Raw genomic sequence first — 64,428 nt, 5'->3', positions numbered from 1 at the left:
CGGTATTCTAGCAATACCAGAATGTAGAGTATACATGCGCAGGGCCCAAGCTTTCGCTACGCAGCATACATTTCTACGCGAATGTCCATGAGATCTGAGGTTTTCCTACCCTCTTGTTTCTATTAACACTGCAGGCGGAACTCTTGCCAATTGAAGTAGCGGAGAAGAGACAAATGATTTTTTTACTCGAACGCTCGGGTAGCTCGCGTGTCGTGATTTGTTAAACAGCTGGTGTAGGAAGTCAGCACTTGCGCGCCTCAAGTTTTTCTATTTATATATTTTAAATAAATTTTCAGAAAAAAAAAAAGAGTACCAGTTTCGGATAAAAAAAGCAAAAGCAAAACATACTCGTCGGTTCTAGCGGCATGGTTTGGTTGTGCCAGTCGCTAATCTTAACTAACAACTGGCAAAGCGGACAGTGTGGTCTGTGCGCGCGCGTAACCCACGAAAATTGCTGTTCGGCGTGGGAGTTCAACAACCTTCGGTAAAGTTGAGCGCTAGGAAAGGTAAGCCTTTTCTTTTTTACAGAACCTGTTCCTTCTGAGTAACTTGAACCCTGTACGTTTTGTTATTAGTTAAGCTCATATTCTTTTTTCTTTATTACGGACTTTTTACGAATCCGAAGACGATTTATGAAAAACCCGCCATCAAAATAAAAAAACAAAAAAAAACATTGGGTTTTTTTAAACGGTATGTGTTCTATTCGAGTAGGTGCTTGTACTCTCAGCTATAACGTTAGACAAAGAGGAAATGTATGTTGTATTTGGACTGCTATAAAGTTACTTCGGTAAAAAGTTACGTCCTATTTTATGACAGGAATAATCAAAGCGTCGTGCCTTTGCGTGAAACTTTTAAGGTGAATATATATATATATATATATATATTTTTTTTTTTTTATGTATGGTTTCAGATAGTGCTACTTCTAATCTAAGCGATGTGATAGTTTTAATATACCATACAGTTTGATTTAAAAGGAACTTACTACTAGTACTATAAATGATATAGCTTCGCGATCACAATAGTATAGCTTTCTAAGAATAGGGGCTCAGTACTGCGCATGCGCCGAACCTAAACTGCGTTTTGGGGTATTGGGTTGGCGCTCGCCCCTAACGCAACATTCGAGAAATAGCGTGGGGCCCCTAGCGCCGCTATATGCTTGGGGCCGGGTTGCGTCGGCGAACATGGCGGTACCCTTTCCACTCGCTTCGGAGCAAATTCGTCGTGGTCCCTGCCGTATCAACCATGTTCGTTTCCAGTGAATGGTGCAGCCTAAAGAGACGCGATAACCGTCGATATGGTAAAGTCTCGCTACTCCAAGAGTGAAAGTGGATTTCGTTCGTGGTACTTACCTGTAAATTAAAAAAACAAGTCTTCCAAGGCATCCAAGCTGCTCCAGCTCAGATCTAAAAAATTCAGAGGGTCCCTTGTTAGACAGTTTTAGTGCACCATACGCTATAGCTTTGCGTACGCAAGGAGATTGCGGGTCGTGAGTGCGCATGCGCAGAACGCAATAGAAGGGCTAGCGTATTGCGTACGCACGCAACGCCGGCGATTTTGCGTTGCTGGGTAGCGGGTCTTGCGGGACGCTCTCGAGAGATCTCGGACCCAACGAGAGCGCCAGTTTCAAGATGGCGGTTGCCTCGACTGGCGCAGCAAGGGCGACGTGATGTTTTCGAAGTTCTGTTTTACGTTTAAATGCGTGGTGTTCAGCTCGGTGATTCTTTCTGGGACCTACCGCGGTCGAATCAGATCGCACTGCAGCTGAAGGAGTGCTCAGTGGAAATGTTCGCCGCTCGCAGTGTGCGTCGACGCTGCGATCTGCTCACTGCTAAGCCTTCGGCGATTTCTTCCCACGGTTCATCGCCGTCTGTCGGCGATGAACCGTGGGAAGAAATCGCCGAAGTTCTCGCTATGCACTGGACATCAGGGTCATGAATTTCATTCCGCGATAGCATTGATAAAAGGTGCCGTTTCCACGGGACGACTGACGGAGGCTCCGTGATCGAATTTGGCTACGCGCTCGTACTCGTAGCCTCTGTATCCCGCAGAAAAGCGCGCTTGACGAGGCAGCTGTGGCTTGGTTTAATCTGAAATAAAATGATTGGACACTTTTTCTTTTTCAATATTTCTTTCCAGGAGTACGGTTGCGCTATAAGCATGCGCAATTCTACGGCTCTAGCAAATTTAACCAAGATCACGCGCGGTGTTCACTCGAAAACGTAACGCACAACTCAATTCGGTCCGAGCAGGTCATTTTTAGCGTACGCTATACTATTGCGTATTGCGTACGCAAAAGCCAGCAACGCTATACTAAAACTGTCTATTGTTGTGTATGAAGGTAGACGACAGCTTGAAGACTGAGTAGGCGTTTATTACTACATGGTGCAACTTGACCAGTACCAAGCGTGAGAAGAAACTGCACGGAGCGAGAGCGCTTGCTTTTCTAGAAGTTGCCGGGACCACGTGAGCACACGCGGCTTTTGATAAACTGTTATCGGCAGCGCCGCTATCTTTAACACTTATGTTATCCATAAGACGACTTGAAGGCGAAAGCCCAAGCGTCGATGCATTAAAGGCAGATATCCTTTTTAATGCGCTGAGCCATCCTTCTTAATATGCTCAATCATCCTTTTCAATGTGCTGAGTCATCATCTTACTTCGCTTAGTCATCCACTTAATTCACTTAGACATCCACTTAAATCATTTTAATTCCTCCTAATTCATTTTAATTCCTCTTAATACACTTTAATTCCTCTTAATTCACTTTGATTCCTCTCAATTCGCTAGTTCTTAATTCCCATCGATTACTCTTACTATTTAATTACTCTAAATTCACTTTAATCCTTCTTAATTCACATGGATTCCTCTTAATTCGTTTTGTCGTCCTTCCTAATTTCATTTCTTCCAATAGACCGATCTCACCAGCCAGTTTGACTACGCCACCGCTGCCGCAATGCATCGAGGGAACTTTAGTCTTTATGCACGTGCAATAACCTTGCCGGAGCTCTGAGCTTGTGGAGCACGAGACGGCACAAGCGCTTAGATGCATGACTGTCTGCCTCCCGTGAACTAAAGTTATGGCGGCGTCACGCATGCGCCGAACGTTTAGTGAGATCGGTCTATTCGCCTGAGTGGCCGCGTAAACGTTTTGGTACCTTTCGTTTCGCCGACGTGTTTTTGTTCTTCGGCTTTGAATGTCGACTGAACGATGAGACAAATAAGGCCTTCGCCTTGACAAAGCAGCTGCTCGCAAAGTATGCTCGTTCGGCGTACGCCTCAGTTTCGGCAGAGTTGAATGCCTAAAGGGTGATTCACACACTTGCCTCGAGTCCAACCGATGGTGAGGGTTGCTATAGCAACGGCTGCGTCGGTTTCAACAAAACGGGGCAAAAACCGGTGTTGGAGCCGACGCAGCTGCTGCTATAGCAACCCGTAAAAGGACTAATGTCGCAAGCCGTTGCATTCGCACTATGAGAGACTCAACGCAGGTGTGTGAATCATTTGAATAACCTAGCACATGAACGGCCAAAATCAGTCCGGGAGCTAGCGCCAAATTAGAGCGCTACGGATTGGACTGTTTTGGTTGAAAACAGCTTAAAATATTGTCAAGTCAAAATGTCACGAACGACAAGTTATGAGGAGACGAAAACGGAAGTAAACTAAAGGTTTAATGGGCCGAACTTGTGCCCAAAAACATAAGAGAAAAAAAGCTAGCGTCGCGAGTGTCGATGGCGGCGAAACAGCAGGATCAAACGTTGGACCGAGACTCACTCAACAACGTCCCGGGCAGCGGCTTATCTATAATGCGTCACAATGCGTCACGTCGCGCGCTCGGGGCGAGGGTGAACTGGCACTTTTGAGAGCAAGAAAGCAGGACGGAAGTTACAACCGGAACCAGAATAAACGCGAATCTTCTAGAAGTCCGTGACCGAGCGTTGCTTACTCGGCCCTGCGGGCGGCATTATCCCCCTTTTAAAAGTGTATCACCCCAATGCAACGCGAAAGGAAACGGAAACGGCTAAAATATTTATAGTGAAACGAAATAAACGTGCAGTGTCACAATCCTAACGAGCGTAGAACGGCTTCAGTCAAACTACGTGGACGACTTCGGGTCCTGGCTGGCGGCGTCCTGATGGTCGGGTTCCGTCGGGGAGCACCTCGTAGTTCAAGTCCCCAAGGCGGCGAATGACCTCCACACCCACACCCTGTCTCCGGGCTGGAACTCCACGTCGCGGCGACGATGGTTGTACCGGCCAGCGTCGACACGTTGCTGGTCCTTTTTGCGAAGGCGAGTCAGCTGGCATACCCATTTTGCTCGTTGGTTGACCAGCTGGGCATCGTTGGTGCCGTCGTCCGTCGGGTCGTGGGGCAGCATGGTGTCAAGAATCGTCGTCACCTCTCTGTCGTGCACCAGCTGAAATGGTGTAATCCCAGTCGTTTATTGAACCGCCGTGTAGTACGCAAACGTAACGTACGGAAACACTTCATCCCACGTCTTGTGTTCCACGTCCGCGTACACCAAGATGATGGCGGGGATGGTCTTGTTTAGTCGCTCCGTCAGCCCGTTGGTCTGCGAGTGGTATGCCGCGGTTCGGCGGTGGTCGGTGTGGCTCAGGCGGAGTATCTCTTGTGTCAGTTCCGCCATGAACGAGGAGCCTTGGTCCGTAATCAGGACTTGGAGAGCGCCGTGTCGGAGGACGATAGACTCAACGAAGAACTTGGCTACCTCCACGGCGGTTCCCGACGGGAGTGCTTTTGTCTCGGCGTACCTGGTGAGGTAATCGGTTGCCACGATTATCCAACAGTTTTCCTGCGTCGACGGCGGGAAAGGTCCAAGAAGATCCATTCTAATCTGCTGGAACGGTGCAGTCGGGGGCGCACCCGGCTGCAGGAGACCTGCCGGTTTTGTCGGTGGTTTCTTCCGTTCGTGCCACGAATGTAACGACGTAAGAAGTTTGTGGTGTATTGCCGAGGTTCGTCCTTGTGGTACTCGTTTGTCTTACGGTTTTTCTGCCGGGCTCGGGTTAGGACTTGGTCCACGGCTCGCTCGGGGTTTAAGACACGGGATAGTCCGCCAGTCGTGTCCCGTTATCGGGTAACTCGGCTGAGGAGGCGCCAGGGTGCACACAGAGTGAAAGGCTATGGATAAAGTACCCAGCAGCTCCACCAGAACATACGATGACAGCTGAGCATGGCCTGGAACTTTCCAGGAGATAGAAGATTGATAGAAAATAGGACTGGGAGCAAGCATCCGTGACAATATAACAAAACTGACAGAAGAGAGTCTATCCTGACAACTAAAGAAGCCGCATTGCTTTAGTGGCATTCTGCTTGAATAAATCCTCTCCTTCGGGGTTTGGCGACTGCCGTGGACGAACTGAACTGAAAGAAATGTGGAACCACTTTTCTGGTAATGAGCCACTGCAGACTGTCGTCGCAAAGCGACGTGAACGGATGGACTGGGTAGGTAACACGCGCGATGAAATGTCCATACAGCTTGCAATTCGCGTACCGAGTGTTGATGAAACTTGTGTCGACTAAACGTGCGACAGACAAGCGGAATCAATACCGGGCGTGCCAGCCCAACAAGTGCGAGCCCGCGCTTGTTTGGCTTAGTGGCTACCAAATAGATACCGACTTTCGCGAGAGGAGTTTCGAAATGTCTACAGGCATATTTCATGGCTGGCTATGTTGATTTTCTCATGCCATTGAGTATATTTCAACACCAGCCAACAGAAAAACGCTATGGAGAAGATGAAGCCCAGGTAAAAACATTTAGTCATATGTCATATATATATAAAAGGTCAATATTTTTTACTGTACACAAAAGCAGATGCCAAAACATAAATTGTTTCGCCCGCTTGTCTCCCACTGACTAGTTTCAGAACAAGTAATACAAAGGCCTGAGCAAAAGGGGCCATGCAACGATTTCGAGTTCGAATTTTACGTACTTTACGCAAGCATGCTGACGCAAGCGTGGAACAAGTATGCTGGCATGTAACGTGCTAAGCCAGAAGCTTTGTTTTTGGCGATTAATCTCAAGAGTAAAAACGGACTATTTCTTTTTTTCTCGCTTCGCAAAGCATGGTGACGTAGCCACAGGGCCACGGTGTAGCCACAGGGTACTTCGTTCACCCTCGGGTGACAGTGCAGCAAAGGCTATAAGCGCGAGCGAGCCCGTGCTCCTTGCTTTGAAACTTGTCTTCATCGAGCGAGCGCTCGTTTTACAGAAGCCTGCTTCGAAGCCACAAACTCGTGTTTGTAGCTTTCACTGCCATGAAAATAGGACATAGGTGAAGCCACAGAAATCACCCGCGGTTGCGTCGGCCAAATGAGACTCGTAGATTGGGCACGAGCGCTGCATCATATCGCTAGCCTAGACTCGAGAACAATGAAAGCCGCCGTAGGGGTTTGGCTTGGAGCTCGTGTTCAATCACTGCGATGACGGAAATGGCCGAACTCCAACAGTGTCAGGTTCCAGGCTTCCTTTCTTTTGAACACTTCTCTCTCTCCCCAACAGTGTCAGGGCAGAGCACGTGTCCCCTACATTCTAACCCGAGCGCGTAGCTATGACGAACATTGGCGCCATAAAAGCGTGGCGCCAGCTCACGTGACCGCTTGTTCGCGGAACGAGTTGAGGGGGAGAAAACTGCTCGTTTTTCTTTGATTTTTGAAAGCTGCTCCTAGTACGCGGTGAGCTACACTAATGCCCTTCTCCTTCATTATGAGCCTCAAGGATGCTTTCCGTAAAATATTTAGCGAAAGTGAGAAAATCGTTGCATGGCATCAGCTTGTGGATGGGTTGTGGGCACACGAAGACCTCACCACAATTTGCTTACATCACCCTAGCCTTTTTCCTGGTATTGGCAAGCTCTTCAGACTTACTGAGCCTCTTGGAAGTATCTCTAGAAAAAATATGCATAAAAAGACAGATGTAATATTTCAGGAGTCGACATGTGAACTCATCGGCGTGAACAGAACAACCTAGTCTTGGCACAGCTGTTTTTTCCAGCGCATCCAGAACAAGCCAGAAAATGTACACGCAGATGTTTGTTCCATCCAGGACCGCTGCCACTGTTCCCTCCACCACTTGAAAAGCAGTGAACATTTTCAGGGAGGGCTGCTTGAGGCTTCCCTTCTTGAACGACCTGAGTGCAGTCAGGTAGGCTGTCCGTCCAGCCGCAACTAATGATGGTGCCTCAATATCCCTGAGGCACAACTTGCAAACACCACGCTTTGAAAATTTGTCTACAATGTAACCACTCATGTAAAACATTATGCAGTCATGTGCATTGGGTGCAGTGTAGTCGTGGTCCAATGTAAGGGACTTTGGCTCTGTGTTAGTCAAAGCTCTAGAAAGCTTTCCGGAGATTAAAAGTTCCAGCCTGTTTTGCGACGACTGTTTGCCCTTCTTCTTGAGCCGCACTGCCTCCTCCATGGTTGCGAGGACTGTGCTGGGCTCTCCGTCAATGCTCCCTCTCAGAGCAGTCTTGATTGGGCTGTAGAGGCTCAGTAAGCGGTAGATGTAGCTGAATGTGATGACCGTCGGGTGGCCTTCATCTCCTCCAAAGGAACGAACCATGCCGAAAAACCTTTGATGAAAATGAAATAACAAATTGGCAAGTCAGTCGGAATGCTGAATTAATATTGAAGGTCCGCATAGATATGGAACAAATTAAAAGCCATGTTAATTATCATAATTCAATATTGTACTATGTTTGTTGTGCATCCTTTAGTGGTAAATTTAGCGTTGCCTCTTAGATAGTACTCTAACTGGACTGACAATGCAAGACTCGGTTGTGAAACTTTACCATACACCATCTCGTACGGTGTTGTTGGTTCTCTGCAGAATGATTTGTTTTCATGCGTATAAAAGACATTTTCGAAAGCTATGCACTTGCTAGCATTACCTTTGCTTGCATTGCTGCACACAACTTGGTCATTTTGCTGCGGGGCAGTTTATCATAAACTTGAAAGCCGATAGAAAGCTATGGCTCTAATCAAGTCTGATACAACTTTTTTTCTGGCATATTGCTCTAATAGATGCAGTTTACATTATGTCTTACTCCTGTTCCACTCACTGCGCTATCCTTTTCTTTTTGCAGGAGACACAGATGTTTTTAAGCACTAGGCAGGATGCTGCTATACGTGTTTCAACAAGGTCCCTTCGTACCTTTGGCTAGATGGTTATATGATAATGGCTTTATGACCTTTTGTAGTGGGTGGCAGCTTGCACCATTGAGCCTAAAATGTTCCTACTCCTCTTCAGTGCCACCCCGTTTAGTGTACAAACAGATTAATTTCATGCTTACATACAGTGTATAAAGAAAAAGCAAGTAAAATTTAAGTTGAGCTAGCTAGGGTGGGAGCAGTAAGTTTCACCTCATTGCATGCACGCAATAAGGTGAAATCCACTGGTCGATTCAAAATTTTGGCCTCTGGCTTTACTATCCTTGAATCAAAACAAACAAGGTGCTTTGGCTGTATTCAAGGTTTCACATTGACTAAGTTTGTTCATTTTCACATTGTGTGGTCACGAAACAATACTCACAAAAAATTAGATGAAACTTATTCTGACTTGCCAAATACTGCGATGAGTAGAACTTGAAAGTACTTTATTGCTGCTGATGACTGGAATTAATGTGCTAAGCCAGGGGTGGCCAGACTGACACTGCCCACGGGCCTCAAGCAAAATTGCTCAGATCTAGAGAGCCTCATGAAGCAAAGGGTGTGTGTGTGTGGGGGGGGGGGGGGCTGATATGATGGGAATATCGTCCCTTTCGCATAATTTCGGCGCCATCTTACTCGTACCCCATGCCATAACTCATATTGCCTAAAATATAGGGATTATAGTTTCAAAACCTAACAGAAGATTACCAAGCTTGGAAAGATATAGCAGTTTTTCAATTGCATATCTGCATACCGCAGTGAGCTCGATACTTCATTAGGCAGCTGTATTGCATTGTATGGACAAAGCCAATACGCAGAGCTAGCTCAGGCAAAGACTCTTAGGAAAAGCTTCCCACACAAAACTAACGAAGTTACAAACTAGCACGCAGAGAACAACAAGAAATTTGGTACATTCAAAATCGAGCTGATGTTTCTGCCTGATTTGCCCGCTTCTGACATTAGTTTATGTCGAAACGCTTATCGATAGCAATACAACAACCCAGTAATTTTATATGTCGTGTTTTGCACCTTCTCCTCACTGTAATGTTTCGATGAACAGGCTGTGCTTGTCCCCAGTCATTTTAACTTGAGAGTCCTGAGATCACGAGAGATGCACTTGAGGGCATGAAGAGCCGCATGCGGCTCGCGAGCCGCAGTTTGGCCACCCCCGTGCTAAGCCATGTACGGACAGAAACACTTGTTTTGTATATATTTACCTCTAAAGGATCTTGATTTAACTTTGCAGTCAGTACGTAGATGGCTCCTTCTGTTAAAAGTTCTTGAATAATGTCTCGAACAAACAGTAGGGTCACCCTCAAGGACTGCATTGTTACTGCCAATGCAAACATGATTCTATTGGTTATGTGGTTGCGTTCTGCCAGGTTGAGGAGGTCAATGAAATCGTTGATGATCTGGAACAGTAAGAAACAGAAAAAACATCATCTAAACTTTGACAGACGAAACTATAGACCTCAATTAAACATTGAAAAGAATTGAGGAGTCATGGGCTATTGCATGCTGTACTTCCTCATACATATCAGTGTTGAACAAAATACTCGATAAAAGAATTTAAGTTAATTTACTAAATACCTGATTCATAAAGTATCTAAAATACTACTGAAGTTACTTTCACTGTAAAGTATCTTGAGTAGTGTACAAATACTTAGATATGTAATTCAATTACTTTTGAAGATACTTCCCCATTGCGTAAGTTCCATCGACGTCAGTGACGACAATTATACAGTTGCGCAAATCTGGTTTACCAGAATGTTTTATTAGCACGGCAACAACAAAAAAAAAACGACAAAAAAAGGCATCGCAGGATTACTTTATGCAGTCCAACTATAAAGAGCAGGATATTGTCACGAATGGCAAAAGACGAGACGGCGAATAACTAAAGAAACTAAACGTTTAATGGAACGAACTTGTGTCGAAAACATAATAGAGAAAGGCTAGCGTCATAGGCGTCGATGTCGAAGAAACACCAGGATCGAGCGCTGGGGCGAGACTGACTCCGGACCGCCACGTGGAGCATCTTTTGTATCCACGTCGGTTTCTGGAACATTCGGCGTAGAACGGTCGGCGCGTAGAACATTCGTTCCTCGATGAGACGACAAGATTTTCGAACTTACCGAGAATTTCAAGTTGAAAGATTAAATAGAAGAGGAGTCCGCTCTCTGGAATCGAACCTGGAGTCTCCGCGCGATAGCCAAGCGCGTAACCATTTGGCCACACGCTCGCTCGGATACACGCGTGGCAGTATCACTACAGTGTACTAGAATACTTGGGTAGTGTTGGGACCGGAGCGGCTCCGCAACCGGAGCTCGTGAGGGCGCGTTTATTGACAGTTCGTGGCGGCGCTGTAATCGAGTTATCCGGAAAAAATCGCGAAGCCCGCCTTTTTCTTTTTTTTTTTTTCACTTTGAGCGGTGCACGTGTCGGTACCACGATTTTATACACTCCGTTTCACCTTATGTTGTACCGCAGCGAAGGCTAGAATCGCGAGCTCATAGCGTTGGCAGCTGCCCTTGATGCACGAGAGCTTATGCCGCCGAGATGTGCCCTAGAGCAAAGAGCTCGCGCTTGTAGCCTTTCCTGCGGTACGACACAGGGTGAAACAGAGTATAGACCTCTTCTTCAACGGCGCCGCCATCTTGAGAATTGCGGCGCCGACGACGCCGTCTAGCGGCTTAGAAAAAGAAATACCGGCTAGTTCTGGCAGCACAGCTATCTGGGTAGGCAACGGTGTGGGTATGGGGGGAACTTGGCTAGACTTGGCTATGGTGGGCTGCAATGACTTGGTTAGAGCTTGTCCGGTTGGATCCAGCTGGCTACTCACAGGCCATCACCTTGACTCCTCGAGAGAATGAGGACGAAGGCGGTGGGTGTTTTGATTGAGTTTCAACAGCGAAGTATATATGAGCAGTTTAATGTAGTCTATGCAGGTAAGCACTCGGCATTTGATAGCTCCATCTTGAGTGGTGGCACGTAGACTTTTTTATATATTTCACATACCATGGGGCTTGCAGTGACAACCTAATTGGACCACCTGCACCGGGAATTAAAATCGGTCCTCTTGTCGCAGACGAAGTGGTCGTGAGCTTAAGCGTGACGTTGATTCTGATACGAATCCCTCGCGATTCAAGCTCGCAATCGACTGACTTCATAAATAAGAACTCTTGGGGAAAATGCGAAGCTCGATAACATTGCAGCCACACTCGCGCTGCAGCTTCTTGTGCTCATGACACACTTGCTGCTAGCGTTCTTATGCTTTTTTAAAATTATTTATCCATTGACCACACAGTGGTAGCCAGACAACCGTAGATTTTCGGAAATTGCAGCACGGTAAAAAGGAGCACTCGGAACTAACTCATGCACGACGTCCGTTTTTAAGCCTTTTCGCCCATACCCTTGGCGGTTGCGTACCCTGTGTCAGCGGGCTATCCAAAAATGCACCAGGTCAAGGGTATACGTCAGTTACTGGCTGGTTTGAGGTTATGCGAAAAAGGTCTATAGTTCCGTGTGTTTTTTCACTTCGAGCAGTGCGCGTGTCGGGACCACGATATCATAGTTCCGTGTGTTCGATCGTAATATGCTTTGAATCTTATGTTCCGATTTTGCGGATGGCGAACGCGTAAAGCCTGGTTCAGACAGTTGCGTTTGATTGCGTTTGACTGCGTTGCGGCGGCGACAAACCAAGACATCCCTGCTGCTTATATCGCGTGCCAAAATTATTCTTTGAATTGGATTCCACGCTTCATGCGGAGCACCGATGTGCCGGTGACTCGCTTTCGGTTCTCGACGCAACGCAGTCAAACGCAAGTGTCTGAACCGGCTTTTAGGGTAGTGCCGAAATGCCGTCGGCGAACCAGCGACAGAACTCTTGCTCTGCACCTGGTTGCAAAACGGGCTTCATCCGAGTGAAAGGAGTGAAAACGGCGTCCCTTTTCGGCGTTTTAAGTTCAATGTTAAGACGCGTGATAAAATTTGTCACGGCTTATAGGCCATTTCTTACAAGTGAACATCGGGTGGTCCTAGGATGGTCGTGGCAGCCATGAAGAAATAAAAGATTCTCACCCCTTTGCGACCATCGCTTGGGTGGTTCTTCGCATAAATGAACACAAGAATGAGTGACAAGTGAAGCGAGCTGATTAATGTCAAGAAGAAGAACACGGGCAGAAAAGAAGACAGAGAAGTTAACCTGGATATTAAAAACATACTAAATCTATCTCGGACTTTAGTATGTGCCGTTTCCTTCCATTTTAAAATAAGATCGGAAAAAAAAAAAACTGCTTCCGAGTTTTAGATATTCCTTTCAAATATCTAATGTTCGGCCTTTGCGACCAAGGAAATGGGCATTTCATTTAAAATGCTCACCATCCGACAAACCGAAAGTCACAGCCAATTCTACGCTGAAACAGCTTGCAATCCGCGCGCTGGTGTCGACACCTGTAGCGATCAATACCACGCGCTTCAGGCGAGCCCCTCCGGTCCCAACACTACCCAAGTATTCTAGTACACTGTAGTATCACTGACACATGTTAAAAAACATTTCTGAGACAAAAAGAAAGAAGGTGCCTTAGCTATAGCCACATTCCTGAATATCACATCTTGCGGCGCACATTAGACGCATCGTTTAACTACAATCCATATTCCCTATACGGGGAGTTCACTATAAACGAACTTGGGATACGGATATGAGTGAATTAATAACTAAGAGAGCCCACACAATAGCCACGGCACTGGTCGGACCTTCTTCAAATAGGTTGCGTTCAGAAAGGCACGCAAAGTTTGGGGACGCCTTGTTGGCATTTTGAGAGGTCCTACAACTCGTTGTTCGTTTCCTGTCCTGTGCACTCCTTATCAATGTTCGCGAGAGAAAGACGCGACGGACTGATGACAAAAAGGAAAAAAACAAAATAAAACCTGTAAATTTTGCTGTAGCGGGGTCCAAAATAATTTTTTTTTTTTTTTTTTTTTTGTGGGGGGGGGGTTCATTTTTAATTTCTATTTTCTATTTGTTATTTTCTTGACACTCATGTCTGCATTGTTGTCGTAGGTCGTCTCCCGGTCTGCGTTGCGCCACTGTGTGGCAATATTTACTTCCGTAAAACCACCCCTTTTGTAGATTAGGAAACTCTAGGAAATCAAAATGGCCTTTGGGGAGGAGAGGGGAAAACCTTTGTTGTGCGAACTTTGGGCTGAAATATGAATCACTATCGGCAAAAAATCGATGTTTTCAGGAGCTCAATCAAAGTCACCGTAGCTAATTGGAGCTAGCAACAGGATTTGATTGCTCGAAAGAATGTTCACGTTTGCTCGTGCCACGCCCACGCCACGTCCACGCCACTTCATACCGAAAAACTCGAAAAATAGCGGAATGTCAAAAATGTATTTGAGATAATGAGTACAAGATACTCAAAAATGTAATTAAGATAAGTATCAAATACTCACGATCAAAAGAATTTGCAAGATAGCAAGATATTTCAAAAAGTATTTGAAATACAGTATCTTGAGTAGAGTATTTGAGATAGGCACAAGTCTGATACATATACAGGTTAAGCAAGAGGAAACTCATGTTGCAAGTGTAAATTTCAAAATTTCTTTTGGCATTTCTTTGCTGTTTGTTCCAAATTGGCATAGCAATCTGTGTGTATCTGTCACTGGCATTTAATTATAATTGTTTCCTAAGCTACAAAAAGATAGTTCTGTAGTATGATATGATGTGATATCCGAAATGTTACTACGTGTTCAGTCATAATTGTGGTGCAGAAAGACATGCAGGTATACTTTCTTTGCATTAAGGTCACAAATAGATAAGGTGGTTTTTCCCTAACTGCGCTAGGGGCCTCACTTGCCCATGAACTATCTGTTAACAGTATGCTTGCAACATATAATGCTTGGAGGAGAGGGGTCCGAAAAGGGGCATGTGCCACTTTTCCTCTCCCCGAGACATTTCAAACAGTTCTAGTAATCAACATGACAAAAGTGTTAGGCTCCATGTTGGTCCCTCACCTTCCAAGTACTTCTGGTGCCTCTGTTTATGGCCATGCAATCAGTGGCTAGTGTTCAAGGAGCCTTCATATGTGACTGCTTGTAGAATATTAGTCAACCGCTTTTAACACAGAACGTTTTTATATGCTTGTTTCCATGGAAAGGCCGTCAGATTAGACCGTTGGATGGAAGTAGCGGGTGGCCAATGGTGATGAGATGGTCACATGCCCATGATATGGGGGTCAGATGACCATTATCCATTCTCTATGATCATGCACATCATGCATTTGAGTGAGCTGAACACATGCTGTGGTTTCCTGGTCTGTCAGCATGATCAAGCTGGCCTAAATTTTTCCACGGCTATTTTCACTGCTTTGCAAATTATTAATATTATTATAAATAATATTATTATTATTTACTTTTAATATGTCTCCATTTATTGGTTTATTTTCATAATTTCCTCTGCCAGTGTGAAATATTTGTCCTATTGGAATATTTTTATATACTCATTAATTATACATTTGTTTTCGTGTTGACACTATTACATATGTTGCACCACATTGAGGTTACTTATTCTGGTGTTCCAACTAAATTGAAGGCTGGTGCGCTGTAATTATTATTAGAGTCTGATGCAGGTTAAGAACAGCAGGACGGGTTTTTCTCCTCTCTTTCCCTATTTGCAGGGCGAGCGCTGGAAAGAAGGAGGGTGGAGAGGAGGAAACGACCAATCTTGGAGAGGGTGGTGGTTTCCTCCTTTCCACATTACTGACATTCTTAACCTGCAACAGACTATAGTAATAGCTGTAGTTATATTAATAAATAAATATTTTTGGATAAATAATGTAACAGCCTCATAATATTATGAAGTTATATGTGTGCACATAGCACATACCTTTATGCCAGAAGTTTTTTTTATTCCTTGCAGCGGTAGCTTGAAATTTAAGGCGTCGAAGAGGTCATTTAGTAACCTTGTAAAGGTTTCCGTCCCCTCAGAGCTTTCCAGGCCTGGCCTCCTTTCATTCCGATAGATGCGTATGCCCAAAGCTGTGCTTCGACTGAAAAGCTGTTAGGGAAAAAACATTTACAGAAAATTAACTGAACTGAGTCGCCTTTATTTGCTTTTTTTGAGTATAGGTAGGTATACAAGATGCTAATGAAAGCTGGAGCATGAATCCATTTTAGCTTGTTCATTAGTTCTGTACTCATTCATTATTGCTATACCAAGTAGCATTGGTTGTCACATGATCTCAGTGGGCAAAGGTTGGTCATAATCAATGTATTTAGTGCATCAGTGAAGAAATAAAATTGTATATAGTCACCTGAGTTGCTACGCGAACATTCATTTTTCGGAGGTTATCAGAATCTACATGGGCTTTTGAGAGTTTAGGAACTGCCCGCACCTGCTCGTTGCATTCAACCTCACATAGAAGTCTGTAGTGGTTGTAGTCGATGGGATGCTCCCGGCCTATGAAAAGATATAAGTATTCGACATTAAGACCACAGTTTGTTTCTGCTGGATTTAACTAATGCTTACCTGGCCAAATCTGTGGATTTTGAGATGATTGCGAATGCACTCCATGATATGTGGCACGTCACACAAAAAGTACAGAGTTTTTGAAGGGTCGCACGGGTGTTCCAGCTTGTGGCAAGGTGCTCCAAACTTTTCACGGATACCGAGCTTGGTCCACATTGACTTGTTGCTTCCGGCACCGTCACTCACAACTGCCAGCACAAAGGCGTTGTGTTTATGGAGCTCGATAATTGCATTAAGAACAAGCTTGGCCAGTATATGTCCAGGGGCTGCTCCTTTGCTTGCAAAGCTTGCAATAGGCTGGACCCAGTCAAAGTATAGGGGCACAAACATCAGTACAAGGGCATGGTCTGCTGGCTCCTCCTGCAATGTGGTGTCTTCTTCACCGTAATCCACCAGGCCATCTAGCTTGTACGTGCTCTTGTTGAACACCAGTGCCTTTCGCACCTTCAACTTATCAAGCAACCGGGTACCATAGCACTCGAGCGGTTTCTTGTGTCAAGTTGTGCAGCAATGCTGACAAGCGAGAGCCGGTTAAATTCGAACTGGCATGGTGCATCCTGGAGTATCTTTTGCAGACGGCTGGCTCACTGAAGGAAGTGGTAGTAGGTTCATTTGGGTCACGAGGCTCCTGAGCCAGTCTGTCTCGTACCTCATCCCTTTTGCCGATTTTGCAGTTACCGCCTTTAGGGCAGTTCTGAAGGCCATCTGCTGAGCAGCCGGGAGTCTCTGGATTGCATCATCAACTTTGCATTTTGACAGGGTTCCAAGTTGCCTCCTCAAATTTTTCAACTACTCTTTCAGTGCCTCCCGACGACTTGCTGCTTGTCGCTTTTTGCGAAGCATCCTCTCTTTTGGTCGGGGTTTTCTTCCCTGAGGCTCCGTTTTTACCTTGTTTCTGTGATGCACTAGCTTCCCGAGTCTCATGCAGGAGGGACAGACTTTCTTGTCCGCCAGAACTGTGCAGTCTGTCCTGTGCCACACCTCTTCATACTTTACAGCTGTCTTCGAGGTGACAACGTTGGTAAAATCTTGTGCAGCGTAGCCCGAGCAGATGTGGCGCTTATTGAGGTACCCCAGTGGGCTCTTCACTCCCTCTGCACTGTTGAAGTTGGGGTGGTCTGATGCCAGGAAGGTCTGAGGCGGTACCACCCTTCCTCTGGCATTAACGCTGACGTTAAAGTTAGTGTTCACGATCAGCGCAATTTTAATGCGGAAAATGTCCTTGTTTAGTCAGGTCTTGTAGAACACAATGTGTTCGTCTGTGATATCAACTGACCACCCTTCGAATTGCCGCTCTTTTCCAATTGCTGCTAGAAGTTCGCAGAGTAAACTTGGCTGTGAGCTATGCAGCTGTTCTGCATGTGTTGAACCAGAATCTGGGTGTACTTCCAACTCGGCTGCAGTTGAAAGGCTCTCTCCGTCCTTCTCCGATTGATAGAGATTCTCAGTAGCTTTGCAACAGCCTTCTAAGGGATCTTTACCAGACAGGTCGGCGCACCCAGGCAACGTTGGCTGAGCACCTCCCGAAGAGTTATCCACGACATCTTCACACAGAGGCGTCTCACCTGACCGCCTAATCTCAGGCTTCGTATCAAAACGCGGCAAAGGGTCCGCGAACGACGCAAATATGCTTGGGACGGCGCCGGGTTTCAGGATCCACTTATCCTGTGGCCTTAAGACGACTTCTCCACGAATCTCGTGCTTGTACTTCAGGATGCCGTGTTCTCTAAAGTGCAAATCACAGAGGACATCCTTGTGCGATAGGTCTCGCCAAGGAAAGTTTCTCGACCATAGGGCGAGTCGTTTTTCATCCAAAGGGACTTTGAAGAAATGTCTCGCCTGAGTACCTGGCCCCGAACGTTTACGATGTCGACACTCCGGTGCGCAGCACGCCACCGGCATATTCCAGTAAGATTGTACACTCACGGATTGTCGCTTCACAAGTTTTGAGAAATGTGTGAACTCTTATGGTCTGGTATAAGCTTCTCTGCCTTGTTTTTCCGAGGCGTGAAATGCGCGCGGACGTTCCCGTCGCGGGCGGTTGCAGACGACCGAAGGAACGTTCGCGCGCGCGCGATCATTATTTTACGCCGACAGCAGACGACACTTGGAATGTGGTTTAGAGCCAACAGGAACACAGATTCAATGTTTTATTGGTCAAAAAGAAGTATCGAAATTTCTCATATGTGACTACCAACTGCAGCAGAAACAATTTGAAAGTCGTCTGCTACTGTCATGCCCATGTCCCACTAGAGCGACATACAGAAACAAAAGACAATGACAAGCCTCAAACCAGAGTCTTCCGCGATTTGAGAGGCTTTGTAGAATAAAAAAGGCTATGCTCAAACACGAGCATCATGCACGCGAGGGTGGCTTTGGCAGGCTTGCAAACGCTCGTGCTTACTTCATGAGCACCGAACGACTAAACACCTGCCAAAGGTACCATCGCGAGCATGCTGCCTAGGTTTGAGGCTTGTCGCTGTATTTTGTCTCTGTCTGTCGCTCTAGTGGGACACGGGCTTCAGAAAAAGCGCCACGAACATCCGTAAGCTCAGTAGGCCAGATGCAACGGCCACAAGCGCGCCGTCAATGATGATGATAGCGAGTATTAATGCGGAGCGCGCGCCCTCTAACAGGCGCCACGCATAGGGACCCCCCTCCGGAGTGGAGTTCCAGAACTGAGTTGGTTCTAATAACGTTGGCTGAGACGCTGTTTCTAGCAAGTCGGCCATGGTTTGGAGCGCATGTTCGTTTAGTGTGCCCTTGAATAGGGGCGTGACAAAAACCTCACATTCGCCAAGTTTTCAGTCACCAAGAGTTATACCTTTTTACTTGAGCGACACTATAGCGACTTAAATTAGTCCAGTCGTGTTTTTAGAGCTCGTGATTATCACTAGGGGCTGTTTGGCGCCCTGTGGTTGGCCCCGAGATGCTCGCCAATTCAAAACAATGTATGGCCAAACTCTCCCAATACACGGCTCTGCTATTAATCAGAGCCGTATATTAGGAGAGTTTGGACAACGGGAGGAGCAAAGGCCACCGCCAGCGCCGAAAACTCCCCCCCCCCCCCCGCCCCCGCGGTTAGGGCGTAAACTAAAGGTACGACGCAGCGTCGACCAATCAGGAGACTGCGACGTCACAAATTTGCAAACGACATCTAAAGCGTGAAATAGACGCGTTCAATCTGGGCCTCTCCTACTCCATCTCACAAATATATGCAGTAAAGACAAAGGCACAGGCGGGTGAGCCTAGCTTAGCGAAATGCTTTTGTATGTAGGAGAACTCGTGCATAGGAGGCACTTTCCAAAGCCACGCGCTCGTGCACATGCCTTTGTCTGCACTACTGATGTTTGTGCAGATGGAGTATCGGTGACAGTTTGCTCTGGGCCCGCTTGCTAGGACAGCGTCTAAGCTGAGACTGGCTGAAAGAAAACAGTGCAAAGGGTGTGGCGCGCGAGCGTCTTGAGACGCGCATTCCCGCTCGTATCGTGCGCTGGCTTTGGCAGTGCTTTCTTTCCCTGTCTCAACTGAGAAGCTGTTTCTAGCAAGTCGGCCCTGGTTTGGAGCGCACGTTCGTTTATTCTACACTCGAATATTGGAGTGACGACAACCTCACATCCCCAAAGCTTTCAGTCATCGAGAGCTAAACCTTTTCACTTTAGCGACGCCAAAACGGCTTAAATTAGTCGTGTGATATATTTAGAGCACACGACCACTGCTAGGGGCTGTTTCGCGGCCTGTGGTTGGCCCCGAGATGCTCGCCTATTCAAACCAATGTATGGCCAAACTCTCTCTATAAACGGCTCTGCTATTAATCTATTAAGTTATAGCGCCATCTCCCGGTGGGAGCAGCAAGTAGACGACGTGTTGTCTGCCCGCAGCGCATATTGGGAAATATGGCCAAAAGGCGACGGGGGGGGGGGGGGGGGGGGGGGGGGGGCTTCGCTACCTCTGGCGTCTGCCAACGGGCATCACGTGGACTTTGGTAGGTTTTTTGCCTTGAGATTCCAAACGGTAACACTGAACTGATCAGTGCACATTTGGTAAAGGTTAAAGCTTTCCATATACAAGCGCCGAAATTTCCGGCTCGTTTTACAGCGGAAGGTCTGCCAAAACCACTCTATACATTGCTGAGAACAACGGCCTCTTGCAATTCATCCATGCCACGAATTATCAGGTTGTTTCTGCGACCCATATTCTTTTAGTCGTTATAGCACTATTAGGCAGAACGCCTGCTGGTTTCTTTAGCTGAGATCTGAGTGCTTTCCCGCCAAGCACCTTTTCTTACGTACCTCAAGGTGTTTGCAGAGTAATTTCAGAAGGTTTCTAAACAAGTAAAGAATATTAAGGCTCCAACACACGCAGTGAAGGTGATTGGATGGGGAAGCTGTGGTATTACCTGCAACGATTGCCCACCTGCGCTATAGGCCCTTCTTTGGCAAACGCCACCTGGTGTTTGACAGTCTTTGACAGTCTTTAACGTACCAGAGAACTTCCGCTTTATAAAAAGAATGAACGTCGAGCTGTCATAGCAACGAGTTCACCTTAAGACCACTGCTTGAAATGTAGAATAAACATTTAAGCACCAATTCTCCAGGCGAACGCAAAAAGAACGACGAAAGGCGAGATCCATTAAAATGTGTCAAGTATTCTTCTAAACCAACTTGCCTCCTCCAAGATGTACCACTGAACAGCCGAACGCACTCGCTAAATCTACACCTTTGTTGTCCGTGTAGCATTTATGCTTTCTAGCACTATTGACATAAGCAAGCTCAACAGGTATGCAAAGACGGCGCGACCGGAAATGGTTTGGGACGCAAGCGGCAGTTCATGTTCGTAAACAGGAAAAGGGTCTATACAAAATGACTGACGAAAGAAAAGCAAATGCACTGTACCAAAACGTATTCTATATGAAATGCTTCGTACGCTGCCGCAACCGCAATCTTTACCGAGAAACGCATGCCGGCAGCGCTACGTGCTTAGTATCTATCACGTCGTTTTAAATGAAATTTGGGGGTTTTACGTGCCAAACCAAGGACGGGCATCTGCCACGCTCCAGCGGAGGACTGAGGATTAATTTGGACCACCTGGGCCGGTTTTCTCGAAGCGATAGTAAACCCATTTTGGTAAACCACGGTGCCTAGGAAGGAAAAACTACCTAGGTACTGTAATAAACGGCTGGATATAGAACAATAATTATTTTTGATTGGGCAGTAAGATGCGCCATCTATCGGTGAAACAAGCCAGTCATTTTGTTTATCCTCTTTTTCCGCTGGTTGTTATCGATCTGGTATGGTATTTTAAATCAAAATATAGTAATGTACTTGAAGACCAATTTATTTGCTTCAGATGGTACGAAGAAATTTTAGCTACTATGCTAGAGTTTGTCGACGAATATTCGAAAATGTAAGAAACATTTCCTTCAATATGTTTCGCCATAAACAACGCATAACTTTCCCGTGTGCCTTCCAGTCTGGCAACGCCGAAGCTGTAGTTTGTCCCTTGCGACGCGCGTTTCTGCGATTCCTGCTGATCTCAACTGTTTGCACTCTCTTCCGTTTGCCCAACCGATCCACCGGTGACGAGAAGCTAAGCTTCTCGTCACCGTTGAATTGCTGGCCACCGGGGATATGTAGAAACCTCGATGCTGTCGGCATACTGTCGGCGCACTGCGAACAAGAAAAACAGTACAATGTCCCAGCTGTTCACCCGGAACAACGACTTTATCGAGGATAACCCCCTTTCTCCGCAAAGTAATCGCTGCTCATGAGTTGGCGTGCATAGTGTAACAAATTAAACGTGTTAGTATAAATATATACCAACTTCTCGTTCGGAAAACATTTGTTTTTACTCACCATAAAAACACTTGCAAAACTTATGTATCGTCATATGTCTTGGATCCCGGACTGCTGAAGAGTAATGCATTCGCGGAATGCTGCCGTCGGTTAGTTTGGTAGTCCCTCTGCACTACCGCTTTGCTTGACGTGCTAATAGGGTTGATGGTGCGTCATTAATATAACAGCCGGATCGAAATTAATGTTCAGCAGAACCAAGCAGAACTATTAGCCCTTTAAGCGAAGTTGTGGCCATTTTGCTTGTAGGTATTGCTCCTCCCTCGGCGCCCCTGCTCTCCCAGTCACGTGACCTAGAATTCGCCATCCTAGGGACTGTAGTTAGCTTTAACCCACGGTTCGCGTTCGAGAAAACGGGCCCAGGAGATCTTCTGACGTGCAACCGAAAGCTCTTTTACGCGGCGCCTTCTCCGCAATAAGCCTTCGTCGGATTACGGGCACCTCGACCGGGATTCGAAACCGCCACCTGGGGATCCGTACGCCGGCGCTTTGCCTCGGTGCCACCGAGCCTGCTTATCACGTGGTTTTGACACTTGTTATGTGGTTTTGTTATTCAAACAAGTGCCAAAACCACTTGATAAGAGATAAGGCGCGCGCGTGGGCTTTCTGTCAACCATCTTATCTGTCGAGTACTGTTCTGTCGAAGGAGACGAAAAAAACCCGACCAACGAGACATATACAACTTCGCTGTAATATATCTATATATATATATATATATATATATATATATATATATATATATATATATATATATATATATATATATATATATATATATATATATGTGTGTGTGTGTGAGGAGAAAAAGCCTTGGTGAAAACTGCAACAACGGACGATTTATTCTTCCACGTTTCGGCCGGAGTGCGGCCGAAACGTGTATATATATATATATATATATATATATATATATACATATATATATATACACAGATTCTTTCCTGCGTTTTATCGAGCTGCCTTAATTTCCTTCATGCATTCTTCATTTATTTTTTCTGATTCAAAATAGGTTGAGAGCTACATTAGTGAGAAAGAAGCATGCTATTCACCATACCCGTTCGAGGTGAAGGGATTTCATTTGGTGTCACCACATCGTATCACTAGTAGCTTTACAAAGTCGTGTACTCATTGTATCTATAATTGCTTACGTCTCGGCGGGCGTTACAGCAGCAAGAGAAATAATTTAACGCCACAATAGCACAAAACGGAACGACTATAGCCCCCTGCATAACAGAGAAGGCGCACCTATTTAGGTATCTCAATTTCACTCACAAGCCCGACCGTAGCCGGCGGTACCATTTGACGAAGCGAATCAAACAGCACCAAGAGCACATCGTCACGACGCTTATAGTTTTCTTTGTGGGTTTATTATTCCCGGATAAACCAATCACGCACAAAAAAAAAAAAAAAAAAAATAACGAAAGCTCGCAGCACTTCTACACCGCGTGAATGGTTTAGTCGGGAATAGCAAACCGCACAAAGAAAGTCGAGCACCGTGGCGGTGCAGTCCCGGCACTGCATTACTGGTGGGTTGGTTGCGGTCAGACTTAAAGTGATACACGGAGAGCACATCCGTCGGCCTAAACCGACAGATTGTCCACCGCTGAACCGCGACAATAAAATTCAATCAGAATGTGGCGTCACTGATGGCGAACGGAACTGGGCGTTTTCAAAGACGCGAGTCAGCATCGTATAGGCTTGCTCGATCTTCGGCGGCCGACGGTTGTCCAGCGTCGCACCGAAGCGAAAAAGGCCGAAAAATCTGCTGACGTACCGAAGTACTTTTCGTTCTTCACTCCATGCGCTCCGAGCAACGAAGTCCAGGATCGTTAAGCCTTTGACGTTCGTCGCCGTACGAGTATGCGACGAAAGTTACGCGTCGAAAGGTGTCCAAACTTGTGCGCATGTACCGCGAGTGATGTTGTAATTTGTTTGTCTCTGGCGAACTATAAGCGTCATATTCGCACCGTGTGTTGCTTTTCGAGAGGAAGATGGTCACTTCGGATTGTCGGCTGCTCTGGCGCAAGTAGCAATTAGAGCGCCGGCTCTTTCGATTCAAACTTTAGACTCTTCTCGGGATTAAATTCGGAGTATGAGAGCTTACCAATCGACAGAGAAGCTCTGAAATTTTTTTTCAAACAATAGGGCTCCTTATTGTTTGAAGACCAGAGGCTTTGTTGCATTTCCATAGGAGGTAAGCCTTTTTCTTTCATTACTTTTTCCTCAGGTAAATTCGCTCTTTGCAAATCTGACAAAAAAAATGCACCATCTGTGGGCAACGCTGCACAAAATGGTAGTGCGGTAGGTTAAGAAACCGAATTCTGCGGTCGATTTAAAGAGCCTGGCCGCTATTTGGGACAGCCGGTAGTACTCCATAAAATAAAAAAAAAACGCCAAAAAGCATTTTTGGAAAAAAAAAAAGCACCGTTAAGAGGTTAATACATTAATACGGGCCTGCCTCACGTCGTTTTTATGACATATGTACCCATGCACGCCTTGACATCCCACACAAACGGTGGCGCTGCGAACGCTACGCCGCACGCGTGGACACTTTAGCTCGGAGAGCTGTTATGGGCGTGCACAGCGGCAACGTGTAGGAAAACTTGAATTGTTTTTTTTTTTCTGAACAAAATTAGGTGTTTATATTCGATAAGTTTCCACTTCCCTGGCAAAGGATAATTTTGCAAAGTGACATCAGTAGTCTGAAAAACCTAATAGCAATATGTTTCCATGCCTTGCGTTCTGATTACAGAATGTGCACAGGGTACTGATTGAGCAGAGATATAAAAACATGCAATTTCTATAACCGGTGCGTGCGATATGCTTATACAATACAGACCAATGGTCTGGCGAAAATGTGTGAGTTTGTGGTCTTGCCAGCCACGAATGTTTCGAATATATTTGTGTTTTTGTTTCAGTTTGGAGCGCGCAGTCTCGACCTTAAGGGGGCACTGCGAGATCAAAGAAATGGCGCTGAAGGTCTTCATCGAGCACGGCATTGTCCATTCCCCCTACCCAGGGGGTTCTGTGCCAAAAATATCAGTGTATCAGGCCCTGAAAGAAAGACTGGCTCAATACGGCGAAGGAACCGCGTTGGTTAGTATCTTCATGTTTCTTCCCCTCATTACGTGACGGAAAGAGGATTACCAGACAGACAACTATACCAAGCGCGACCATAGTTCCCTGCACACCTCCTGTCGCAGGTGGAGGTATATGATCTTTTATATCTGCTTGTTTGTGCGCACCCGCGTTGAGCTTAAAGCCTTCCAGATGATTGTCTAAACGTAGCTATAATGATACGTGCATAATCACGACGAGTACGCTTCAAAAATGGCCCCAAGAATATAGAAAGACGGCCGGTTTTGTGCCACTCGTACGTATAGTTTTGGAATGACCCAAATGCCTCTTCGGCACGAATGGGCATATGAGTCGTTGCCGCTCACAGAATAATTAAGATATTTTTATTGATCGATTTATGGATTCATTTTTGATGTTTATGGCGTAAAAACAATGAGGCCATTTGCGCCAAATTGATTGAATCAGTCACTATAGTTTGGGAACGTTTTCCCAAACGTGTAACCTGAAGCTACACTCTCAGACGGGGTGTAGAGGGGTAGACCTCTTGTCCCATATGTAACACTCCAAAGCTACATTTCGGCGTTCAGTCCACTGATGTCCAGCTGGCGATGCCAACTTTTACGCGCGGCTCGATAGCTGTTGGATATAACGTACTTAATAGCGAATGTGCGTATCAAAAACTACAACGAAAATAAAAGACAATTTTTTTTTTTGCAGCATTGCATAAACGTACATTAGCTATTTTAATAAGTTGTATCCCTCGACTATCAAGCAAGCGGCTCGTGAAATTTGGTACCGTCGGTTTGACGTCGGTGGACTGAACGTCGAATTGTTTTTTTTGGGGTGTTACATATTTCTAAGAGTGTAGAATTAGTGTAGAAGGTGAATGCTAGCAAGAATGTCTATCACAAAGTCAAAAGAGGCTATATGGTTTTCTGAAAAAGGAGCAGGATGAAATGGGATCTGGTGTTGAAAAAATTTAGAAGAATGAGTGCCGTGCTAAGGCTCAAGGCAGGATAGGACCAGAACTTAAATATTTAAAATAGTAGCAGTATCGCCACACTGATCTGAATGGTTTGTTTTCTTCCCAAGCAGATACTTATAAACAGTAAAAGAGTGCCAATTATCACACGGCACAAAGAGGTTTCATTAAGTCGATTCTGGTATGAAGATATTTCACAGTACTCAATAGCAGCTTTAGTCATATGGAACTTGCTTTCGCACTTTCTGTCTGCATCAACTGCAAAGGAGGAAAAAGCGATGACTTTATTAAATGCGCTCTTTTTTGATTGGGCAAACAGGCAGACCATTTGGAAAGGTTACCTGCACAATCCGCAAGCCGGTCGGCTTCCTGGTTGCCTGCTATGTCGATGACCGTCATGTGAAGCAGACATGAGTTCACATCGTTTTTGTTGTAGTCATATTTTTAGTATCTTTCAGAACACGTTGCAAGAATCACGCTCTGAGAGACATTAAACAGAACCGCCCCTAGTCTTATTCATAATGCTTTCAATCGCCAGTGATGGCGATCGAAATGCTGGCAAACCAATTGAGTCGTTTCTCTTTAGAGAAGCGTTCAGATTGTACAGCGCAGCCGAAATAAAATGAAGCCTCGGCACCCTGTGCAGAAACATAAAAGAAAACTCTCACACTTCATATGCAGTTAAGAAAACTCTCGCTAAATTGCAGCTTAGAACTTGCCGTGTTTCACTTTCAGAGAAAAAACGCTAAGAACTGGAATTTTGTGCATATTGAGATGAAAGAAAGGTCTAAGATGCAGTTCGTCAAAGCCGCAAGCGGGTGACGCGCGTATATAAATGTATATTTGGACTGTTTAAAGCGAGCGAGTTGAAAGCGAATACTTAAAATCGAAGGAATAACAACGTGGTGGACAAGCACAGGACAGCCACATAGTTGTCCTGTGCTTGTCCTCCGCCTTCTTATTCTTTCTATTTTAAGGAATGTATATTTATTTCGAATTAATTTTTGTAATTAGTTTACTCCTTCGATATTTTTCTTAACTGCAATAATAAGGAGCATCAAATAAGTAATTCAACGTGAATAACTAACATTGAAAGCTAAATAAATTGGCGCTGTAAATCTATATTTGAGCATGGATGTTAACGTACACTGTTAGCAAGTCCCGTGTATTTGGCGAATATTTGGGGTGAAGAACACGCTATTTACACAAATTACCATACATTTACACGATGAGTAACGGATAATTCATTCAGAAATCATGCGAGGTTGTAAAAAACGTGTTTTGGTTCGCTCATACACACATAACCGTGCAGCCGACCTCGATAACACGCATCGCCCCCGGCGACGACCGCGGCATTGCCGGCTATCGAAGCACCGGAATGCTTGGGGACACACTTAGAAAGGACCGTTGAGACAAATGCCGCGGAAAGAAACATGTCTCGGAGACAGGTATGCACCAAGAGCAATTGCGCCATGTCGCAGGACGTTGGCGAAACCCGCGCTTACCGTTTCTCGCCGCCATCTTCTGGTCGATGGCAATGCGGCTTCCCTCATGTCGCCCATGTTTGTATTTAGTTTAGGGGTCCTGATAACAGTTTCTTAGACACCACAAATAAAGTTATGGGTCTAATTATTCGTTCCAAACAGTTAAAATGGATATAAAAAGCGTGTCCTCGATGTGAACACGTGACATTGCAGTTGGTTTCGTTTTTGCTTCAACCTTCAACTGCAAGCGATCTGGCCACGGCGCAAGCGCAACGCCGATGTACGCTGGAAGCAAGCGCCGGTTGGCTTTCGTTGTTTTTGTTTGACCGGAGAAAATCTGGCAAGTACGCAAGGCGCCGCTACTGTTTTGGTTTGACGGGACGCGAGAAGCTTCGCATAGAGCTTCGGAGTTTGCGAGCACATAGTGAAGACGTGACCTGAGAAGTGCCCCTGTGATATTCCTGGAAGACGGAGAGTAGCATTCGTAATCGTCGTGTGTGCTTTGAAAGCGAAGGGAGTCACAGGGTCCACGAGTTCGCAACCACAAGCCAAGGTTCACGACAGCGCGGCGTTGACTTCGGCGATCTCGTTCTGTTTGGTGCAACCCGGCGATGCGAAAAAGAGCTGAAACATTCGTCGTGTGTGGTGCGGTGCTTTGTATTCCGGGTCTGTTTGAACCACGCTTTTAACGCGGAGCGCAAATTGTTTGTTGCGTGGTGGAGGTTCAACGGGTACAGTCCCGTCGTCGTCAGCTGATCCGGTCCAGCTGGTCCGGGAGGACGCAGCGAGCGTTTTTAAAAGTAAATCTTCCTTCGTTCCGTTTGAAACTGTGGAAGTATCCCGACACATACCGTGAGTAAGAAGCAGCGGGCGTTTTCAACGAAATTCCGTTGTTTTAATTGAATAATGGACTCCAGATTGTTGTCTTAAATCTGCCGTTTTTTATGCTTCGTGTTGGACTGCGTTTGCATAGCGACGCACACCGCTCGAGTAGATGATTCGGTCCTGCAACGAGTTTGTTGCGCCAATCATGCGGCGTGAATAAATTAGGGCAAGGTTTCCTACCTGCCCACAGATGCATGTACTGAGACCATTTTTTATGTTGTGAACGTAGTGCTCTTTCTTCATTTTGGAAGACGCGTTGGTGCATTTATTATGGTACAATCACTTGAGAGTTGAGCAATTGGAGAGCGAGCAAGCTTTCTCAACTTTGTCTCTTTCTCTCTGGCACTGCCCTGTTTCAGTTTCAGTAGGCATATCTACTAGCAGGTACAAACTGCTCTAAAGCAGGTAAAAAACGGGAAGCTTAGAACGGTGCGGACTCTGTATTTCGCGCTTTTCGCAAGGTGACAAGGTAAATGCTTTTGTGAGATATGCGGAATGTGCAAGCGATTTTGTTATGCCTCTCATTTGCGACTCTCCAGCAAAACGAATAAGATGATCTACTACAAAGGCGCAATCACAAGCCAAGATTTAAGATAGCAGTCGTTTGCTTCGGTGATCCGTGTAGCTGTATTTTACCCTGCTCTCTGCAACACCGTGTCATGACGAAGAGCTGGAACGGTCACGGTTTGTGCTGGCCTCCCGGTTGACAGAAACCCGCGTCGCCCGCATCGGCACCGAGTGCGCTTGGGTTGTTGATGCTCAAGCCTTTCATCCGCGGCTTGTCGCCAGCTCATCCTGCTGCTCAACGGTGAGGAAGCGGCGAAAGTAACCTCGGAAGTGAATGTAAATCCTCGTTCATTCAGTTATCCGGTGTCAAAGTGTGGAAGATGTCCAACGTGTACTGAGGGCGGGAACTACGAGCGTTTTGCCTTGCTTTTATAACCGAAACCAGACCAACGAGATAACTGCCTTGCGTACTCTAAAATGACGGAAGCAATAAGTTTCAACAGGTCGAGTACGTCACCGGGGATGTAGGCGAGACGGTGCACACTGTTTAAACGCTTGCAGTATCCACGAGTGGTACCAGGAAAGCGACGTCAACAGAGAAGGAGCTCGCGATTCAGCCTAATGCACTGCTACGGGCCCGTGTATCTTAAAAGTTCGGGGTGGTGGCAGTATAAAAAAAAGACGCATCAGCGCCCCACACCAGTGTTCACGAATAACACCGGTCACAAACTCCCAAGCCCCACCGCTCTTCTCGACACCGACACGACATACGACAACAAACTGCATCAAAACGCCCCAAAAGTGAAGGCGTCTGCTCCCGTACTGCAACTGCTGCAACTAGCGGAAGTGAAGTGTTGGGCGGATGTCCTTCACAAAAATATATAAAAAATGCTTTGCGCAAGGATCATTTTCATTTATTTTTGTATACGTAATGACAAAATCCCAATAATTTGTTTTCCTATCTGATTCAAGCTAGTCGGACTGCTCATAACACTGGTCAAGCAAGAAAATAACAAAAATTTGAACTTTTTCATGACCGGTTTAAGATTTATTGTTAACATATCGTTATTTATTGCAACGGACTAACATTATAGATTTTGCCTCCATACTTTTTAAATGCAAACAGTTCTAACACACGGCTGTCCATTGCGCCGTGTTTTGTGTATTCTTCTATAAATCTGTAATGGTCAGCGGCCAAAGAGCTCACCCGCACATGTCAAGCTTATATGCGCCGCGGGGAGAAATGGATATCGAGTAGGAAGTGCCGGGCGTAGTGTCGGTTGTTGTGTTTGTGTACATGTCGGTGCTGTGTAGCTGTGTGCTGTGTTGTCTGCGCTTATGTAGGGTTGCTGTCTAGTCGTGGTCGTTCGCAATGTTAACAGACTCGTCTTTTTTTTTTTGAACAGGCTGCTAGAAATCTCGATAGGTGGCGCAAGTTACCGCCCGATTCTAAATAGTTTGCTCAAGTTATTTATCCATGTAAGTTCGGCATTCGCTTTTTTTTTTTTTTTTTTTTTTTGTCTAGCGGCTCGCCGACCGCCGACAACGCACGTACGTACCTTTGCAAGTAGCTACGTCCGCCGCTTGGAGACTTTACGACTTTACTGTGTATAAAAGACATCGAACGAGAACTAACGCGCCCTGTGTGCTTTCAATTCGGCTGAAAGGCGCGTGGCTCGCTGGGCTCGTCTCTCGCCTGTTCTCGGCCGCTGGCCGCCATGTTTCATAAGGAACACGCTCGAAACGGTTTTGCGGAAGGCAGACACGGTGTAGCGTGTTAAGTTTACACAGCACCTCATGTGTAGACGAAAAACACAGATGGCCTCGTGTAAAACGAACACGTTTCGACGTGTCCGCTATGGGACGACGGTTTACACGTCTGGGCGTGTTATTTTTGCTAACAGTGTAGTACTAATTTCAAGTAATCTGGAGAGCATTTCACTTTTGTTTAAATAAAACGGTAAATACCTCTCGCGTTTCGTCGTTTCATTGCACGATACTCTCGTAGATATATAAAAAAAACAGAGGATCGCAAAAAAGTTGTCCACGACCAGAACAAACATCATAGAGCAAACGTTTTGAAAACGACGGTCAAATCTGTATAATCCTTGCATTATTTAAGTTAGCCGAATATAAATATCACCATCCGCTTTGGCTCACACTGCTGCATAAAAAATGGTAACAGCAATGCAGTCGGGACCCATTGTTGAACAGAGTGGTAAAAAGTGAAACATGATACCCCAAATAGAAAAAAAAAAGAATACAATAAACAAATCAAGAGGGCATGCAAGCTGTGTCGGGAGGTGTGGATATAGTCTCGGGAAGGTTTTCTTGATTCTCTTTGGCATCACCACCTTAATCGTGAGTGGCGGTGATATAACTTTGGGCTACAGCTCGACTAGGATCTCCAACAGTCGAGCGCACTGTCAAGTGCCCCTCTCTCCCCCTCCCCCCCCCCCCCCCCTCACGCTCTAAAAAAAGCCCGTGCATCTGGTTTCCCGCACAACACTCGGAGAGCCAATCAGCGCAACTTACGGAGGCAGCTCAGCGAATGACGATGCCAAAACATATGTTTAGACCAAAAAACGCAGTCTGAGTTGTGACATTAAGCAATGCAAAACGTCACGCTTGCATTGCTTAATGTCACAACTCAGACTGCGTTTTTTTGGTCTAAACATGTGTTTCGGCATCGTCATTCACTGATCTGCCTCCGTAAGTTGCGGAGATTGGCTCTCCGAGTGTTGTGCGGGAAAGCAGACGCACGGGCTTTTTTTAAAATGCAGACTTATTGCTCCGCATGACAAAACGAATACTGAGGACTTGATACCAACTCGGTATTGTGTCGGGGATTACATCCTGAGAAATGCCGACCCTTGATGAGCAAAGTTGAAGCGGGCGTTTATTGAGGCGAAAGCCTTACTTGTCCCATTGATCGAAAAAGCGTCGTATAAACTTATAAAATACGATTTAGCGGCTCGCGCCGCTCAATGAGCGATTCTACTTCTCCAATTACCCTGGCGTCGTCCTTGCGGTCGTCCTACACCTTTAGGACCTCACTTGTCACAATTCGTGAAAAACAAGCGGCGTCGGCGGCGTTATTGTTGTACCCGAAAGATGGGCATAAAAATACGTCATCAAGCGTCATCAGCGTGATGGCATCAAGCGTCATCAGTGTGATGTCATCAAGCGTCATTATACGCCATCAGTGTGATGTCACCGCCGGAGCACCGTGTGCAAAAGGTGCGATTTGGACTTGATCTGTTTTTGTTGTGTGCCTCGTGCGATCGACTGTGAGGCGACCGCGCCTCAACACCGCCAGCCGCGTCTACATCTACCGCGGATTCCGCAGGCAAATGTTGCCGCCCACGCAAATACGCCAAAGCCTTCTTAACTGTCCTCCTCTAGGCGTCGTCCCTAAGGTCATCATAGGTGTCGTCCTTAAAGGGCCCATGAAACGAATTTCGGGTTAGGATAAATCATTTTAGATTGGGATTTTACTAATAGCGCATCGTTTAGTGGGCCAAAGAAAAAAAGGTAGAAAATCAAAAGCCTGACTTTCAGTGCGAAAATTTGAAAACACAGCTGACTATTTCGTACCTCCTCCCCTTCGCAACCTCTCTGTTTTTTCACTGTGATACATCCGCGGTCCCAAAATCGCGTCATCGGGTTCAAACGCACGTCACACGAAACCGGGCCTCACTTACACCCTTCACCGCTAAGCTGATATTGTGGTAGGAGCTACGCGCTTGCCGAACCAATCAGCCGCCTCCCTTTCATCACCTAACCTCATTCTTTGCGGGTGGGTATGCGCGAAGGAGCGTGATCACGTGGCAAGTGTGGCTGGCCCAACGAGCACGTAGCTTCCACAGCACTGTCAGCTTTGGAGTGAACAGGTTGGGGAAAGCAACTTTTGTCTGAATTTTGAGCGACGGGCTGATCTCCTAGGGGGACAACGGCTCTGTCCGGGTACGCAAACCAGATTCCGAGCAAAAGGGGCCTCTCCTCTTTTCGTCTTCTTGAACTGTTTAGTGGAATGCGCGATTTATGAGTTGAGGAGGAAAGCTAAACAGGAAAAGTTGGAAAAGGGTCTCATGACCCCTTTAAGGTCGTCCTAGAAGTCGTCTAAGACGTCGTTCTTGATATCATCTTAGATGTCGTACTAGACGTTGTTCCTGACGTCATCCTAGAGGTCGCCCCATACGTCGTCCTCTAGGCGTCGGTCTGGACATCGTCCTTAAAGTCGTCCTAAAGGTCGTGCAGGAAGTCGTCCTTGAGGTCCTCCGTAAGGTCGTCATAGACGTCGTCCTAGGCGTCGTACTAGAGGTCGTCGTAGACGCAGTACTTGGCGTCGATCTGTAGGAGGTCGTCCTCCACGTCGTCTTAAACATTAATACCTGTAGAATCATTACTCGAAATCATTTCTTCTACGGGCCTATGATACTTTCGCCCTCCTACATGTAAACAGTCTTAAGTGTATTTGTGTTTCGTTTTATGGCGGATTTTCCTAGATTCTTCTGGCTTCACTTCTTACTTCCGTCCTAACTCTAGCCAGTCCTTTTGCATTTTCAAAACACATTACACCCCCCCTAACTTAAACAAAAAAAAAAATGGTGGTGGAAATAAAAAAACACTGAAAACACTGCAAGCGATGAGTTTGTGAAAAAAAATGAAAGGCCAAAAGAAACTTGTCACAGCAGTGCTGAAGTTCAAAGTTAGCTTTCAGTGTCTGTATGGTAGGGGCTTATTCCCTCTCCATGCTTTGGCAGTGTAGTGGCTGTCGCTTGACAGCTACTACACTGTCGTCTTTAGTGGTTTCAACTATTTCAGTACGTGCTGAGGTGCTTCCAGTCTGAAATTGAAGGACCTTGTCCTCGTCATCGGAGTTTTCATGTTAGAAATTTTCGACTAGGATGATACTCTTGATCGGACTTTACCCTCTTAAAGATATTCGCGTTTCTTGTTGTTTCCATATCACGACGACTTATTGTGATTTTCGATCGTTGGGCCAATGTCACCACGTACGGATAGGGTCAAAGCACGTGGTTAGCTTGCTCTGCTCCTTTTGCTTGCACAGTATTCTGTCCCCCAGTTTGAGCGAGTGATGTTGAGTGTGACGCCTTGCATCGGTATACTGTTTGTATTTCCTTTTTGCAACATTGTCGTCTCGGCGCACATCATTGTTTGGTTTGCTTCGTTTGATATGTGTTGTGGTAACACTGTCTGCATCTGTCCGAGAAAAAGATCGTACAGAGACATTCTTGTTATGGCGTGAGCAGTTGTTTTGTAGCACATTAGGAAGGCATGGATGACTGGCATCTAGTCCCTTCCATGGACATGCAGTGCTTTGTCCGCCTTGGTTAGCTTCTGGACAAAGCACTCTGCTTCAACCTTGGCCTCAGGCCAAAGAGGCGTCACACTGTGGTACTTGAAGCCTAGTTTTGTTGCAAGCTTTTTAAAGTTTCTTTAGCTGAAGGGAGGTCCGTTGTCCTTCTTCACCCGCCAAGGAATCTCTCTTCGTGAAAGTGTATGGCACAGAAACTGAAGGGTTCTTGCCGCCTTTGCCGAAGCCACCACCTTCACCATGGGCAAGCGCAAGTGCTCGTCGATGAGTATGAGCAGGTGGTTGCCATCGGGACAAGAACCAGCGAAATCAATGCAAATGTTTTTTTTTATGGGCCACTCGGAAGAGGTGTTGGTTCTACAGGGTCACGATGGTACGTGAGTGTCGAGGACTGAAACGGAATGCAGTTGTGTACCGCTTGTTCTACTATAATTTTCCGCTCCGGGAACCATACTGAAGTACGGAGAAGTTGCTTGGTCTTCAAGATATCCACGTGTGCCTTTTCAGCGAGCTTAGCAACACGTTGCTGAAGACCTGCCGGCAGTACGAGCCTGGTGCCACTCAGAATGAGGCCACCATGTGTCACTGCAAGTTTTGACTCGACGTTCTTGTAGAGCTTGATTGCGGAAAAATTTCACAATGCATGTCTTTGTGAAACCTTAGCTTGAATGGATTGTCGCAGCTGGCAGTGCGTAGCTTTTTTGCTGGCTGATTCAATTACTTCTCGTGTCATCATTGCCTTTGATCCCGTGTCATCATTGCCTTTGGGACAGGAACAAAAGATACTCATCAGGAACTTTATCTTGTACCCATTTCCACTGAACTTCAGTGGATACCGTGATATGCAGTCGGATGGATTGTCTATGCCCTTCTGGTGATGTACCAAGAAGTTGTGAAGCTGAACTCTCAGACATATACGCACACTCCTTCCGGAGGTTCGAACAGAAAGGTTAGTCAAGAGGCTACGCAGAGGCTTGTGAGTGGCGTGGATATTGAAGTGAGTCCTGTAGATATACACGTTGAAGTGCTTTATTTCCCACACCCCGGCCAGGGTCCCTTTTCCGATCTGGGAGTAGTTGCGCTCCGGACAAATTAGACAACCGCTGGCGTGGGCGACCACCTGGAGTTCGGTTCCATTCGCTTGTGTTACGATGGCTTCCTGACCTTGTGAGCCAGCATCCCGGTCAGATGAGTTGTCTTCTTTCTGTCAAAGCATGCCAGAGTGTGACCACTAGTGAGAGCGCTTTTAAGCACGTTTAGAGCTGCTTGATATTCCGCAGTCCACTTCCAGTCAGCGTCTTCCTTTGTGAGATTACGCGTAGGGGCGGTCAGATCTGCCAGGTTGGGAATGAATCTTCCTGAGTAGGTGATCATGCCCAGCTAGGAGGCTTGCCACTTCTGTTGTACCGCTTGGTGAGGCAATGTCAAGGAACGCCTGGACTTTCGCTTGATCGGGTTTCACGCCTTTCGTTGAGATGTAGCCAAAGAATGTCAACTGGCGTTGGGAAAAGGAGCACTTTCTTGGGTTGAATGTGAGTTAGCATTCCATGAGGCGTTGCAGCACGCCTTCAGTGAGTCGTCGCTGATGTTGATGACTCCTGGAATCCCAGTGAGCACTTGTCCGATCGTGTTTTGGAACAGCTTAGCCTCAGCATAAATTCCAACGTTCAGCCGGTTGTATCATAGTCCGAAGTGTTACAAAAATTGTAATGTCTCTTAAGTCCTCGCGCAGCACTAGCCGGTGATATCCGTCGTTGAGGCCAAGCTTCAATGAAAAAAGTATCACCACTGAGGCTTGTGACGAGATAATTCAGCGTTGGTAAATCATGTCACTTTCTAGTGATGGCTTGGTTCGCCGGGCGCATGTCCACATACATTCGCACAGAGCCAAGCGCATGTGGCTTTGGTGCAACAACTATGGGACACACCCATCTGATGGGACCTGTTGCGTGCTCGATTACATCAAGCTCCTCCAGTCGACGTATCTCTTCTGTAACCAGATCATAAAAGTTTAATGGGATGGGCCGTAACTTTTGTGCCACCGGTGGAACTGCGTCATCAAGGTATAGCTTCACCTTCACTCTCTTGAGCTTTCTACGTAATTTAAAATGTCTTGGGTGCATTTCCTGAATGTTTTGTGAGGGAGAGGCCTAGTGCACTATCAAGGCGAGACCCAGGGCTTCAGCTTACTTGAAGGAAACAGCGCCTCACTCGGTGTTTTTATCACCGTGACGGTGTCTTTATCATTGTGACGGTGTCTGGTAGCTTGCCATCTTTGGAACCAAATGAAGCAGAAAACTTGCCCATCAAGGGAAATTCTGTTTTAGACCCGCAAGCAAACAGCTTTGACACTAGATCGCTTAGGGTTGGTCTGGTTGCGATTTCGCTCTACGTGCTGTGACTCATGATGCTCACTGATGGTCCCATGTCTACGATGAAATCGTGTGGTTCTCAAATGAACCCGTTCGCATTTATACCGTCTCGTTTTTACCTTCTCATTTCAACCCAGCGCAAAACAACTTTCGCGTTTCTCCCTTTCTCATTTAAACCGTTCTCAAAACAAACTTTCGGGTTTGGACCCTTCTCAAAACGACTTTTCTCATTTTAACCTTTCTCATTTCAAATTTTCTCAAAACATACTTTCTGGTTTTGACTATTGTCAGAAAGACTTTTCTCATTTTAACCTCTCTCATTTGGAACCCAAATTAATCCAACATCATGATCTCGCAATCTTTCTGCGGTATATACAGCGAATTCGGGTAATTAATTGCCTTCGAGCCCTTGCCTGTGGCACCGGCGACCAAAAACGCGCCAGTGGTGCATCACGTGACCCTCTCCACCCGAATGCAAAGCACAATGAACTGGCGTTTTTATTTGACGTGGTCGCGAGTGAGCTCTGTTAACGTCTTCTTCGATCATTCTATGGTACCATGAGCACGCTGCATACGCCAACAACATAAATTACGACTCTTTGAGATGTGTGTAAACAGAAGCGGCTTCACAAAACTTTTCAAAATATTGGCATTACCGCAGTCCGTACAGCTGACAGAATATTAAAATATAAAATCAATGAAAGGGCAGATGTATAAATCAGTGTGGTGCTGCCCGCACGCGCGTCAAATTTCAATAAACTTCGTTTCGATTTTCGATTAACTGTTGCCACGGAGGCTTGCTAGCATCGCTTTCCATATTCTGTTTACTGTTAGTAGAGAGTTTTAGTAGATCGTTCCCATGACTCCGATAACGGTACCCGATACTCCGCCACCGCCTCCCTTGCGCATGCATAGTATCATTATCGGGGCTATCGGGGGTATCGGAACGGTCTACTGAAACTCTCTAGTACCTTTTTTGGAATCCTCAGTCTTCTCATTGCACCCACCCTCCTTGAAATTGTAATGCGTGTTCAAGTTTCAAACTGCATCACAATGCATACTTTTTTTTCAGCGGTGTAATAACTTGTTATTACAGAGTTGTAAAATAAAGTGATGTATTATGCAGCCCGTGTCTCAGAGCAAACATACCTTGCTCAGGCTGGATAAATTCTTTCAAAAATGTTGACTTCCTTTGAAACATAAATTATCTTTCTCTTCGTTGTTTTTGCTATCTTGTTTTAGAGCACAAAAGGGTGCCTGTCTCGATGGCTTCGTTTGCCACTCGAACCCGCTATTTGCCGCCTCGGCGAGCATTGTTTCGTTTGGTTCCCTATCCCGATTCGGATGTGCCGATACCGGATACAGTCTGGCAGACAAGCTGCCCGACCTCTTGGAGCTCGGGAAAACTTCTGCTGGTAAATTGCCGGTACACGTCTGAGAAGCGCAACCCAAAAAGCTTGCACCCGCCAGCCTTTGACCACGCGAACGCCCTTGCCGAAGATATGGGAAAACTTCTTTTCAGGGAAAATGAACACCCGAATTGGCCATTACAAGCAATAACACACGACAAGCACAATGATCCATCCGCTCCACACGACAACATCTTAACGACATACAGCGACAGAAGAGAAATGAAGTACCGAATCTGCGCTTGCACTTTTGAAACCACGTCACCATGTGACCACGTAGCTGCGTCAACAGACTCTGCGTGGCACGCAGGCATAAGGAAAATTGTTTCATGTGCTATGCAAGAGATGGTGCCGCTTCGCTTCATCTTCAACCTTCATCCTCAACCGTTTTTTCCTTCTTTCTATAACTCACTATGGTGTTCAAATGACAACGGGTTCAAATGAGAAAGGGTCGAAACGCGAAAGGTTAAAACGCGAAGGGCGTTTTGCGAATGGGTTCAGACGAGAAGGGTTCAAACGAGAATGGGTTCAAATGAGACGGGTATAAATAAGAAAGGGTCGAAACGCGAAAGGTTAAAACGAGAAGGGCGTTTTGCGAATGGGTTCAAACGAGACGGGTTCAAATAAGAATGGGTTGTTTCGAGATACACCCATGAAATCTACATAAGAGACATTGATGGTCAACGTTACTTTCGGAGCTTTTGAGCTGTCGCGTTGGACTGCGAAAACTTAGTCGTCCGACTTTGACTCTGAACTGCGCATGGTTAGCCAGTGGGCCATGTCGTGTTCACGTTGTTGGTCTTTTTCTCTACATACGTCGGCAAAAAGTCCTCACTTTCTGTAAGCTTTGCACGTTTTGTGTATTGCTGGAGAGGAGAACTTTCTTTATAAGGCCACACTCCGCCCTAGTTAAAATCTTTCTTTTTGAATGAAATGGATGGTTTCGATTTTGAATTGTGGTTGCCCTACCGAAAAATCAAGTATAACCTTTTGCTAACTGGATTATGAAACTGAAAATCTGACTAAGTTTTGTCCTAGACACCTGAAATTCAGTTTGCAAACAATTGTCTACGAACCAGATTCTGTTCAGTCTCAACGGAATCCAGTTTATCGTTGAGTATCAGCGAAATTTTGTTGAGTTTTGATAAAACAGTTGCAGCGCTAGCCACTCCAGCGGCGACTGAAGTCACGGCAAATACCTTTGGTCGGGATGCTATATTTGTTCAATTACAGAGCGCTTTCCGCCGTTCCGCAATTGCAATCGCGCTCGTACGTCAAAAAAAAAAAAAAAGATACAGAAAAATTCAATAGAGCTGAACAATCACGTGGTTTTGTTATGACTAGGTGCATTTTATGCTTCGTTTCACCTTACAAAGCACCACAGCGAACTCTACAAGCCATCCCAACCAAACTAGCGCTGTGAGAGTATCACGTGCCCACGCGCCTTGCGCGTTGTTGCAAATGCCCCTTCGGAAAGTCACGTGAAGGTCACATGGCGCTTGATCGGGTCCGCTGGCTAATAGCATCCGGTGTGTGAAATCGGAATGTAAAATGGATTACAGTTTCTGACAGACGTGATCGTAAGTCGCCAGTGTTTCCATTGTCGGGTCACAATCACTTTTTTTTTCTAATTTGAAGATGCCTAGCGTGGCCATCGTCAGGTATCATTTATGAAACGTACATGTTTTGCTGTTGCAGATATGCAAAGGAAAGGAGGTGAGGTATTCCGAGATGCTGAGGATGGTGCAGCGCTACGCGGCTGGTTTTCAAAGCCACGGCATAAATCCTGGCGACAAGGTGCTCGTGCACGTGGACGATTCTGTGGAAAACTTGGTTGCCATGTATGGAATTGTGTGTGCTGGAGGGGTCGTAATTCCATCTGAGCCGGGATCGGAACAAGGTGTGTAAGATCAACCCATTTTTGTTACACCCAGAACGGGAAAAGATGACAGTGTCTATTAAGGAAGTGTGGGTTCAATCGTGGCCTTACCAAAAGAAGGTGGTGTTGATATTGTATATCACTCCAAGCACAGATCAAGAACAGAATTTTTAGGTTAAAGAACACATATTTTTGGAAAGTAGACCTGTGAAGGTTAAAAAAAACAAAAAAACATTGGGTAAACACAGCGCCGCAAGTTCGTCAAACCTTAAAGTTAACGTTTTTTCCCCATAAGATGTGGATAACGTTCTCAATCTTATAACTTGCAGGTGACATAACAGCTACTTTTTCAGTGTGCAGACAAGGCTACAGGCTTAGTTTTATTATTTGATTCTACCGGAAAAGCTATTTACAAGCCAGGAACTCCGCGCGAGTTATTTTAAGTGTATAGTGGGTTCATAATGTGATGATGTATACTCTAATTCCATGGCTCGTCCCTGCGCCTCTCCTCAAATAGTAGAACCAAGTAGGTTGCAATAACTCACTCATTTTTTAAGTCACTTTATTATCACAACACACACCGTAAAAACACTGTGACACTGAAAACACAGGTGGCACGCTCCAAGAAGAATGCCCCAATCCATTGCAAAAAAGTAAGACCAAAAAAAAAAAAGCCGCCAGGCTCGTTAGCAGTGAATGGAAAATGACCAAACGCTAAGAAAATCTAAACCTCGTTGAGCTGCTGTAGCAGCACACTCCCCGTCTGATATCACCGGATACCACCTAACAACTGCACATCAAAAAAAATATCGGAACTTTTAAAACGCTCACAACTTCGCAATAAATTTTAACTTGGAATGAGAAGGACAGTCTCAGTGACTGGCCCTAGGTATTTACAGCGAAGCTGTATATAACTCTCAGGTGGGATTTTTTCGTGTCCATCGACAGAAAACCCACGCTCGCGCCTTTTCACCCGTTCGCGCACGCCTTATCATTGATCATGCGGTTTGGATACTTGTTCCAATAAGAAAACCACAGAACAAGTGTCGAAACCACGTGATAGACTGCGAACCATCCTGATGCCGGGACACAATCAGGTCGCCCGATCGGCTCTCGTTTCCCCACCTGCCTATCTTACACCCGGGTTGCACCCTGGCGTTCGGTGAAGTAAAATAAAATCCGCTCATCGTTATTTACCCTGCGAACTTAACATGAAACGCCCGAAAACTGATCACTTAACCTGCCGACCGGGTGGATTCAGCCATGCATGATTTGGCTTTTGTCGCGGACCGTCTTTATATTCGGCGATAACTCAAAAATAGCCTGTCAAGCGGGGAGTGACGGCAAAAACTGAACCACTGCTGAAACCTCGATAATGGTTAAGCTTTCTTCTCATAGATTGCGTGGCTGGCCTTTTGCACATTTTTTTTTTATATCGTCCACCTCTGTACATGTGTGCCCCGCTTGTTTTGCGGGGAAACTTTGACATTTCAATGAACTCTTGCAGGTGAAGTGCTGAGGAAAATAGACGATGGAAATGCTAGTCACGTGCTCACCACACCAGGAGAAGCCTACCTGTTTAAGAGTCTAACTGAGGGCACGCAAATCCAAGTAAGTACTATGTTATAAACTAGGAAGTGCTACACGTAAAACAACATAGTCATTGTGTCTTTAGATGTGTGATGTTTTCATTCCCGCTGTCGTACGACAAAAGTCATCGGGATCGTTACCTTTATTGAACTGCGTAAATGACCTCTCGTGAGACATGTAAGCTTGCGGTGCGGTCTGGCAAGTTACGAAAAAAATGTGCGAGAAAGAAATAAAAACTAGGTACAGAACGTACGGCCTCTTTAGTGAAAAACAGATTTTATTCAGTTTAAACTGAAACTAACAGCATGGAAGTATCATGCTTCTTGTAATCTCAAGCACCATCATCCATGTTATGTTTAGGAAGTTTTCATCAATTTTAATTCCTTCTCTTTACCATGGCGTTTATCATATCGCTATCCATCATGTTCCATAGATGAGGTTTCGTGTTTTTGCTTTAAACCGAAAAAAAGCCGAAAACCGTTTCCCGGTAAAATTTTCGACTATTCGGATTTATCCGAAAAACACCGATTTTCAAACAAACGATAGAACAAAAAAAATTATTCCCAAACGTTTTGTCGCCAGCTGTCGGAAGGAGAGGGCTACAGGGTCTTAAAATCTGGGTAGACTAACAAAAGGGGAGCTTAGTTTGTTCAGATCCGTTCAGGACACCAGCTCACTATACCAGGGTAACTGCAGTTGTATGGAGGACGGAAAAGCGTTTCCTGTGATTTCAGATAAAGCTTCAGATAACTGACAACCATGATTTTAAGACACAATATGGCTAAGTGTCGTTACTCTGAAGCATAGCTAACTTAGTGGCACCAGCGGGAACAATGAGGAAGAGGCAGGCGTCAAAAGGTGGTGGCTTGTGGAACCCACGGGACTTACGTCATGGCCCCTCCAAGTAATACAAGCTCCTTGAACAAGGGCATGAATAGTGTCATTACATAAGCTATGAGCTCCCTGCGCATAGCTGCGCTCCCTGTGCGCTCCCTGCGCGTGTGCGCTACCCGCGGCGATGACTGAGTTTTTTTTTCGGTTTCCTTCCCTTCTGAAATTTCTCAGCATTCCTTCTCAGACAGTCAACAGCTCACACACAACGTAAATTTACCAGAATCGGAGCCCGTATGAAGGAAGATGTCGCATCGGAGCCGGTTCATTCGAAAAGTGTGGGGAGCTGCGGGACTGCACGTAGTCCCGCGGTTACAGAATCCTAAATATAAACTTGGTACTTTTACCTTGGTAACTCGTTGTATATTACGTTTATATCATATATATAATAAATTATACAAGACCGCTCTTTTAAAACGTATATTAATGTCGGATAAACGCGCACGAACACCATCGCGCCGCTCGACAAGAAAGATTTTTTTCACGCCGATACCATATATTTTCTCACGTAGTTGCGCCATGGCCTTCCTTCCTCCGACATTGTGGCATAACCACTCGGAGCGCAGCGGCCTTCTCTTCTAGGAGGTGTTGCCTACATGCTCTCTTTTGTCTCACTAGCCCTCGCGCTTTACACCTCGAAAACTCAGAAACTAACAAAACAATTCTTCCAGTTGTTGACGTTCCGTGTAGTGTTGGCTGTGTCCACACTGCGGCGTTGACTGCGCCCTTTGATTGCGCTGCGCCACGCGTCGCCCGCTCGATTGGGCGGAATTTGGTGACCCTGGAGCCGCTCCAACTGCGTTGGTTAGTTTAATAAATACTTAGACGGAATGTAATCGTAATATTTTACACGTAGGCTTTTTAGATGAAACTAAGTAGGACTGCGTTATTTTTTCAACATCGAAGATTGACCGGAGTTGTCCTTTAAGCTACCCATCCCGACTCCTCCCTCAACAGCCTTTGAGCCATTGTTCGGTGAAATGCTTACTTGGACGTTTATACGACCAACATCTCAAGTTAAATTTACAGCGTTTTCAACGCCCAAATAGCGGTAAAAACGTTATATAAATTGTGTAGCACATTTTGTGTCCCAAATGAAAAAAAGACTGAATTTGTCGAAGGAGCGAGACATTTCTGAATCCACCAAACGCACTCAAAGTTCAAACTAATTGAGAGAATGTCCGTCGCTCGCAAGGACACTAATACGTATATACAATTGCGCATATTACATCATTCAAGTACTAATGTGAAGCTGGAAGGGGCTTCAGAGGTATTACCGATCGCATTCTACTCGGTTCGACGAAAGCAAATGAATGCAGCTCCGGTCAGATTAACCGACAAGTATGTTTTCTTGTCGTTATTTTTTTGTCGCAGAAAACGTCTTTGTTTTTAATGCCGCTTATGCGGCATTAAATGCCGCATAATTTTAAATGCCGCATTTTAATGCCGCCATTGTGTACAAGATCCCCTGCCAGGACTGCGGCTCTTCGTACATTGGGGAGACCGGACGCAAGAAGATAACCAGGATGAAAGAACACCAACGTGATGTCAAGTATTCCACGAACGCCACCCGTCTCAAGACGGAGCTGGTCGACCACGCGTGGACCACAGGACACACCTTTGACTTCACAGCCGCGACGACCTTGGCGAAGGAGGATAGGTGGGGCCCACGCAAACTACTTGAGTCATGGTTCATTCGCGGAGATAAGACGGTGTGCAACAAGAACCGTGGCCCCCTCCCGGAAGCTTATATGGACCTTCCCGATAAATAGGACTGCGTTGACCGTAGCTCTCTCATTCCTGTGTATGTACTGATGATGCCTCCCGCATGGCAGGCGAAACGTTTAATAAAGCTGTTTTTCTTGTTATGTGAAGTCGGTGTTCTTATTTTAATCATAACCAGGAGTTAGACGTAAGTAGTGCAAACGGGTTTTATCAGCAGCCACCAGCCTAACACCAACGAGCGTGAACGGCTTGCATTTTAAGGTTATGATTATAAGGCAATTAAATGCACAGGTGCAAGCGAGCTGAACAAGAATGCCGAAAATAATCCCTAGAGAAGGGGAACAAGGGAGACGAAAAACAAACACAAATCTCCAAACACAGCTAGGTGATATGTGCGCAACCGAAAATATCTGCTTGGTCCTGGTATCAAACCAGGGACCTCTACATTTCCACTACAGCGTGTTATGACGCGTCTCCATCTCCCTGTGCTTGTGAGGATCGACCTTGCATTGCGGTGCGGACGACGACCAAGTGAACGTCGAGACGGTTGGAGTGCGATCCGAACCCTTTTTGCACGTTCGACCGAAACCGGAGAAGCGTTTCTCTCGGGCCTCGGCTCAAGGGCAACAGAACCGACGTTGCCGTCGGTGTCTTCATTCTACGGCGTCTGCATTCCACGGAGGTGTCTGCATTCCACGGAGGTGTCTGCATTCCGCGGGAACGCCAGACAGAATCCCACCCTGAACAGATGGGCAGTCTGTTCTGTCTGCGTCTATTGCATGCAAGACAATCGCCTACTAGTCGCCCTCCATTCGGAGAAGAACAACGATCGAACATCGGCGCCGAGAATAGGAGGCTGACGTCGAGGCCAACTTTGGAATGCGGCGTTAACCAACCAATGGCACGGCAGCTCCAGAACCCCGATTTTTGTTATATAAGGACCTGTTCGGCTGCCCATTCGGCGCGCTCCTTTTGCCAACATGCTGCACGATATACCCATGTAAATCAATTAGTTTTCAGTCCTGTTAAGTTTTCCCGATCTGTTTCCCCCACTGTCTGGCTGGGACGTTGTTCGCGAGAAAGGTTGGACGCCAGCGAGATGGCCATGCTACACGAGAGACCAGCCTTGGCGTCGACTCATAACAGCTGGATGGCAGCGGTGGGCTGCTGAACAACGAGGATCAAGACCTCCCACAGACTCCACGAACCGATGACCACAGATGTGGGTGAGTGTTCGGCTTTTGTCCCTAGAGACACACCAGGCTTTCGCTACATTTAATTGTTTTGTTAGACGAAGCGGGTGGTTGAGATTATTCTGAGGCGTGGGTTTAACGAAGCCGTCAGGATATGAACAGAGCCAACATTCAGAGCAATCATGAACCTCAGTTCGTTAGGGCAAGGCAGATCTCATTCTGATTTGCGAGGAACCTGGTGTGGAGGGGGTGAGAAAGAAAACGAAGGCGCACATCATTGAGGCCATCAAAGCCACGGGAGGAGATGCGGATGAGCTTGCGGAGAGTTTGGGCTTAGCTAAGGACAGACCACTGATCTCTATGACAATTGCTGGATCGCGCTTCTCCGCGTGTTCGCTGCAGCGCAAGTGAAGCCACCGGACTTCACTCGCTTGGGATACGATTTGCCGTTTTTGCTAGCCTTTGCTGCGGTTTTCCAGCGTGCTGTGGACACGTTTTCTACTCGTTCGTCGTCATTCGCCGAAGAAGTTTTTTGAAGACTCTGTGTATTGTTGAGACTTGCCGTTGTGAACACGTGGAAAATTTTACGAAAGTGCAGTGTCGCAGGAAAAAGGCACAACGCGTCGAAAGGAAGGGCTGGCGGCGTGTTCAAAGCTTCCTTGGCACGCCGAAGTGCCGTGTCTCTGTGCCTTCGCACGCTTTGATACCGACCGAGAACCGACGCCGTGTGTATGTGTCTAGCGAGTGCAATGTGCGTGAAGCTGTTCGTGCCTCTGGATCAGCGTCTTTTCCCCTCGCGGTTTAGGAACGAGCTTAATCCAGCGTCCACTAGCGACGGAAGATGGGGGGAAGGTACGTCTTTTTTTCGTCCTTAGACGATTTACACAATACCGTGCACAACAGCTCCTCATCACTGATCAGTGCTGGCTTATTATCAACCTACTTAATTGCACTTGACGTTTGAGCGCGGCTCGTCTAATTGTAATTGGTCAGCAGATTGCACACGACCATATCGGCCGCGCTTCAAAGATTTTTATTCTCGCCGTCTTGTACTTTTGCTTTCGAAAACCCCCCTGGCTCCACAACGTTGCCCTATTCGTGCTCCCACGGAATCTATTAGAGTAGATTTGGGACATAGCCATGGTTAATATAGTACATAAGAACACGTACAGATCTCTCCCTTTTATTGATAGCAACTCAGCGGAACAGCTGGACGATCGAGAACTCCGTGGCCGATATATATAAATGATCTAAAGGCTTCTACGCGCGACACACGTTCAGAACTTTGGCGCGGCGTCAATTCTTGACCGGTAACCAAGCGTGCGAAGGCACAAAGATGCATCACTCGGCGTGCCAAGGAAGCTTTGATCACGCCGCGATACCGGCGACACTTGTTTTCGACGAGTTGTACCTTTTGATACGGCTTCACGCACATTGCATTCGCAAAACACGGCACCATGACAGAACAGCACACGACACAACAGCACGCGACAAAACAGCACGGTCAAAACAGCACGCGCCAAAACAGCACAGCGTCAAAACAGCACGACGACAAAACAGCACGCGTCAAAATAGCACGCGACAAAACAGCACAGCGTCAAAACGGCAAAGCGACAGAAGAGCACGTGCCAAAACAGCACGGCGTCAAAACAGCACAGCGTCAGAACAGTATAGCCTCAAAACAGGACATTGACAATATAGCTAGGGTTTGGCGTTTTCGGTTTTTATTATTTTGAAACTCGGCGTGCATTTTTTTTTTGGTTTTTATTCCAAGCAGAAGTTTTCGGTTTATTGCTGAGAATATTTGTAGACGCATAAACTTTTCAGTTCTTTTCGGTTTATTGACGAAAACCAGTATACTGACGAAAATGCAATATTTAAAGGCGTTTGTTTAAAATGAATAGTGAGTAAACCAGGTACTGGATTTCTTCTTTATTGCTGTCTGTGGCAGCCGACGCAACCTGTTCTGCAAGACGCACTGGGGCCCTATCGTAATCTGACATTATCGTCGTGTGCTCGTATTTGTACGCAGAATGAGCATAAGCTTTACTACCACTTTAATCGGAGAGGGAAATATCAAAATACAAAAAATTTGGAAGCATTGTACTCAGTGCGACTTTCCCCCATTTTCACGACTGCGAGAGGTGGTTAAGTCGCGCAGACCAAAAAACGATAATGCAATATATTTATGACCTCCTCTAGTAAACGGAAGATAGGGGTGTTAAAAAATGTGCTACATTTACGGATGCCCTTTAATTTCATTGTACAGTTCACGATTAAACTCTCTTCTTTGAATAAAGAATTCGGCACAGAAATCTCTATCAGGTGAAAAACCCAGATTTCGTCTTGACGACCATTACGTCGGTTCTACTTTTGTTGAAAGTTGAACCGATCTCGGAGACAAGCTGAAAACTGCTAAAGGAAGTGGTAATACGGTCAGTAATGAGGCACATCCCCCCCCCCCCCCCCCCCCCATTCCTCCAAACGCCCTCGAATACTGACCTTTTTCAGTTAAAACCGAATTTGTAAAAAAGATTTCGTCGTACTTTTACCGGTTTTATCGGTTTCAGCCGAAAACGCTGAACCCTAAATAGAGCGTATGGAGTTAAAAAATTCATGTCTCAAAGTATGCACTGTAAAGGAATGGAGGGTGTAGGCCAATTCCTCGAAGGTCAACTCGTCGACGGCCAATATGTCGAATCCGTTCTCATGGAAGCAAGTGAGTGGGGAGTATACTCGATGCGCACATGAACGCTCCGTGGGCAGTACCGAAGCCCCCGCTGGTGCGTATTATGGCTATTTCTCGAGCAGGTCTGCTAATATTGACGCTCAAGTTTGCTGGTGATGTCGTCTACAATAAATGAATCAATCGCACCGCAATGTGTTGTTGTTGGTCGTTAAGAAAAAAAAAAACAACAGAAAGTGTGCGCGGCAACGGTGTGCTTAGCCCATGCTGTACGGCAGGAGCATTGAGGCTATGGCATGTTTCTGCTTCACCGGTTTCCACTCGATCGAGGCCTTCGTCGGCAATAATTTGTGAATTTAACTGAAAACAACTTCTCGCCTGCAAGCTGCAGCCGCGTGTTTTCGGGACATTTTGTTCACGGCGAATGAACCCCACAGAATCGGTGCCCATGGTATACACCTTGGATTCGCTTGACATTAAAATTGCCTTATCTTCCCGGTTCCATCAATGCATCTGTAATCGGCGCATCTCCCGCTTTTTTGGGGGGACGTTTTACGCTTAGGTGGTAATTACGAAACAACGAGTACCCTCACCGGACCGCCGCAAAAGTCCAGACGACGCGGCCAACATCGACGCGAAGATATCACCTCTATCTACCCAATCTCCTCAGAGATCAGCGCAGTAACTACTGCTAACTTCGTTTGTTTTTAGCAATAACATAGCAGCACCAGTCGGGACACTTACTTAGCAATGAAATAGGCAATAAATTTCTTTATAACCTAGCGACAATAAATGAAAAAGTTAAGGAAGTTCGAAAATATTCGCGCAGAGGGAGGTGAAGAGCGCGCTCGAAGTGGCTACATGCGTGCTGTTTTGTCGCTGTGCTGTTTTGGCACGTGCTCTTCTGTCGCTTTGCCATTTTGACGCTGTGCTGTTTTGTCGCATGCTATTTTGACGCCTGCTGTTTTGTCGCCGTGCTGTTTTGACGCTGTGCTGTTTTGACGCGTGCTGTTTTGACCGTGCTGTTTTGTCGCGTGCTGTTTTGTCGTGTGCTGTTCTGTCGCGTTCCCCGCAAAACACATCTACACGGCGTCGATTCTTGGTCGGTATCCAAGCGTGCGAAGGCACAGAGACACGGCACTTCGGCGTGCCAAGGAAGCTTTGAACACGCCGCCAGCCCTTCCTTTCGACGCGTTGTGCCTTTTTCCTGCGACACTGCACTTTCGTAAAATTTTCCACGTGTTCACGACGGCAAGTCTCAACAATACACAGAGTCTTCAAAAAACTTCTTCGGCGAATGACGACGAACGAGTGGAAAACGTGTCCACAGCACGCTGGAAAACCGCAGCAAAGGCTAGCAAAAACGGCAAATCGTATCCCAAGCGAGTGAAGTCCGGTAGCTTCACTTGCGGGAGCGGCAAGCGCGATCCAGCAATTGTCATTGAGATCAGTGGGACAGACAGAGAGAGGAGCTCGAAGAGAGGGAGCGAAGCGACCGCATTCGTCGCGAGGAGCTCTAAGGGATGGAGCGAAGCGACCGCATTCGTCGCGAGGAGCTCGAGCTTGAGCTAAACAGGCAACAGCAGGAAATAGAGCTCAAGAAACTAGATTTCGGGTTAAAGAAATCTCCATCGGACGACGGAAGCGGAACGGGCTCTGGCGGCGGAGACAGGATATCCTTCAAGATGAAAAACCTTATGCAGCCCTATAAGGTAGGAAAGGATATTGGCCTGTTTCTGGTCAATTTCGAGCGAACTTGCGAGAAGGTAGGGTTCGCTCGCCACACCTGGCCGCAGAGACTGCTAACCCTTTTGCCGTGTCAAGCAGCCGACGTCGTAGCGCGGCTCTCAAAGGAGGACGCTGAGAGTTACGACGTGGTGAAGTCGAATCTCCTTAAGAGTCTTTCCACGGAGGCGTTCCGGCTGCGCTTTCGACAGGCCAAAAAGGGGAAGGACGAATCATACCTCGAGTTTGCGTATGACCTAAAGGCCAATTTTATTGAATGGTCAAAGAGTGCTGAAGTATTCGACAATCTGGAGAGTGTGGTGGAGTGCTTCTGCTTGGAGCAGTTTTACCACTCCATCCCTGAGCAGACGCGACCCTGGATCCTCAACCAGAGGGAAGTAAAAACAACCCAGAGGGCAGCAGAGCTGGCGGAGGAGTACGCGGTACGCAGAAACCTTCGCGAGGAGGACCGCTATGGTTCGGGTCGCCGGGACACAAAGGCAAAAGGCTATTCACGAAAAAAAAAATTCGGAGAACGAGAAAATCTCACAAAGAAGGGTGCGCCTGAAACCCAAGGTAACGAAAGGAGGAGTCGTCTTAATGAGGAACATCAAGCGATCAGAAAGAGTTCGGGCACAAAGCCTGAACGAAAGAGGGCGTTCGAAGCCAAGAAGCCAATGGTGTGTTTCAAGCGTCCAAAACCGGGGCATATCGCGGCCGGATGTAGGTCTCCCAACGTCGTGTTTTCCTACATAAGTGAGAACGAGGAAAACAGGCGGCTGCTGGAGCCGTACTTGAGCGACCTGACGGTGAACGGGAAGGCGTGTAGGGTTCTCCGAGACTCGGCTGCCACAATGGACGTGATCCACCCAAACTATGTGGACCGCAACGGGTATACAGGAGGTTGTGCGTAGATCAGGCAGGAGGTCGAGGAGCAGTGTGTGCCTTTCGGTCGCCCAAGTTTGTATAGAGGGTCCGTTCGGCACGCTCCACACCGAGGCTGCGGTGTCGGGCAGCCTGCCGCTTCATTACCCCTACATCTTCTCAAACAAATCGGATCAGGTGATCCGAGGGACGGGTCTTTTCGGTGGGTCTGTTCAAGGTCTAACTCGCTCTAATGCACGTGACCTTGCTACAAAATTTCAGTACGAATCGGAGTGCTCGGATTTGGCTGAGACGGTGTGTAAAAAAGTTACCGACGAAAAAACTAGGGATCAGGCGGACAGTGCTCAGGCACCTGTAAGAGAGACTGATCCCGAGATCACGGAGGCTGAAACAAGCGCGGCGGAAGATGCTCAGCATCTCGCAGGGGAGCTGGAGCCAGAGGGAATCGCCTTGACACCGGCGTCAGCTAGTTTTCAGAGGCTCTTGAGCGTCGAGCGATCAAGTTTGGTCGCAGAGCAAGAGTGGGATCAATCGCTCCAAAATCTTGAATGAGTGTTGCCAGGAAGGCCTAGCTGGGAAGAACGTTACGTTCTACAAGCTGTCGGGTGTCCTGTACCGGAAGTATCGAGACCACAAGGGGGCAGAATTCGATCAACTTGTCCCAAGCAGGTACCGACGAGACCTTCTCCACCTGTCCCACGGCGGCTCGTGGTCTGGCCATTTGTGGATCAAAAAGACGAAGGCACGCATGCTGCAGCAATATTCGTTTGACATTAAGTACAAAGCGGGGTAAACTGCATACGAACGCTGGCAGCTTGAGCCGCTGCTCCTAGGCTGATGGAATCGATGAAATGGATTTCCCCCATTTGCGGAAAGTCTATTTGTGCGTCCACAAAATTGTTAGTGAAGCATTGATACTGGGTTTTAAGGAGTATTCCTAGTCTGTATGAGTCTTAGCTGTGCATTTATGTTAGTTATTTTGGGGTTTCTTTTTACGGGAGTCCGAGTTTATTGCTTTTGTTCTCCGTATTTGTTCCAAGCAATAGCAATGTTGAATTTTGTTTTGCTTTTGTTAAGAACCTTTTGGTGTTATGCCTGGTGTGTCTCGGGGGATGGGTTGGGCGCTTACCTACTGGGTGGTTTGAGGTTGTCGACTGCGGGAGTCCTGGTTATCATTGTTGTTGACCCACCCAAGACACGGCAGATGCAAGACCTAAAGCGGCTGGGATTACAGCGTCACCATCCCAGCGTCATCGACTGCGATCTTCGGCCGAGTGGCTGCTGACCGACAACACCTCAGGATCGACTTCGGGTGGCGGAGGTGCTGTTATGACCCGTCTCCATCTCCCTGTGCTTGTGAGGATCGACCTTGCATTCCGGTGTGGACGACGACCAAGTGAATGTCGAGACGGTTGGAGTGCGATCCGAACCCTTTTTGCACGTTCGACCAAAACCGGAGAAGCGTTTCTCTCGGGCCTCGGCTCAAGGGCATCAGAACCGACGTTGCCGTCGGTGTGTTCTGTCTACGGCGTCTGCATTCCACGGAGGCGTCTGCATTCTACGGGAACGCCAGACAGAATCCCGCCCTGAACAGATGGGCAGTCTGTTCTGTCTGCGTCTACCGCATGCAAGACAATCGCCTACTAGTCGCCCTCAATTTGGAGAAGAACAACGACCGAACATCGGGGCCGAGAGGAGGAGGCTGACGTCGAGACCAACTTTGGAATGCGGCGTTAACCAACCAATGGCGCGGCAGCTCCAGAACCCCGATTTTATTATATAAGGACCTGTTCGCTGCCCATTCGGCGCACTCCTTTTGCCAACATGCCACACGATATACCCATGTAAATAAACTATTTTTCTGTGCTGCTAAGTTTTCCCGATCTGTTTCCCCGACTGTCTGGCTAGGACGTTGTTCGCGAGAAAGGTTGGACGCCAGCGAGATGGCCATGCTACTCGAGAGACCAGGCTGGGCGTCGACTCATAACAAGCGCTCTACCAACTGGTTCGATACGAGGACCAGGAGCCGCTTGTTCTGGCTCTGAGTTGAGGGGACAAACAATGCCCATATTTCCTAATTTTTGCGACGTTTTTTTTTATTATTAACGCTAGGGAGTGGTTTTAAGTAGTGTTTAGCGAAAGTAGAAAGACCTTTGTATGGCTTTTTATGGTCGAGGTCACAAGAAGCTGTGTCCACTCCGTTTTTTTTTTTTCGTTTTTTTTTTTGCGTTTTCGGAGTCGCTTTAGCTGCATCTATTGCGGCCATCTTGGCCGCCGACAGTCAACCTTCTTCATCGCTGGCACGTCTTAAGTACGAATAAAACCCGGTGTGAATCAAAGAATCAAATATCAGCCTGAGCTCGCTTATGTTCTCGACAAGTTTGGCTGGCGCAGTCGATCACGACGCGAAATAACTCGACCGACCTGAAAATCGCTGCCTTTGCGCGTAGAAATACATACGCGGCGTAAGTTCATCGAAATGGCTTCCAGTGAGATTTCGAGCCGGAAGTACGACACGTGAAACCGCCCTATATAAGACAGAAATTGCAAATTTTCCTTCAATAAATCCACAATTGCAATTAATAAGCATGAAATATCTTTCCCTTTCAAATAAAGTGAAACAATTTTTTTAATTCGAATTTTCGTTTTAATATTTATTTGGTTTTTGCGCATATTTTCACCCAGTAATCGCTATGTCGAGACTAGTAAATCCTGCAAGTTGGAGGTGTACGGACTTAGGAACCAAGGCAATTTGCAACAGCCGTTTGCTCTGTTATGCCAGACGCAATACCTTCCTGTGGGAATTTTAGCTGACAATGGTTGACAACTTAAGAAAAATCTCTTTTGCCACGTTTTCGTTTAAATTACTTTAGTTAGACCAGGGTTAGAAAAGACAACTTCCCTTCCTCCTCTCCCCACACACATAGACGCACAGTCCGACACCTGTTTCTGGCTCAATCCGAGGAGCGTACGTTCGAACTTTGAAGAGATAAGGGAACAAGTAGTTGGCACAAGAGCTTGCCCACGCTCCGTGATTCTTCCGCGGCTCTTCGTCTTAATTGAAAATATACTCATCCTTCAAGAAGCACAAGACACCCTTCTGTACATAGTGGTAAGACACCAGAGGGCTATCTGTGATAGCTCGGAACTATCTGTGTGATAGTTTCGAAGTAATCGATCTTTGATACCGAATTTAATAGAAAAACCGGCCACGTATGAACATAATGTTTGATCTTAGGATGCTTAGAGCCTATATTGAGTTGTGATCATAGACTATCGCAGAAAGTAGTTTAGTGCTCCTTTAAGCGTGTGAAAATGGTGATCCAGATAATTGTACATATGATCACTTTTTTTTCTTAACCCTTAGTTTCCGTGATATATGCCTTTTACATTACGTCGAAATCTTAACAGTTTGTGTCTGTTCCACAAAATTGATTACCATAATCCTCTGCTACGTGACAAGTTACTAACACCCCCCTTTTACATATCATGACGTCTCGATCATCCACAGAAGATGGGCATTCTTCAAAGTAACACTACAACTTTTTATAATTCATTTATACCTCAGACCAACGGTCTTATGGAACCACCTTCCAGCGTCTGTGGCATCCGTATTCGATTCCATCGCTTTTAAATAATGCCTTAACAGTGTTAACTTTTAGCATTTCATTAGTATGTATTTTTTTCATTCTTAGGATTGTTGTTTGTTTGCTTTTGATGTCTCCTTGTAACCCACCTTCTCTGCAATGCCCTTTGGGCCCTGAGGGTATTTGAAATAAATAAATAAATAAATACTTATGAAGTAGAGTGTAGCCGAACGGAACACCCTTGATTCTTTCAAGGGTGTAAAAAGGCTATAAAAAAGGGCGCCGGGGAGAAGCGACAACATGAGCAATTCAAACAACTCAAGTGAATGATGTTTTAGCGATTGCATCGAATAATTATTGCACGTACCAATGCTTTTACTTTTTAGATACCTTCCTCAAACTTTGAGATATTATTTGTGTGGAATAAGGAGGAGAACACAGCAACATACTCGTAATATTCGCAATCAAGGTGCCAATCAGCTGCGAATAAGTATCTTTCCGTAGGTATCTAAGAGTCAAGCAACTACATTCGTCTCCGCGCTATTCGATGATAAAGTTAGGAGGTCGGGGATCCGCATTAGCAGAACTAACGGGAGAAAGCGCCAAAGCTGCGCAACCGAAAGGCAGTAGGGTTTTGCGCATCTTTCTACGATCACGCGACCCTTAGATATCGCGCCGCTTTCAGATCGGCTCGTGATGACCCGCGATGACTCGTGATGACCAAACGCACTCACTGCGGATGTTAACGTCGCTTTCGGATGGAACTTCCGTCAATCTCTAGGTTCATCACGGCTTAAATTTGTCCCAGAATAGCGCGTAACAATTATTTTTTTGCCCGATTTTAACACCAGCTTCGGCATATTTGGCTGACAGGCAACATATATCATATTGAGATCTGCTAGCTAAGACAAACAATTCAAAAGTTAATTAGGCAATTTTACGTTATTATCTGGAAACTATCACCTTGCTCTCGTAAGTTGACTTCCACCGCAGTCAACGATGCTCTCCCGAAATACTAATTTCTTTATGGCTGGTGTTATTTTTATTTTTATTCTCGGGCTTGATGCAACAACAACATGCAATTATGTATATATGAGAGATAACAACGCACGAAAAATGGAACTTCATGAAACACCGTGTATAGGTTTGATGTGAGGGGTTATTTAAATAAGCGTAATACTAATGAACAGCTTCTGGTTGCGTAAGATGCCAGATTGTTAAGTAATACTTTATGCCTAATTGAGTCGAATACTTTTCTACTATTTAGAAGTATTGTAAAGGTAATTGTACAAGTTTACAAACGGCCTTTTTTGGTATTTTCTACATGCATCAGGGCGCATTCGGTCAATTTTTCCTACCGAAAACCAACCTACTTCTCAATTACAAATATATTAGGTGTAAAATACGTATACAATATCGAATGAATGTTCATTTTTCTGGCTTCCGACAAAGTAACATAGGGAATGAACGCAGGCCTATAATGATTAAGACTTACAAGCGTACCGACGTGGGGGATATCACAATATAAAAAAATATCGTTTCATCGGAGAATGTTGTAGAAATAATTATTTTATCCCAAATGTGGGGTTCCATTAGATCTGGTATTAATTAATTTGGAGTGATCGTGAGTCTGTTAATGACACGTGCAACGTTATTTTTAAGGAACATTTGTGCACTACAAATGTTTTACTCGTGTGTTGATTGTAAACTTTACTGAGCTCCACTTATTAAGAGGAACATTAGAGCGATAATCACATATTAGACCGACGATCTACCCACACACATGGCAGACGCCATACATTAAACATGTCTTCCAATGAGACTTGGACATACGCCGCCTTCTATTTGAACCCTCCTGGAGTTATTATAACATTGTAATTGCGCTCCAAACCATAGTAGTGTCTTTAGAATTAAACAAATTTATGCCAATAAACATTTTGTGTGTCTTTCTAATTTTTAGCTTAAGCTTGATTTCACACTTACACGGTAACTCAGGAGTGGGGGAAAAACGAAACTGACAACACAACCCCAGGGAGCTTTGTGTTGCATGTCCCCCCCCCCCCCCCCCCCCCTCCCCTAAGTTATCATGTCAGTATTGATCCAGCTCACCTGCACACTTGTCTCAGTTTCAATAACTGCGTTCACATTTTTATATTTTGGGTTCGCCTTTTCCTAAATTTATTTTTTAAGAAAATAATTGGGTGTTTCTCAGTTTCTATTTTTTGCCTAACTTTCGGAGCTTGACGGATATATCGTTCATCGTCCACAAAATGCTGAGTTCCGACGATCAGCTTCCAGAAAAACAGCCTGATGATTTTTGAAAACGTTTCATAAACAGCACATTGATAAGTGAGACCTTTAGGATGTAGATGAATTTGTTCGAACTAAACATGCTGTCAATTAGCAGGCGTATTCATCTCGAGACAAGGTCTCTTCAGTTCTATGTCCAGCTTGAAACTCCGGTCCCCAGAAATGCGGAGGGCACCTTTCGCATTAGCAGTGGTGGAAGCAGCATTGAAGCTTTTGTATCAGGCTTTGTACCTGGCGAAATATTTTTTTTTTTAATCAGCTTCTGGTGCTTTTGGAGGCGACGTCATCCCCTGTTAGCCCGTCACTTGAAATTAAAAATGTGATTGCATCGCTAAATGAGTTCGTTTCTCATAATAATTGAGGGCCTTGTTTAAATTGAAGCATAATATTTATTACCTTTTTGTAATAAGAATATACGATGCAAAAAGAACGCAGAACCTTCTTTTTAGAAATAAGGAGCCCTCAGGTCAGAGTAATTTTAATTTATAATAAATTTTTAATTGTTAAAAAGTTCAGCATTGCTCAACATTTCGGATGATATAAAGTATTTTTTCCTTCCTCTTTTACAATCGGTAGTTAATTTAGTGGATAAATAGAATCTTTCTAAAATACCGGCCAAAATCAGCATATCCTCTAAAACGTTTATCAATAAAAATACGTACCCCCAAAGTTTATGAACAATGAACTCAAGATTTTAATTACATAAGATGCAAAACCAACCACCCGCCCATGTTGTGAACATCTTAATTTGTGTTTTAAATGTGACACTGCGTTTTAGCGACGTTCGAATCAGAGTTGATGCAAAGTTCGCTGCCCTTTCGATTGACCACTGTACGGAAACTACCTGGACTAAAGTATTTATTCAAATATAGTTCTACGTTATCTCTATTTTCTCTGCTCAACGTTTTAATATCAAAGTTCAATTTACAGTCAAGACCAAAGAAGTTTCATCTGTATTAGCACTGAACGTATACATTACTCGCCAATCATGCTAACCCAGTGCACTTCCCTGAGGGGGTGCCTCAGGGAAGTCTACTGGGACCCTTGTTATTCCTTATAATTATTAACGACATTTGCGAGGGAATACAGTCAAATATCAAGTTATTTGCAGATGATTGTGTATTATACAGAGTTAAAGAAAATGACGCAGACGTCTGTATGATGCAAAAAGATTTAGGAATGTTGAGCGCTGGTGCGATCATTGGGAAATGGGCTTGAATATAAAAAAGTGCAAATACATGTGTTTTACTCTATCTATTGTTAGAACGGCTACATATAAGATAAAAAATTATAAACTTGAGCAGGTAGATAAACACAAGTATTTGGGAGTTAATTTTTCAAGTAATCTAAGATGGAATGACCAGATAGATAATATTGTAGCAAAGGCAAGTAACATGCTATTTTTTTAGCTGGAGAAATTTTAGGAATACATCTCGTAGCGTAACAAAAACATTATATTTTTTTATCACACCAATTTCGGAGTATGCTTGTGTTATCTGGGATCCGCCTCACCGTTACTTCACGAATAAGTTAGAGCGAATTCAAAATCAGGCATCAAGGTTTGTCATAGGCGATTCTAGTCCGTACTCGAGCTGTACAGAAATGAAGAACAGACTCGGTTGGGACCTTCTTAGACAGTGTTTGCGGTTAAATGTTTTCACAATATATATCACGGGGAAACAGGCATTCAAAAGCGTCTTTACATTCTTGAACCACACCATGTACCTTCAAGGCGGAATCATTCTAAGACGGCGGCAGAGTATCGTTATCGTACCGACTGTATTTGTTATTCATTTTTTTTTTTTCAAACCGCCCGGGAGTGGAATGCCCTTCCGGAAGAACTGATAGCTGTTATCAAAAATGACGTCTTTTATTCCCGACTGCAGAGAAGCGTGCTCGTATGAAAATGCAGTACTGAATGATTGTCGATTGCATTACTGAAAATGTCTTTTGAATGCGTTTTTCTTTTGTTCCCCTCTGCATAATACCTGTTGGCACAGCAGGTATTTGTGTAAATAAATAAATAAACAAATAACTTAAGCGCTCCCCACATCAGCCGCTGCTCCAAGCACTCCAGTGCAAAGCTGTTAAAGGGCCCATGAAACGATTTTTGGGTTGGGATAAATCATTTTAGATTGGGATTTTACTAATAGAACATCGTTCAGTGGGCCAAAAGAAAAAAGGTAAAAAGTCAAAAGCCTGACATTCAGTGCGAAAATTTGAAAACACAGCGGACTATTTCGTTCCTTCTCCCCTTCGTAACCGCTCTGCCTTTTCACGGGGATACATCCGCGGTCCCAAAAGCGTGTCATCGGGTCCAAACTGACGTCACACAAAACCGGACCTCATTTAGTACCTTCACCCCTAAGCTGACATTGTGGTGGAAGCTACGCGCTTGCCGGACCAATCAGCCACCTCCGTTTCATCACCTGACTTCATTCTCTGCAGCCACATTTGCCACGCTTGCGTGGCAAAAGTGTGGTTAGCCCAAGGAGCACGTAGCTTCCACAGCACTGTCAGCTTAGGGGTGAACGGGCTAGGGAAAGAAACTTTTGTCTGAGTTTTGAGCGACGGGCTAATCCTCTAGGGGGAGAATGGATGTGTCCGGGGATTACACAAACCAGGTTCCGAGCGAGAGGGGCCTCCCTTCTTTTCGTCTTCTTGAACTGTTTGGTGGAATGCGCGATTTATGAGTTGAGGAGGAAAGCGAAACAGGAAAAAGTTGGAAAAGCGTTTCATGACCCCTTTAAGCTCGACGCGCGCGCGTGTGGAGCTTCACCGTCTTGCTTTGTTACGCTGCTTTGCTAAAAAATCTATATTTTAGAAACATTGTAACACGTTCGTTAAACATCCCAGACATGTTACTAAAACACGAAACCTTGCTAACTATACGTAAAACTCCCTTGCGAGGCGTTTCTAACAATGGTTTTCTTTATCTAAGACTTTAGACTCGTTCCAAACAACACCGCAATCAGGAAAACCAGAAACATGCTTCCAGCTCCGAACATTCACATTTTAATGCGAAAGCATTAACTGGTTCCATGGAGCGAGCTGACGTCATCAGCTTTGAACCCGCACCGAACGGCACCTAAACTCCCCTGTACCAGTTGAAAGAAGTGAAGCTGCGATCTGATTGGGGGGGGGGGGGGGGGGGGGGATAGGCTACCATTGGATGGTGCACGTCATCAAGGAAAGAGGCTCCTATTGGCTCTCGCGCGGCGTAGTTCCAAAAACAACGCAACCAGAAAAGTCCTTTCCATGGCAGCGCAGCGCACGCAGCGGCACGGCCACCGGTGAGGTGCGGGCCTGGCCGCACAGCCCCTTCGGGCAAACGCTCCAGAAAGGTTACACGGCCGAGCTGAGCGCGGCACGGCCACTTCACGAGGGCGCGCGCTCGGCCGTCAGCCGCTACCTCGGCAGTAGCGAAACGTGGCTGTTCACGACACTACGCCGGAGATGAACTAAGGGAGCGGAAGAACGACATTCATGCTTTCGCATTCACAACTCATAAGAAGTGCTTAGGTGTCCTCGGACTTTTATTTTTTTTACCGCACACATGTGTTCGCGTAACCCATCGTTTGGCCACCTAGCAGTCTTACCTACGTAGGTAGCACCACATTTCAAAGAGACTTCACAAACAACCCCATGATCACAAGCCACCGCGGTTCTCTAAGCTTCCTGCTGCACTTCGCATTTTCTGACAAAAAGGGCGTTAATCTAGAGAAGCAAAACTCCTGTTCAAAAACTACAGTCACATCAAACTTATTTGCAATCGCCTTCAGGCATGAAAGTAAGGTAAGCAGGCAAACTTGATTTTATCTAAACCCTCTATGGGCTGCCTCTTAGCGCAAGTTAATTTTTGGAAAACAAGAGACGACACATCCACCCCACTATGATTCGCATGCGACAACCTGCCAGACTTGTCCACACCTCTCTTCACAATCTACGACTGACAACTTAATCTAGAAACCAAATATTTTGAGCGCGTCATCCCAAACTCCCAACAGAGACCAACTTTAACCAGAAACCTGATGCCCAAAAACTCCGACGTACATTTTCCCTCACAAAAGCCTCGAAGCAAATCCTCATCAGGCACAAGTTAGGCCCAAGTTCGCGTTTGAACGCGTTGGTGTGGGGAGCGGCGTCCTTGCGGCCAGAAGCGTTTGCTTGCGGCTGGCTTGCGGTACGATGCGCTCCGTCGTGCAGCGCCTCGGAACGCGCCACAAGGGGGAACAGACCGGCTCAACTTTGGGTGCGGCACTAGCGGCAGCGCGTTGCGTCAGACCAATCAGAAGCCGAGAAAGGAAAGGAGGGTGACGTGTTCGCTCGCGCCACTCGGCGAGGCTTATCCGGTTCTCCGTTCGCGGAACTTGCTTTTTCGTTTTGGCGAGCGGTGGGGACTGCCTTTTACAAGGCAGCGACGGTTCAAGCTTGACAGAATGTTGGAGAAGCCAGCAGGATTGCACCCAATATCGAACACTTCGAAAATGTTGCCGGGCGCCGCCATGTTTCCGTGGATTTCGCTTACTATTTGTGCGCCGCTAGGGACGATTGCGCGTTCTTATTGGCTTTTGACTCGGTGTCAACGCATCTCTGTGTACAAGCGTGGCGCAAGCGCTCTTCGCAACGCAACGCGTCTGCTCGCCGCTACGGAACGCACCGCGCTGAAACGCAATTGTGCGTAAAGGCCTTTAGGATGTCGCGAAACTGGGGCAAAGTACTCGTTTCGCTGGTGTGCCGCCTGAAAAGGTACTTAGAATTTATTATTTTTCAACAAGAGCTCGCAGAGGATGAATTAAATATATATATATATATATATATATATTGTTCACTTTAAACAAAAATGTAAATGTGAACAAACATTCAAGTATGCAGATTTTCGCAGAGGCGTCATCAAATTTAATGCCACGTGAGAGAAAATAAAACTTCGATGCCATATTCTGATTATCTTTTTCTATAGAGGGTAGCGTTGGAATGCCATAATGGTGGTTGATGGTTGGTTTGTTCGTTCTATCCCACGTTAATATAGGGTCCTCTCTGCTAGCTATTGTATCAAGACAAGTAGGTGTAACTCATTTAGTAAAACACATACTACGAATCGCGGGCGATTGATCCCGATGTGCAAAAAGCTCTCTGATGCCCTTTTAAAGGTTTCAGAATATATAAAAAAATTGAAATCAACTTTGATGAGACATAAATTTGCATATAGGCATTGTTTTAACAAACGAAATGGTATTTATAAATTATTAATGAAATATTAGGTAGCTGCTTCTACAGTGCTATATTTGAATTTGTTGAGATTTTAGTGTCTTGTTGTTACTCTCGTTAGTAGTTTTAACTACCTATAAACACTATACTGTTATATATTGTGTTATTTAGGGAGTTGTTGGAAAATTAGATAGTGTGCAGGTTCTATATTTTTCAAATGGCACAAAACTGAATAATAAAAAGGAACACTTTTTCTGGCATTAAGATTTTCTTAAAGGGGCCCCTCAAAGTTTCATCCGCCCATATTAGAATAGTTTACTGTGGCGGTTAGTTTTCATGCTCAGTATCGCTCTTTAACCCTGAATAGAATGCACATGTGCTGAAGGCTGATTCAAAAACACTTGACTGAACACTTTCTGGATAGTAAATGTTATGATCATATTTATTATATAAAATTGTCGAGCTGGAGGAAACAAACCTTCACGAAGCTTTCCCCCTCGCTCAATAGGCCAGCTGGGCTGTTTGATCATCATTTCCTAATATCAGTCGGTCGACATTTGTGTAAAAGAAACACTCTAACCCATTAAGATCCTATTTTTTTTTTTATTTACAGACATTTTTCGTCACGGGCGAGAACCCTGGATACATTTCGGTAGCGGAATTCAAGACCATAAAAGAGGAACAATTTACTGAAATTCCTGATATTGACGTTGAAAGAGACCTCATCGCTCTCTGCTTTACATCTGGTACAACAGGTCGTCCAAAGGCAGTCGAAGAAACGCACTACAGTTGTGTCGCTGGTTTACAGCCTTACAGGTAAGCAAGATTCCCTAAACACTAGCGGAAAAGGGCCGTTTCTCATCTACACATTATATTGATTAGAGAACACATATTGTAATCTTCGTTAAAGTAAAAGTTCCCTCTTCAGTTGATAAAGGCTCTTGGTCCTGACAATTATCTTAATACCCCCAAAGAACCAGAGACCGTGCATTCGGTGGCTTCTTGACTACGTGTTGAGTGTCGGGAGTATTGGTATGAAGTCCGAGTACGGCTGGGAACTGTTTCCATTTGTTATGAAGGCTTTATTAGGTATGGAAGGTGTTAAAGTTTGTAAAATGCGTCATTCGTTCTATGTCAATAAACCGGGTATCTGTATTGCGTGCATAAGAAATATATTTTGTACGCAGTACTGAGTAAACTTTTCACCAAGTGTTCTGAAAGCTCAGTGCCTGCTCAGAATGAGGCAGGTGTTTTCATAGCTCAATTTCTCCTTTGTGTTGATTGGATTCTCGTGTGTCGATAGGGTCAAATATTAGTTTGCCAGTGAACTACATCCTTAATACCTGAAACACACATTAAATTAAAAGATACAAATATTATATATTTTCAAAGGAAAACGCATGCCTTTGTGTCATCGCCTTATCTATAGCGGACGTAGAAATTCGGGACGAGGAGATACTACACCTCATGTAGACTGTGTATAATAATATCGGATGGTGCGATTACAACGTATAGAAGGGCCAGTAATGTGAATAGTCACGCCTTTTGGAAGGAGAGAAGGGGGGGGGGGGGGCAGCCATTTTAAAGACCCCTTTCTGGCCAAGTTTATGGAAAGACGATCGATTGCGGAACATTCAGTGCATCACAAAGTGCGCCACGTAGAACGGTAAACAGGCTAGTATGAACTAGCCCACCTCTCTATTCTGATCAGGGCGACTGACATAAGGTAGGCCATGAGTTTTTTCACTGTTTAATTATAAGGAAGATCGCCGGATGTTTTTCAGTGTATATTAAGTATTCAAAAAGATATGTCCCCGCAGGGTGCACCTGTGAAAGCAGGTGTTTAGTGAACGACGTCACCACGGACCCCTAGCCATGTGGGTTCGCCCACACACGTGTGTCTGTGCGTGGCTTTCCTGTGTAGGGAGAAAAGGGCCTCCTGGTGGTTGAGTCGAGCCTTCGGGGCCCCGCAAAGGATCCAAACCTTCGGGGGGCCCCGAAGTTTTGGTCCCTTCGGGCCCCCCGGGCTAAACAACACACCACTTTGGCCCTCGCTTCTCGTAGACGGGAGTCCTGGTAAAGCCCGGCTAGGATCATTCAATCAGTCGTCTCTTTTCATCTCTCCTTTCTTTGTATTTTTTCTCCTTCTCCTCTTCTTTCCTATTTCGCCTTCTTTGGCGGCAAGGGCTAACATTGGGTGGCGATGGACCTCTGTCTAGATTCGCACTTAAGTGTAGTTTCCCGGCAGCACTGTTGGAGTAATGCCTCCAGCAAAGCCATCTTTGCTATGGTACGGTACATAAACCCTTGCTGGGCTCGGCAGTGGGCAGTGTACAGCGGATTCTGAGCACCCTTGTCCTTTTAATACGTCCCTCTCTTCTAATCCCCAGGCAGAGCGACCCCCCAAAATGGTTCGCCTTGCTCTCCCTACTTTTGCAAAAGCCAAAGAACCTGGAACCTGTTCACGTTTTCTTGCTGTTCACGCTGCAAACGACAGTCTACCTTTGCCAAAGATTTCACCTTTTCTTGTCTCTAAGATCGTAGAGCAGGCAATTGAAAAGAATCACAACACAAAAAACTTGCTGGGGGCCTCCTCGTTGAGGTAGAAAATAACGCTCAAAGCACAGCATTACTTAAGTTGGCAAGCTTAGGCGAACACAAAGACTCTGTAACCCCACACCGCACTCTGAATACTGTCCGCTGCGTCATCTCTGAGGATGACCTCCTTCAGTGTACTGGAGAGGAATTCCACAAAGGTCTGCGTAGAAGTGCCGTTGCAGCCGTGCGGCGAATCAACCTTCAACAGGACGGACGGGAGGTAGCAACCCGACATCTAGTTCTGACTTTTGAACTTTACTCTGTGCCTTCCACTGTGATGGCAGGCTACCTAAACTGAAGAGTTCATCCTTTCTCTCCAAATCTTCAGCGGTGCTTCCGTTGTGAGCGTTTTGGGCGTGGTTCCCGGCATTGCTGTGGCCGAGAAACTTGCGAAAAATATAGTGCCTCTGACCACGTCGCTGACATCTTCGAAAATGACCGTAAATTCATAAACTCTGGCGGACCAGACCCCGCGTTTTAACGCACAGGCCCGAAATGGAAGGAAGAAAAATAAATAATCACGTTTAAGGTCAAACACAATCTAAGC

At 45.9% G+C, this 64,428-nt stretch overlaps 1 protein-coding gene across 1 annotated transcript; it reads left to right on the top strand.

Moving 5' to 3' along the window:
• Positions 1–24,513: 24,513 nt before the first annotated feature.
• On the top strand, positions 24,514–62,099 carry LOC121833963 (long-chain-fatty-acid--CoA ligase-like; the record flags this gene model as incomplete). Its single annotated transcript, XM_042287688.1, has 4 exons — positions 24,514–24,642; positions 39,303–39,504; positions 40,991–41,094; positions 61,897–62,099. Coding segments are annotated over exons 1-4 (638 nt in total), but the record flags the coding sequence as incomplete, so codon positions are not given.
• Positions 62,100–64,428: the final 2,329 nt, after the last annotated feature.

Source organism: Ixodes scapularis, unplaced genomic scaffold (genome assembly GCF_016920785.2).
Source record: "Ixodes scapularis isolate PalLabHiFi unplaced genomic scaffold, ASM1692078v2 ptg000150l_1___fragment_2___debris__unscaffolded, whole genome shotgun sequence".
Taxonomy (NCBI): Eukaryota; Metazoa; Arthropoda; class Arachnida; order Ixodida; family Ixodidae; genus Ixodes; species Ixodes scapularis.
The sequence above is the reverse complement of the archived record's forward strand: the minus strand, read 5'-3'. Positions and strand labels throughout refer to the sequence as shown.